Source organism: Elephas maximus, chromosome 3 (assembly GCF_024166365.1).
Source record: "Elephas maximus indicus isolate mEleMax1 chromosome 3, mEleMax1 primary haplotype, whole genome shotgun sequence".
Lineage (NCBI taxonomy): Eukaryota > Metazoa > Chordata > Mammalia > Proboscidea > Elephantidae > Elephas > Elephas maximus.
Genome location: NC_064821.1, coordinates 77,151,030 through 77,223,118, shown reverse-complemented (window position 1 = coordinate 77,223,118; position 72,089 = coordinate 77,151,030). Strand labels below are relative to the sequence as shown.

General features: G+C 40.2%; 1 protein-coding gene across 3 annotated transcripts; it reads right to left on the bottom strand.

Annotated features, from left to right (window-relative positions):
- Window positions 1–12,087: 12,087 nt before the first annotated feature.
- On the bottom strand, window positions 12,088–53,859 carry LOC126072884 (protein argonaute-4). Of its 3 annotated transcripts, XM_049878739.1 has the most exons (18): window positions 53,573–53,849; window positions 45,889–46,054; window positions 39,703–39,823; window positions 38,086–38,267; window positions 37,767–37,903; window positions 37,540–37,674; window positions 36,512–36,599; window positions 34,543–34,690; window positions 34,173–34,292; window positions 33,928–34,056; window positions 33,601–33,734; window positions 31,963–32,147; window positions 30,768–30,927; window positions 29,016–29,331; window positions 28,737–28,871; window positions 22,015–22,116; window positions 21,548–21,747; window positions 12,088–16,134 (listed from the first exon to the last, which is right to left on the bottom strand). In XM_049878739.1, the coding sequence occupies exons 1-18, from the start codon at window positions 53,589–53,591 to the stop codon at window positions 16,026–16,028; spliced, it is 2,586 nt and encodes an 861-aa protein (XP_049734696.1). In that variant the 5' UTR covers window positions 53,592–53,849; the 3' UTR covers window positions 12,088–16,025. The 3 variants fall into 3 exon arrangements, with proteins under 3 accessions (XP_049734696.1, XP_049734699.1, XP_049734697.1); XM_049878742.1 differs by lacking the exons at window positions 21,548–21,747; window positions 22,015–22,116 and having other exon boundaries at window positions 53,573–53,859; XM_049878740.1 differs by lacking the exons at window positions 39,703–39,823; window positions 45,889–46,054; window positions 53,573–53,849 and adding an exon at window positions 38,607–39,674.
- Window positions 53,860–72,089: the final 18,230 nt, after the last annotated feature.

The following is a 72,089-nucleotide window of genomic DNA, read 5'->3' as shown; positions in this document are numbered from 1 at the left end:
TTCCATATGGGCCCTGGTGATGCAATGGTAAAGTGCCTAGCTGCTAACTGAAAGGTTGGTGGTTCAAACCCATCCAGTGGTTCCACAGGAGAAAGACCTGGCAATTTGCTTCCATAAAGCTTATAGCCTAGAACACCCTATAGAGTAATTCTGCTGTGTTACATGGGGTTGCTATGAGTCAAAAATTGACTTGATGGCACAGAGCAATAACATCGGAAGAAATTAAGGACAAAACGGTATAGATACACAGAAAACAAATAGCAAAATGACAGACTAAGTCTTTCATTACTGGTAATTAACCTTGAAAACATTATGCTAAGTGAAATAAGTTAGACACAAAAGGACTGATATCGTATAATCTCACTTATTTGAAATATCTGGGACAGGCAAATGCATCCAGACAAAAGTTGATTAGTGGTAACCAGGGACTGGAGGGAGGGGAAAATGAGGAGTTTATTGCTGAAGGGGTACTAAGTTTCTGTTTGGAGTGATGAAAAACTTTTGGAAATAGTGATGATGGTTGCACAATACGGTGAATGTAATAAACGTCACTAAACTGTGTTTTTTTTGACTATGCAAATGCATTCGACTGTGTAGATCATAACAAATTATGGATAACATTGTGAAAAATGGGAATTCCAGAACACTTAACTGTGCTCACGCAGAACCTGCAGATAGACCAAGAGGCAGTCGTTCAAACAGAACAAGGGGATTCTGTGTGGTTTAAAGTCAGGAAAGGTGTGCGTCAGAGTTGTATCCTTTAACCATACTTATTCAATCTGTATGCTGAGCAAATAATCTGAGAAGCTGGACTATTTGAAGAAGAACATGGCATCAGGATTGGTGGAAGACTCATTAGCAACCTGCGATATGCAGATGACACAACCTTGCTTGCTGAAGGCAAAGAGGACTTAAAGCACTTACTGATGAAGATCAAAGACTACAGCCTTGTCTTAGTCATCTAGTATTGCTATAACAGAAATACCACAAATGGATGGCTTCAACAAACAGAAGTTTATTCTCTCAGAGTCTAGCAGGCCAGAAGTCCAAATTCAGGGTGCCAGCTCCAGGGGAAGGCTTTATCTCTCAGCACGGGAGGAAGATCCTTGTCATCAATTTTACCCCGGTAGGAGCTTCTCAGTGCAGGGACCCTGGGTTCAAAGGATGCGCTATTCTCCTGGCTCTTGTGTTTTTGGTGGTATGAGGTTCTGTTGATCTCTGCTCACTTCTCTTTCCTTTTATCTCTTTTAAGACAAAAGGTGATGCAGGCCACACCCCAGAGAAACTCCCTTTACATTGGATCAGGGATGTGACCTGAGTAAGGGTGTTACATCCTACTCTAATCCTCTTTAACATAATCTAATCTTACCTTATTAACCACAGGTAGAGATTAGGGTTTCCCACACATAGGAAAGTTACATCAATCACGAAATGGAGGACAACCACACAATACTGGGAATCATGTCCCAATCAAGTTGACATATTTTGGGGGGACACAATTCAATCCATGAAAAGCCTTCAGCATGGATTACAACTCAACATAAAACAAAAATTTTCAAAACTGAACCAGTAAGCACCACCACGATAAATGGAGAAAAGATTGAAGTTGTCAAGGATTTCATTTTACTTGGATCTCAATCAACACCATGGAAGCAGCAGTCAAGAAATCAAACAACATATTGCAGTGGGCAAATCTGCTGCAAAAGACCTCTTTAAAGTGTTCAGAAGCAAAGACATCACTTTGAAGCCTAAGGCACCCCTGACCCAACCCATGATATATTTTTTTTTTATTAATAATCTTTATTGAGCTTTAAGTGAACGTTTACAAATCAAGTCAGTCACATATAAGCTTATATACACCTTACTCCATGCTCCCACTTACTCTCCCCCTAATGAGTCAGCCCTTCCAGTCTCTCCTTTCGTGACAATTTTGCCAGTTTCTAACCCTCTCTACCCTCCTATTTCCCCTCCAGACAGGAGATGCCAACACAGTCTCAAGTGTCCACCTGATACAAGTAGCTCACTCTTCATCAGCATCTCTCTCCTACCCATTGTCCAGTCCCTTCCATGTCTGATGAGTTGTCTTCGGGAATGGTTCCTGTACTGGGCCAACAGAAGGTTTGGAGACCATGACCGCCGGGATTCCTCTAGTCTCAGTCAGACCATTAAGTCTGGTCTTTTTATGAGAATTTGGGGTCTGCATCCCACTGTTGTCCTACTCCCTCAGGGGTTCTCTGTTGTGCTCCCTGTCAGGGCAGTCATCGGTTGTGGCCGGGCACCATCTAGTTCTTCTGGTCTCATGATGATGTAGGTCTCTGGTTCATGTGGCCCTTTCTGTCTCTTGGGCTCTTAGTTATCATGTGACCTTGGTGTTCTTCATTCTCCTTTGATCCAGGTGGGTTGAGACCAATTGATGCATCTTAGATGGCCGCTTGTTAGCATTTAAGACCCCAGATGCCACATTTCAAAGTGGGATGCAGAATGTTTTCATAATAGAATTATTTTGCCAATTGACTTAGAAGTCCCCTTAAGCCATAGTCCCCAATCCCCCGCTCTTGCTCCGCTGACCTTTGAAGCATTCAGTTTATCCCAGAAACTTCTTTGCTTTTGGTCCAGTCCAGTTGAGCTGACCTTCCCTGTATTGAGTATTATCCTTCCCTTCACCTAAAGTAGTTCTTATCTACTAACTAATCAGCAAATAACCCTCTCCCACCCTCCCTCCCTCCCCCCTCGTAACCACAAAAGTATGTGTTCTTCTCAGTTTATACTATTTCTCAAGTTCTTATAATAGTGGTCTTATACAATATTTGTCCTTTTGCCTCTGACTGATTTCACTCAGCATAATGCCTTCCAGGTTCCTCCATGTTATGAAATATTTCACAGATTCGTCACTGTTCTTTATCGATGCGTAGTATTCCATTGTGTGAATATACCACAATTTATTTAACCATTCATCTGTTGATGCATACCTTGGTTGCTTCCAGCTTTTTGCTATTGTAAACAGAGCTACAGTAAACATGAGTGTGCATATATCTGTTCGTGTGAAGGCTCTTATTTCTCTAGGGTATATTCCGAGGAGTGGGATTTCTGGGTTGTATGGTAGTTCTATGTCTAACTTTTTAAGAAAATGCCAGATAGATTTCCAAAGTGGTTGTACCATCTTACATTCCCACCAGCAGTGTATAAGAGTTCCAATCTCTCCGCAGCCTCTCCAACATTTATTATTGTGTGTTTTTTGGATTAATGCCAGCCTTGTTGGAGTGAGATGGAATCTCATGATAGTTTTAATTTGCATTTCTCTAATGGTTAATGATCAAGAGCATTTCCTCATGTATCTGTTAGTCGCCTGAATATCTTCTTTAGTGAAGTGTGTGTTCATATCCTTTGTCCACTTCTTGATTGGGTTGTTTGTCTTTTTGTGGTTGAGTTTTGACAGAATCATGTAGATTTTAGAGATCAGGTGCTGGTCGGAGATGTCATAGCTGAAAATTCTTTCCCAGTCTATAGGTGGTGTTTTTACTCTTTTGGTGAAGTCTTTAGATGAGCATAGGTGTTTGATTTTTAGGAGCTCCCAGTTATCTGGTTTCTCTTCGTCATTTTTGGTAATGTTTTGTATTCTGTTTATGCCTTGTATTAGGGCTCCTAGGGTTGTCCCTATTTTTTCTTCCATGATCTTTATCGTTTTAGTCTTTATGTTTAGGTCTTTGATCCACTTGGAGTTAGTTTTTGTGCATGGTGTGAGGTATGGGTCCTGTTTCATTTTTTTTGTAAGTGGATATCCAGTTATGCCAGCACCATTTGTTAAAAAGACTATCTTTTCCCCAATTAACTGACACTGGGCCTTTGTCAAATATCAGCTGCTCATATGTGGATGGATTTATATCTGGGTTCTCAATTCTGTTCCATTGGTCTATGTGCCTGTTGTTGTACCAGTACCAGGCTGTTTTGACTACTGTGGCTGTATAATAGGTTCTAAAATCAGGTAGAGTGAGGCCTCCCACTTTCTTCTTCTTTTTCAGTAATGTTTTACTTATCCGAGGCTTCTTCCCTTTCCATATGAAGTTGGTGATTTGTTTCTCCATCACATTAAAAAATGTCATTGGAATTTGGATCGGAAGTGCATTGTATGTATAGATGGCTTTTGGTAGAAGAGACATTTTTACTATGTTAAGTCTTCCTATCCATGAGCAAGATATGTTTTTCCACTTAAGTAGGTCCTTTTTAGTTTCTTGTAGTTGTACTTTGTAGTTTTCTTTATATAGGTCTTTTATATCTTTGGTAAGATTTATTCCTAAGTATTTTATCTTCTTGGGGGCTACTGTGAATGGTATTGATTTGGTTATTTCCTCTTTAATGTTCTTTTTGTTGATGTAGAGGAATCCAAGTGATTTTTGTACGTTTATCTTATAACCTGAGACTTTGCCAAACTCTTCTATTAGTTTCAGTAGTTTTCTGGAGGATTCCTTAGGGTTTTCTGTGCATAAGATCATGTCATCTGCAAATAGTGATAATTTTACTTCCTCCTTGCCAATCCAGATGCTCTTTATTTCTTTGTCTAGCCTAATTGCTCTGGCTAGGACCTCTAGCACAATGTTGAATAAGAGTAGTGATAAACGGCATCCTTGTCTGGTTCCCGTTCTCAAGGGAAATGCTTTCAGGCTCTCTCCATTTAGAATGATGTTGGCTGTTGGCTTTGCATAGATGCCCTTTATTATGTTGAGGAATTTTCCTTCGATTCCTATTTTGGTGAGAGTTTTTATCATAAATGGGTGTTGGACTTTGTCAAATGCCTTTTCTGCATCAATTGATAAGATCATGTGGTTTTTGTCCTTTGTTTTATTTATATGGTGGATTACATTAATGGTTTTTCTAATATTAAACCAGCCTTGCATACCTGGTATAAATCCCACTTGGTCGTGGTGGATTATTTTTTTGATATGTTGTTGAATTCTATTCGCTAAAATTTTGTTGAGGATTTTTGCATCTATGTTCATGAGGGATATAGGTCTGTAATTTTCTTTTTTTGTGATGTCTTTACCTGGTTTTGGTATCAGGGATATGGTGGCTTTATAGAATGAGTTAGGCAGTATTCCGTCATTTTCTATGCTTCGAAATACCTTTAGTAGTAGTGGTGTTAACTCTTCTCTGAAAGTTTGGTAGAAGTCTGCAATAAAGCCATCCGGGCCAGGGCTTTTATTTGTTGGGAGTTTTTTGATTACTGTTTCGATCTCTTTTTTTGTTATGGGTCTATTTAGTTGTTCTACTTCTGATTGTGTTAGTTTAGGTAGGTAGTGTTTTTCCAGGAATTCATCCATTTCTTCTAGGTTTGCAAATTTGTTGGAGTACAATTTTTCGTAATAATCTGATATGATTCTTTTAATTTCAGTTGGGTCTCTTGTGATGTGGCCCATCTCGTTTCTAATTGGGATTATTTGTTTCCTTTCCTGTATTTCTTTAGTCAGCCTGGCCAGTGGTTTATCAATTTTGTTAATTTTTTCAAAGAACCAGCTTTTGGCTTTGTTAATTCTTTCAGTTGTTTTTCTGTTCTCTAATTCATTTAGTTCAGCTCTAATTTTTATTATTTGTTTTCTTCTGGTGCCTGATGGATTCTTTTGTTGCTCGCTTTCTATTTGTTCAAGTTGTAGGGACAGTTCTCTGATTTTGGCTCTTTCTTCTTTTTGTTTGTGTGCATTTATCGATATAAATTGACCTCTGAGCACTGCTTTTGCTGTGTCCCAGAGGTTTTGATAGGAAGTATTTTCATTCTCGTTGCATTCTATGAATTTCTTTATTCCCTCCTTAATGTCTTCTTTAACCCAGTCTTTTCTGAGCAGGGTATTGTTCAGTTTCCAAGTGTTTGATTTCTTTTCCCTGATTTTTCTGTTATTGATTTCCACTTTTATGGCCTTGTGGTCTGAGAAGATGCTTTGTAATATTTTGATGTTTTGGATTCTGGAAAGATTTGTTTTATGACCTAATATGTGGTCCATTCTAGAGAATGTTCCATGTGTGCTAGAAAACCAACCCATGATATTTTTAATCACCTCATATGCATGCAAAAGTTAGACAATGAGTAAGGAAGACCCAAGAAGAATTGGTGCATTTGAATTTTGGTGTTGCCAAAGAATATTGAGTATACCAGGGACTTCCAAAAGAACAAACAAGTCTATCTTGGAAGAAGCATAGCCAGAATGCTCTTTAAAAGCAAGGATGGCAAGACTTCATCTAACGAACTTTAGATATGTTATCAGGAGGGACCAGTCCCTAGAGAAGGACATCATGCTTGGTAAAGTAGAGGGTCAGCGAAAAAGAGAAAGACCTGCCACGAGATGGACTGACACAATGGCTGCAACGATGGGCTCAAGCATAACAATTGTGAGGATGGCGCAGGATGAATCAGTGTTTCATTCTTGTGTACATAGGGTCGCTATGAGTTGGAATTGACTCAACGATACCTAAGAACAACAAATTGTATGTGTAAAAAATGATTAAAATGGCAAATTTTTTGTCACATATATATATATTTTTTAACCACAATAAAAAATTAAAAACCTACGAGTATATTGAATGTTCAAACAAATGAGATATCTAAAAAGGGGATATAAATGATGTATGATTGCTGAGCAAAGCTCACAGTTCAATAAAGTAAGTTTCTTTTCTATGAGCAATATTATAAAAATATTGTAATGGAATCTTATGCTTGATTTGGTATTTTTCTCTCATTTTCAAAATCTTTCAATGTTCTGTAATAAGTTCCAAAGACCTTGTTAGCTACCTTCTTTAGGGGAGGAACCAATAAAAAATACTTGACCAACAAAAAAAGGTAAAATAAAGAATTTTTCAATCAAAAGGATAGAATTTGTCATCAGTAGACCCACATTGAAAGAAATAGTAAAGGTAGTTTTTTAGGTATAATGAAAATGAGACCAGATGAAAGTAAGGAAAAGATAGACAATAGAAGAAAATGGGCAAGGGACTCGAACAGTCCCCTCACGAAGTGGATATATGAAAATTCAAAAACAAACAAAAAGATGTTCAACCTCATTACTCAACAGAGAAATGTAAATTGAAATAGCACCGCACCCCCATTCAAATGCCTAAAATTAAAAGGGTCGAATTATCAAGTACTGACAAGGATATGGAACATCTAGAACTTTTACACACTGGTGGTGAGAGTATGAATTGGTAGAACCAACAGAATTGAAACAGATGAAACCACAAAACATACACAAGAATGTAATAGCCAAAACCTGGTTAATGGATTGTGGAATATTCATGCAATGAAATACTACACAGCAATAAAAATTAACCAATTTTTGCTACATGCAGTAATAACATGGATGGATCTCATAAACATAAAATTGAGTTCTCCATAATTCTATCTGTATTAACTTCAAGTGAAATTATCTATGATGCTACAAGTCAAAATGGTGGTTATCTTTGGGCAGAATGGGCTCCAGTAGCGATTGGGAAAGGATCTTTGGGGGAGTTCTGGGGTGCTGGTAACCTTTTGTTTTAAAATCTTGGTGAGAGTTACATGGATGATTTTGTTTTGTGAAAATCTGAGCTATACACTTAAGATTTGTATACTTTACTATGTGTATATATATTATATTTTACAAAAAATACACTGACAAGTTAGTCTCCTCTCACTTCTTTCCCTCAGTCACTGAGTTCTTCTCCCAGTTTCTTCTACTTGTACTTTGGATCCCTCTAACTTCCTTCAAGTCCTCTCTCCATCAAGCATCTTTTCTCTTACCAGTATTTCTAATTTTCTCTCACTATTGACTCTTTCCTTAGAGTGTAAATGTACTAAAATCTCTCCCATTCTGAAAACAAACCTATTTCCTAAAAAATTTCCTACACCAGGTAATATCAGAATTCAATTTTCCCTTAATATCCAGTCTGCCAACTAGAGTCTGTGCCATAGATTCTTCAAATCTCTGCAATCTGACCTCCAGTCATTCCAGCCACAGATATTCCTCTCACCAAGGTCACCCATGACTTCCTTGATGCAAATTGCAATGGTCACTTTTCAGATCTTGCTTTTTTAACCAGTATTGGAGACTTGACCACTTCTTTCTTCTTTCTAGCTTATATCTAAGTGCTTCCAAGTCTTTACAAATAATATTTAATTTAACTCTTACAACTCTAGGATGTAAACAAGTACTACCTCTATCTTATAAATGAGAAAACTGAGGCTAGCAGAGGTTAAGTAACTTGCCCAGTTAACTAACTCCCATCCCATACGTATTTGATGAAACGGTCCTTTCCTGTGGTTTCTAGGATAATTAGTTTTCTTTGACCTCTTTGGCCATTCCTTATAGTCCTTTGAATGTGCTTCTTCCTTCAACAAAAACTAGTTGCCATTGAGTCAACTGACTAATGGTGACCCATGTGGGTCAGAGCAGAACTGTACTCCATAGGGTTTCCAGGGGCTGATTTTTCAGAACTAGATCACCAGGTCTTTCTTCCAGGGTGCCTTTGGGTAGACTCAAACCTCCAACCTTTAGGTTAGCAGCTGAGCACATTAACCATTTGTACCACCCAGGGACTCCTTCCTCTGACTGCTTTTTAAATATTTGTGAATGCTAGGGCGCCAGGCTTCTCATCTCTTCTGCATGATCTCCCTGGGCGCACATTTTAATGGTTTTAATCATCACCTACACCAATGATTTGCAGATCTCTTTCTCCAGTCTACATCCACCAGCCCTCAAATCCATCTTGTCCAAAGCTGAATTTGTCATCTTCATCCTTTGCACAAATCTGCTTCTTCTCCTATTAGCTACCCAGCTACCCAAGACAGAAACCTGGGAGTTCATTTAACAGGTCTGCCTCCTTCCCCTCACTCTCCATATCCACTCTGTCACCAAGTTCTGCTTTTTCTACTTTCTGAGTATATCTTGTGTTCATTCCTCTCTGCAACTGCATTGTCACTGCTCAAGTTCAAGCCGTATCTTTTGCTTGGGCTGTTGCAATAAAACTCTTAACTTTCCTGTTTTCAGCAAAGTATAATTCCAGCAGTTTTATACTACTGCTAGAATAACTAGCACAAATCAGACTCTGCTATTCATCCCTGCACCTATGGGATAAAATCTCAACTCCTTAAAATGCCGTACATGTCCTGTCCTGTCAAGAACTGGTGCCTGCCTCTGTACCTGTCCAATTTTATCATTCCCACCCCTCCCTCACCCCTTATAATCTAAGAGTACTAAAACTATTTGTAATCCATCTGTTATGGGTTGAATTGTATCCCACAAAAATGTGTGTCAACTTGGCTAGGCCATGATTCCCAGTATTGTGTGGCTGTCCACCATTTTGGGATCTGATGTGATTTTCCTATGTGTTCTAAATCCTACCTCTATGATGTTAATGAGGCAGGATTAGAGGCAGTTATGTTAATGAGGTAGAACTCAATCTATAGGATTAGGTTGTATCTTGAGTCAATCTCTTTTGAGATATAAAAGAAAGAATCCAGCAGAAAGGAGAGGACCTCTTATCACTTAAGAATGAAGAACCAGAAGGGGAGTGTGTCCTTTGGATCTAGGGTCCCTGTACTGAAAAGCTCCTAGACCAGGGGAAGATTGATGACAAGGACCTTCCCCCATAACTGACAAAGAGAGAAACCCTTCCCCTGGAATTGGCACCCTGAATTCGGACTTCTAGACTGTGAGAGAATAAATTTCTCTTTGTTCACGCCATCCACTTGTGGTATTTCTGTTACAGCAGCACTGATAACTAAGACACCATCCAAAAAAAAGTCATGATTTTTTTTCTCTCTGTGCTATTGCCCAGGACTAACATTTCTGGAATGCCTTCTTCTACCTTGTCCATTTATAAAACTCTTACTCTTTATGAGACAGCTCAGTCATCATTTCCTCTATGCAAACTTCTTTGATCCCCCAGCCTGGGTTAGGGACCTAAGTGATTCCATGGCTTCATGCATATATTTCTTATTCAGTGTATATATTTCTTATAACACTTAACCCTCAAAGCCCCCTTTTTAAATGTGTTGCCCCCAGACTGGACGGTGAACTCCTTGATGACCAGAACTTGTGTTTTTCATCTGTATATTTTCCAGCACATAACAGAAGTTCCAGAAATGTTTGCTAAACTAAGTTCATTCATTTCCTTCTCCAATTTGCAATATAGTTGCTACTTCCCCTACACTTCTTCCAGCCCCATCTGATTTTGTCTCTCTTCTCCTTTAAAACTTGCCACTATCTTCTAGAGAATAAAGAGAGGAAACTAGAGCCTAGAGATGGAGAAAAAGAGACACGTTCCTTGTAATGGTGCTGATAGGTCTGTGCCTCCCCATACTCGCTAGCCACCCCATCCCCAACCCCTCACAGGAGTGGGTACATGAGTCATTTCTGGCTAGTATAACATATTCCCAGTAACTGATGCAGGGATGGACCTAAACATGGTGGATGATAAGGTGGGAGGTAGGCCATTGGCCTCACTTGAATCACACAAAATCATGGGTTTCTCATAAGAAAGAGGGGTTCCATTACCAAAAGGAGCAAGGAAAAGCACTTGGGTAGATAAAAAATCGTAGCTACCATAATCTACTGTAAGGGAACAATGGGTCCTCCTTACCCCTCTAGAAATCCCCTGCTCAAGCTTCATGACTTGTCCCCAAATTCACTGTAGAGTCTTTTCTGACTTCCCATGGGAAAAGTTGTTCCCTCTTCTAAGTTCCCCACCTGTTACCCATTGCCATCGAGTCAATTCTGACTCATAGCAATGCTATAGGACAAAGTATAACTGACCCCTGGGGTTTCCAAGGCTGTAATCTTTATGGAAGCAGACTGCCACATCTTTCTCCCATGGAGCAGCTGGTGGGTTCGAACTGCTGACTTTTTGCTTCATTAGCAGGCGAGCACTTTAACTACTGCACCACCAGGGCTCCTTAGTTCCCCACCAAGCCAAACCCTAACCTGTTGCTGTCAAGTCGATACACCGACCCTATAGAACAGACTAGAACTGCCCCATATGGTTTCCAAGGAGTGCCTGGTGGATTCAAACTGCTGACCTTTAGATTAGCAGCCATAGGTCTTAACCACTACACCACCAGGGTTTCCTAGTTCCCCACAGCACCCTGGAATTTTATGCCCAACAGCAGGTGTAACGAAATCAGACAGACCTGGATTCAAATTCTAGCTTTGCCACTGAATAACTGTATTACTTAACCTCTTTGAACCTGTCTCCTCATCTTTAAAATGAGGACACCATTATCAATCTCAATGGACAGTGGCTGGGATTAAAGATGTCAATAAATAGACTGGCATATAGTAGGCACTCAGGTAATGTCAATCTCACCTCCTCCTCTCCCCATCCCATGCTCCATATTAGAAATGAATCCTTTGAAGAATTTTTACTCTTCTGTGTCCCCAGCACCTACGCAGAGCTTGGCATGCAGCTAATTCATGATAAATCTTTGATAAACGACAAATCTGGAGAAGGGAATACTGTGCTATGACAAAAACGACTACCTTGTAGTAGTTAGCTATATGCAGGACTTGCTTCTTGGTAATAAATTCCCTGAGGATAAGGCCATAGTATATAAATGTCTGCACTGTCCCTGCCACACATTAGCAAAAGGGCTTTGCTGGTGAGAATTTAAAGTAAGACATATGAGATTGGATAGCCCCAGCCTGGGTGATTTGGACAACTTAGAGGCCCCTCTCCTCTGGAGAGAGAGTCAGTCTTAAAATTTATAAAGTATGTGGCCTTACTGCCCTCTGGAGACTGCAGATTTTTTCTTAAGACATCACTTCTGTTGAAGTGATCTATTGAAGATCAATAATAGATCTTTCCATTAAGAGCTGCACTTAGGGTCCTGAAAAATCTTGTAAAAATTTTCATATGTGAAGTGTTGCTGAGAAGCTCTTCTAAAATTCCCAAGTGGCAATTTCTAAAAATAGGGAGACCTAGGATTTAAGAACACAACGTTTTCCCACTCTTCTTTCTCAATAAGTCACCCAAATGAGGAAATGGTTTTTTAAAAGCAACCATGTGTGTTGCCATTACAGTGTACTCCATATTTATTAGACAATTGACAAGAAAAAAACAACTTTTGGCACAAGAAGGCCAGTTTATTCTTTTTTTTTTTTTGGACACATGAACACAAAATATCCCTGCAGGCCAAAAAAAAATTTTTTTTTTCAAAATTTAAACAGCCATCATTTGATCACAACATGAGGATACGACCCCTCCCTTAATAGCTGAGAAAGTACCTCGTATTGCCAGAGACATACATCCAGTCCAGATTTATAAAATACATTTTAAAACATTACAAGTCTAACAGTATAGAAACAAAAATTACACCACTAATCAAATGAACAGATGCAAACATTTTCAGCCACTAGACATAGAAAGAGCATGAATATGTCAATAGCAAGGGTAAGAAAATTATTAATCGATAACAAGACCTTTCCTTTAATTTTACAAAGAAAAATCCTTGGAATTGAAATAGTATTGATACAATGCCCTCAGTCTCTGCTTTCTTAAAATGAAAGTAGAGCTACCACCTTGCTACTGAGCAAGAAAATCTTAACAGCACATCCACAAAGGGTTGATAGGGTCGGGCAGAGAGGGTGATCCTTGTTAAACAGTGTATCTGCACAAGGATTACCTTTTCCCATTGGAAGGGTACATAGGTAAGCTTTGATACAGGCTGGGCACCAGATCCTAAAATACACATCACATAGAGCTTGACTGCTTGTAAGGCAACCCCTTTGGAAGCAGCAAATAGAACTTAACAGTAAGAATGAATACATTCTGCCTGCCTGGACTGCTGGCTGCTTTAAACCAGCTAGTTCACTTTTATAAACCATTCAAAATGCAATAGCTAACAACAACAAAACACAACTGAATCAATATTTGGGTCTTCGTGGCTCTCTTACCTGCTCCTTCTCCCCAAATTATTACTCTTTTACATTGCTACATTTAAATCTTTCACACCACGTGACGACGCCTAAATAGGCTGCGTTGTAAAAAACCAAACACCCTAAAACTACTTCTACAGAATGCACACCTCCCATTGATTGACACATGCATGATTCAGTTAGTTTCAAGAGGTCACAAATTCAAATTGTCAAGCCGAATTAAATTAAAACTATGCATTCAGACTTGCTTGCAGAACTATTTCTGCCAGTCTGGTTTCACAATGATTACCTACCTCTTAAAGATTCACCCTTCAGCAAGTTTTTTTTCCCCAGTAATTCTAGTTCCTCCATATTTCTTACCTTTTGTCCAAAAATGACAGCATTGCACACTTAATGGTACTGTTTTCCTATAAAAATAGGCTTCCCGGATTTTCCTCCACCATGACACTGATTTGCCCAGCGTATCAGGATTGACTGAGGTCTTACAAACTGTATTGTTTGTTCGAGGCTGAACATACAACCCAACCTCAGGCCAGCAAACCAGGGCTTTCCAGCCCTCCACCTTTGCTCCCTGCTCCATACATGCCAGGAGATGGTGAGAAGGAAGCAAGCCCGAGGCACTCGAGTGCAGGTGTGGTGCCAGCTGGCCAGCCAGCCAGCCACTAAGAGTTCACATCCTGGACTCCAGTGAGTCCTCCTCCTAAAAACACTTGTTTTTTTTCTCCTCTTGGGTCCAGAGTGGTCGTGCTGAAGGGTATTTTTCTGTGCTCTCCCTGAACGAGTGTGAATAAAAGCAGCAGTCAGCCCCTCACCAACATGTCCTGATTTGTATTATCCAACTGAGGTATTTGCCAAAGGAAAATCTTAAGAAATGAACATCTGCCATCTCTTTGCTCCTGCCTATGTTGTGCCTCAGCAACAGAGTTTGCTTTCATCCCACTATCTGCAGAGGATAAGAACGTCTGTATTCATCTTAATGAGCTACAGGACTCAACAAACACTAGGATACACTCTGAAGACCCGTCTCAGCAAACACCAGCGGTGCTTGTGATCAACAGGACATGGAAATGTAAACATCAATGTATATACAAGTTTGTTAAAAGACTGAAGAAAAACAGTGTTTTATATTGCTGGGATTTTGAGAAGGCTAGTTTAAGAGATGTGGGCTGGCTAATGAGTTTAAGCAAACACCCTTCACCATTAGATCCAGTGTTTCCCCACCAGCAGTCTCCAGACAGAGGAGGTAAGTTTGTTTTTACGACCTTGTGTCTATCTCTTCCTCCACCGTATAGATGGAGTATGGCTCTAGGCCTTTTATCCCCTTCTCCATCTCTCACTCCTAAGGTTCCAGGATACAGAATTACGAGTCAGTCCAATTTGGGCTGGGAAACACAGGTTGGAACTACCAAGACTCTATGTAACTGTTGTCCATTCACAAAGTATTATCTACAGTAAATACAGAATAGGAGCCCTGGTGGCGAAATGGTTAAGCTCTTGGCTGCTAACCGAAAGGTTGGAGGTTCGAACCCACCAGGTGCTCTGAGGAGAAAAGACCTGGCAATCTGCTCTCCTAAGGATTTTAGCCTTGGAAACCCTATGGGGCAGTTCTACTCTGTCCTATAGGGTCACTATGAGTCGGAATAGACTCGACGGCACACAACAACAAATACAGAATACATTTTCCCTTATATTTTAACTGATGCTTACTTTAGATCAACTCTCTTTTTCTGGACAAGAAAGGAATCCCATCTTCCTGTGAGTGGAATCCAGAATTCATTAAGAACAATCAAGCTTTTCTATACAGCTTTAGTTTAATAAAGGGTAGAAAACCCCACCAAGTACATTTCAGGTTGAAAGAGAAGCAAAAAATTTGCACTGCAAGTTACTCTGTGAGTAACCTTGGTTCTCCAGGTAGGGTGGGCGGTGGGGGGGCTTTAAATGCTGGTACATTTTCGCAAGTTGCAGCATCACTCAATGTACCTTAAGGAGTGGCAAGGCCTACCCAATAAGGAAGCATCCTGGTTCTAGCTTATTTTAAAACAAAATGACAGGACACCAAATGTGGCTATAAAACAGATAAAAATAAGTCTTTAAAAAGGCATGGAAATATACGTCTTTTCTGACCGGTTTCAGAAATTGCCAGATTATGATATATAAGAAGTAGTTCATAAAATCATACCAAAATCTCATCTAGAAAACTACGCTGCTGTCAGGCAAAAGAAGTGGAGGGCCCTTAAAAAATGTTTATTGCCAAAGTTAACTTTGTATGAGAAAAGTTTAAAAATCATTTAGATCTAACAGATCACACAGCAGCATAAAATGGGCACTTTTGAAGACTTGGAAAAATACTAAAAGCTATTTTTTTTTTTTAAAGAGGGGGAGACACGAGTATTTTTACCATGGCAGTGTTATCTGTCCCCGTGACATGCATTACACCTGTTTATGTTACACATTCACAAAAGCCAACTAAATAAGAGAACTGCCTATCTGAATCTGCAGCCAAATATAGTGCAATTGCTTGGCAGCTTGTACTTGCACCAGCACAAGTCTGCAGAGATCAATAAGATAAAGTAGTAAAACTAATAAAACTCTGTAAAACTTTCAAAAATTAATGCTCATTAAAGGCATTTACAGTGGTGAAGTCAGAAATCTCCATTAAAAAGTCTATGGACCCATACAATTAAATAGTTACACTGAACTGAAGTAGGTTGTTTGATTTCTCCCTCCCATTTATGCTTATACCCCACTCGATGAATACCAAAAAAACAAATAATCTTCTCTTATAAGACTAGAGGGATGCGGTGAACACCACAGCTAGCAAAATATTCCATAGAAACCTTTCCTGCAAAGTCCTTTATAAAGTTCAGGCTGATCAGCCTTTGCTCGTTGAGGTAAAAATTTAGTCCAGTGCATCAGAAAAGATAATCTATGAGTACCTATTACTTTTTTTAAAAATGGCTCAATTTTGTGGATGCATCAGACAGTGCTGCGAAGTATAAATTCAGTGCAACTATTCCGAGCTGCTGGTAGAAGATCACCTGAAGTCAACTTGGCTCTATGTAGAGGTGGTAGGCATTTGAAACATTTTGAGGCTGCATGGGGTGCCAAATCGGTTGAGTTCTTTTTCTGAGACTCTCAGGCAAAATACATCGTGTGCTGGGTATCATGGTGGATCTGCACAGCCTTAGCCAAGGCCTGAGGATCTCGACCATTGCTCTGTCCTGACACGTGGCTGCCTTCTGCACTGTAAAGAGAAAAAACCAAAAAGCCAGGTGTAATGGAAGACCATATCAAACTTCACATGTTCCAAATAGCACAGATAGTACTGGATTCAAGAAGATCTTGGGCCCAGGCCTTGGCTCCTTAACTGCTTATGTCTCGCTATACCTCTTAGCCAGTGAAAACCTTATGAATAGCAGCAGAACATTGTCTGATATAGTGCCAGAAGATGAGCCCCTCAGGTTGGAAGGCACTCAAAAGACGACTGGGGAAGAGCTGCTTCCTCAAAGTAGAGTCGACATTAATGACGTGGATGGAGTCAAGCCTTCAGGACCTTCATTTGCTGATGTGGCACAACTCAAAATGAGAGGGAACAGCTGCAAACATCCATTAATAATTGGAACCTGGAATGTACGAAGTATGAATCTAGGAAAATTGGAAATAGGCAAAAATAAAATGGGACACATAAAAATTGATATCCTAGGCATTAGTGAGCTGAAATGGACTGGTATTGGCCATTTTCATTCGGACAATCATATGGTCCACTGTGCCAGGAATGACACCATGAAGAAAAACGGCATTGCATTCATCATCAAAAAGGACATTTCAAGATCTATCCTGAAATACATCACTGTCACTGATAGGGTAATATCCATATGCCTACAAGGAAGAACAGTTAATATGATTATTATTCAAATTTACGAACCAACCACTAAGGCCAAAGAAGAAGAAATTGAAGATGTTTACCAACTTCTGCAGTCTGAGATTGATTAAACGTGCAATCAGGATGCATTGATGATTACTGGTGACTGGAATGCGAAAGTTGGAAACAAAGAGGAAGGGTCGGTAGTTGGAAAATATGGCCTTGATGATAGAAACAACACTGGAGGTCACATGATAGAATTTTGCAAAACCAATGACTTCTTCATTGCAAATACTTTTTTCAACAAAGTAAACGGTGACTATATACATGGACCTCGCTAGATAAAAGACACAGGAATCAAATTGACTATATCTGTGGAAAGAGACGATGGAAAAGCTCAATATCATCAGTCAGAACAAGGCCAGGGGCCAACTGTGGAACAGACCATCAATTGCAAGTTCAAGATGAAACTGAAAAAAACTAAAGAAAATTAGAACAAGTCCATGAGAGCTAAAGTATGACCTTGGGTATATCCCACCTGAATTTAGAGACCATGTCAAGAATAGATCTGACACATGAACACTAATGACAGAAGATCAGATGAGTTGTGGAATAACATCAAGGACATCATACACAAAGAAAGCAAGAGGTCATTAAAAAAACAGGAAAGAATGAAAAGACCAAAATCTATGTCAGAAGGGACTCTGAAACTTGCTCTTCAACATCAAGTAGCTAAAGCGAAAGGAAGAAACGATGAAGTCAAAGAGCTAAACAGATTTCAAAGGGTGGTTTGAGAAGACAAAGTGCTATAATGACATGTACAAAGACCTGGAGCTAGAAAACCAAAAGGGAGGAACAAGCTTGACATTTCTCAAGCTGAAAGAATGGAGGAAAAAACTCAAGCCTCAAGTTGCAATACTGAAGGATTCTACGAGGAAAATATTAAATGACACAGAAAGCATCAAAAGAAGATGAAAAAAATACAGTCAATATACCAAAAAAGAATTTGTCAACGTTCAACCATTTTAGGAGGTAGCACACGATCAGGAACCAATGGTACTAAAGGAAGAAGTCCAAGCTGCATTGAAGGCACTGGTGAGAAACAAGGCTCCAGGAATTGACGAAATACCAATTGAGATGTTTCAACAAATGGATGCAGTGCTGGAGGTGCTCACTCATCTATGCCAAGAAATTTAGAAGACAGCTACCTGGTCAACTTGGTGGAAGATTTCTATATTTATACCTATTCCCAAGAAAGGTGATCCAACCAAATGCAGAAATTATTGAACAATATCATTAATATCACATGCAAATAAAATTTTGTTGAAGATAAATCAAAAGTGGTTGCAGCAATATATCAACAGAGAACTGTCAGAAATTTAAGCCAGATTCAGAAGAGGATGTGGAACCAGGGGTATTACTGCTGATGCCAGATGGATCCTGGCTGAAAGCAGAGAATACCAGAAAGATGTTTACCTGTGTACTATTGACTATTCAAAGGCATTCGACTATGTGGATCATAACAAATTATGGATAACATAACATTGCGAAGAGTGGGAATTCCAGAACAGTTAATTGTACCCATGAGGAACCTACACATAGACCAACAGATAGTCATTCAAACAGAACAAGGGGATACTGTGTGGTTTAAAGTCAAGAAAGGTGCACATCAGGAATGTATCCTTTCACCATATTAATTCAATCTGTATGCTGAGCAAATAGTCTGAGAACCTGGACGATGTGAAGAAGAATGAGACATCAGGATTGGAGGAAGGTGACACAACCTTGCTTGCTGAAAGTGGACTTAAAGCACTTACTGATGAATATCAATGACCACAGCCATCAGTCTGGATTACACCTCGACATAAAGAAAACACAAATCCTCACAACTGGACCAGTAAGCAACATCATGATAAACGGAGAAAAGACTGAAGTTGTCAAGGATTTCATTTTACTTGAATCCATAATCAACACCCATGGAAGCAGCAGGCAAGAAATCAAATGATACATTGCATTGGGCAAATCTGCTACAAAAGACCTCTTTAAAGTGTTAAAAAGCAAAAATGTCACCTTGAAGACTAAGGTGTGCCTGACCCAAGCCATGATGTTTTCAATCACCTCATATGCATTTGAAAGCTGGACGGTGAATAAGGAATACCAAAGAAGAATTGACGCCTTTGAATTGTGGCAGTGTTGGCAAAGAATACTAAATATACCATGGACTGCCAAAAGAACAAACAAATCTGTCTTGGAAAAAGTACAACCAGAATGCTCCTTAGAAGCAAAGATGGCGAGACTATGTCTCACATACTTTGGACATGTTATCAGGAGGGCTCAATCCCTGGAGAAGGACATCATGCTTGGTAAAGTAGAGGGCCAGCAAAAAAGAGGAAGACCCTCAACAAGATGGACTGACACAGTGACTGTAACAATGGGCTCAAGCATAACAATAATGGCAAGTATGGCACAGACTGGGCAATGTTTAGTTCTGTTGTACAGAGTCGCTCTGAGTTGGAACCGACTCAATAGCACCTAACAACAACAACATACCTCTTTTTGCTCAACTGAAAAATGCAATACAACTTATTTAATGGGTTGTTGCAAGGATTAATAAAGCAATAACAATCAATACAAATTGTTGCAAGAGTTAATAAAGTAATGTCCAAATCCTTAACAATGCCTATATCTGGTTAATTCCTACTTATCCTTCAGCCTTCTTTCAAATATCATTTTTCCCAAAGAAATCTTTCTTGACTCCAAAGTCCAAGTCAGAGCCACCTGGAACAGCTTTCACAGCATCCTGTACTTTTCTTTCATGGTACTAAACACAATTGAAATTAAATTATTAATTTGATAATTATTTCTTTCTCTATTGGAATGTAAACTCCAAGAAACCAGCAAATTTGCCTCTTATTCACCTAGTGCCTTGCACATTGTATATTCTCAATAAACATTTGTTGAATGAATGAATGACTGTACCTACTCAGCCAATGTTAATGTGCTACCGATTTCTTCTTGCTTTCCCTTTGCCAGCTGTATGGCCTTGGACAAGTAACAACTCCTCTGAACTGTGGTTTCTTGGTGCAACAATAAAAACTTCTGAACATTCCTGTTAAGGGTACCATGTAATATAAAAGACTTTGTTCACTGTAAATTATCACCCCTCTTCTGACTTCTCTAGTTATTATTATTACCCTTATCATCTAGGCTTAAAATATCAGTCATCTTTTACTTCATCCTCTCCTCAGCCATTCATTCCCAATTAACAGTCAAGTCCTGTCTATTCTATCCCAGGAATATAATTTTTCATTTAACAAAGACGAGCTTGCTCTCATATACTTTTCCAGCCTCATCCTTGCTATTCCTCTTTAATATTCTCCAGTCAAAGAAAACTTGTTATTAACCAAACATGTCACTGCTTTTCCCTCCTTTGGGTCCATTGTTCCTCTGCCTGGTGAACCTTTTTCCCTTCTTGGTAGAGCCAAATCTTGCCCATCCAGTTTCCTTTGTACATCCCATTGCATTTTTATCTATACTGCTTTGGGCTAATTGTCAGTTTTTATATTTGCCTGTATTGTCTCCTAAAATGAATCATCAATTCCCCATGGGCAGAAAACATGTCTTACTCATCTTAGTATTTTTAGTACCTAGCAGAGTACTGAGGAGCCCTGGTGGTACAGTAGTTAAAGCATTTGGCAGCTAACCAAAAGGTCTGCAGTTTGAAGAGCTGCTGGGTGGGAGAAAGATGTGGCAGTCTGCTTCCGTAAATATTTACAGCCTTAGAAACCCTATGGGGCAGTTCTACTCCATCCTATTGGGTTCCTATGAGTTGGAATCGATTCAACAGCAGTGGGTTTGTTTTGGGGGGGGGGGAGGGGCGGGTTAGCACCATACTGGGCACACAGTCATTACCTTATAAACATGCTGAATGAATGAATGTATATTACAGAATGGAAGGTGCAAAGCCACAGCTGGACTTTTTCCGTAATAGCATATCTTCAGTCCTTACAGAAATAGACTTGCAATGGAATGTCTACTATTTAGCAGCTGAATTCAGACTTGGGGAAGAGCCCAGAAACTGCTATACTTCACAGATGGTCATTTGGAAAAGAAAATTAATGCAGAGAGCTTGTTTAGGTATTTAATTGTAGCTCAGTAACAGGTCTAAATGTTGAGATCCCTATTTGGGGGTAAGAATGGTGTTGCACTCCTCCCCTCCACATACACTCAAGTTTACTCTGGTCCATTTTTCCAGGTTATACTGCAAGCAAAGCAAACTGGTAAGGACCTCCCCCTTGCATGAGGTGGAATCCACAGGCCTGTCTCTAACTTGAGCCAGGGTGCTGGGCTACCATCCTTTTTTTATTATTATTATTGTGCTTTAAGTGACAGTTTACAAATTAAGTCCATCTCTCATTCGAAAACTTATATACACCTTGCTATGTACTCCTAGCTGCTCTCCCTCAATGAGACAGCACGCTGCTGACCACCTTTTGAGGCTGCCCACGACTGCAGCAGAACTGAAATACATTTGGTTCTGTGGGAAAACCACAGACAGTTCCAAACTTTCCTTGGGCAGGGTTTAGGCAAACCATACAAGTATAAACAAGTTCAGCACTTCTTGGACCAAAAGTCACATTATACGCTCTCAAAGACACGAAATTTTATTCGGTCCTTGCAATCTAAACCCTAAAAGGAAGTTTAAATCTTCCAAAAAGTTTTTCTATAGTAACTCATTTTTCAACAGGCAGCTTAAATAGACAGAAGGAGATTTTATTCTGCCTGAGAAACTTGCCTGTCATGATCTTTATCCACCAGATGATACCTTGCTCTAAATGCTACAAGCCGGGCATAGTATGCAGGGGCTGGAATAGAAACCGAGCGCGTGCACCGCACATAGGTGTGACACAGCTGGTAAGTCAGTAGCTGGAGTTCATCTGCAGTAAAGCAGTTGTCATCCCACAAGACCTGGTAATGTGAAGGACGGCTGGTTCCCTGGAGAGAGAGTTTTATCATTAATATATTTCTGAGATGGGCTGACTACCCGAGAGGAGGGAAGAATTGAAACCTACTCGTGAAACTCAGAAGTACTTCTACCCAGCACACCTACAAGCTGATACCGAGACTAAAAGGTAATAGTTTTAGGCTACAAGCATTAGCAGAGTCAGGCACAGTGTTTAATAACAACTCTACTCAAGCTAGTCGCTGAATTTACAAACAGTGCCCTATCAGGTCAAAGATCTGGATCAGCTTTCAAATTACCTGAATTCCTGCATGACTACAGAGATAAAAGTCAAACTCAGACGGATGTGTGATGGTACTGTCCACTGTAGTGCCTGCTGGGACATTGCCACTTTTCCCCACCTACCAAAAAGAAGACAGTAATTAGTCATCTAAGTGCCAAACTGTGTTCAGGCCTTTTTTCTTTTTTTAATGTTTAAGTTGGCAACAAGTTGGTAAACTGCTTTGAAGGCAAGTACTGAAAACCAGTATAATTCAAGGCACTGAATTCCCTGTAACTTTCCCGTAACCCAACCATTTCATCTTTAAGTATTTTCTCAAACAAATATACTCCAGAATCTCTCTAGGGGAATCCAGACAAAGAACATTGGTGTGTTCCCAGAGGAAAACAAAATTGACATTTAATATGGACTCTCCCTCCAAAAAAATCAGATTTATTCCTTATATGGAGTAAAAAGTATCCACAACTTTCAGTAAAAATTCAGGTGAAGGAATCTTTAAACTGGTTCACCAGGTTCAAGATAACAAATGCTTTTTTGGGTATCAATAAAAGAGTCTAAATCATTGACAAGACCAGACTAAATAGTCTGACTGAGACTGGAGGGACCCCAGAGGTCATGGCCCCTGGACCCTTTGTTAGCTTAAGACTGGAATCGTTCCCGAAGTCAACTCTTCAGACAGGGATTGGACTGGACTATAAGACAGAAAATGATACTGGTGAGGAGTGAGCTTCCTGGCTCAAGTAGACACATAAGACTATGTGGGCAGCTCCGGTCTGGAGGGGGAGATGAAAAGGCAGAGGGGGATAGGAGCTGGTTGAATGGACATGGGGAATATAAGGTGGAGAGGAGGAGTGTGCTGTCTCATTAGGAGGAGAGCAGCTAGGGTTACATTGCAAGGTGTGTGTAAGTTTTTGTATGAGAGACTGACCTGATTTGTAAACTTTCACTTAAAGTACAATAAAAAATAAAAAAAAGAATTTAAGTCGCCGGCACATGCATCATTAGGAAGGAGGCACTGAAATGGGACTCAGGAAGGCAGAGTTTCAGATCTAGGCCCAGCCTTGCCACTACATCCCTTGAACAAGGCATGATATCTTTGGTCCTTAATCTAGTCATCTATAAAATTAGGTGATGATATCTTATACCTTTAAAATGCTACAGTTCTTCTATAGCCAGAACTCTAAAATCAAACTTCTAGGGAGGCAGAGAGAAGAACTGCAGAAGTGCATTTATGAGGAAAGGAATTAAATCTTGTGATTTGGTCAATTTTCACTCTCTTCTGTGGTACAGCAGGGTTCAATATGAAGAAGTCTATTTAGCATATAGGCACAAATATGATGGAGATTTATTTGGTTCCCTTGTAACTACTGTTACCTTCAGGTGACAATCGTACACCCATGCATACAACAACATCTATGAGTATAGGGGGAAAAAATCTCCTTCCATCAAATTCATATGTGCTGTTGGGTACCCAGCTAAAAAAGAGAAAATGTAATTGAGTTATAATGGTTCTAGTATTGTATGTCAGTTTCCCAAAGTGTGGTCTTTAGGAATATTAGCTCTGCAGAATGTATTTAGGTGTTTTATGGTCAGACAAATTTGAGAAACATTGGGTTAAGCCATAAGGAGCCCTGGTGGAACAATGGTTAAGTGCCTGGTTGCTAACCAGAAGGTTTGAATCCACCAGCTGCTCCACAGGCAAAAGATGTGGTAGTCTGCTTCCATAAAGATTTACAACCTTGGAAACCCTATAGGAAAGTTTTACTCTCTTACACGGTTGCTATGAGTCGGAATCAACTTGACAGCAACAGGTTTGGTTTTTTGATTTGGGTTAGACCAAAGTTAAAAAAGATTTTTCTACTGTATGATTTCTCAAAACTTTTATTTGGTAATGCATAATCTGAAAGAGGGAGATGAGAGTATACAGCATTTCCCAAATATATTTGATCATGGAATCTCTTTAAAAAAAAAAAAAAAAAGATGAGAGCCTAAAGAGGTAATGCCCCAGAGAAAAGGGGAGCCAGGCACATTCAATCCAACAATTACTGCCTGAGTACCCACGTGCCAGGCTGCGCCGCAGATGTTGGGGAGAACAGGGAGAGGCATGGACAGAGCAAATGAACTTGTCCTCCTGGCCTTAATGAAAGCCACATGCAGTGAACTGCAATGCAATGTGAAAAGGCCATTATGGATGACACTGGCAAGAGCTGCGGGGTAAGGGGGGAATATTTGAGTCGTGCTTTATAGGATAAGTAGAAGTTGAAAAGGGGGGTGGGATGAAAACTAGAAAACCCCCGCCACACCCCTAAACTCAGGAATGGATAGACAAACTGTGGTACATCCATATCATGAAATCCAACTCAGCAATAAAAAGGAACAAACTACTGACACACACAAGAATTTGGATGAATCTCAAATACATTATGCTAAGTAAGAGAAGCCAGATTCAAAAGGCTGTCTGATTCCATTTATACGACTTTCTGGAAAAGGCAAAACTATAGGGACAGAAAGCAGATCAGTGGTTGTGAGAGGCTGGTGTGGGAGAGAGGGTTGACTACAAAAGGGCACGGGAGAATCTGGTGTGACAGGCTTGTTCCATACCTTGATTGTGATGGTGGTCACAAGAGTACATGCCTTTGTTAAAACTCCAGAACTCTACACTAAAAAGGGTCAATTTTATTGTATCTAAATTATATTTGAACAAAAACAATGAAAAAGGGGGCGGGGTGAGATAAAAATGTACAGTGTTTACGGGAAACAGAAGGTAGATGAGGGCATGGTGAAAGATGAAAATATTATGTTTTGTCTACCTTGGGAAAACACTGAACACTACAGCAAAGTGTTTGGTAGGCAGCAGAGAAACCTTGAAGGTTTCTGAGCAGGGGAGTGGCACAATAAGATCTGTATTTTAAAAACCCAGCCCTGACAGCAGGGTGGAAGGTACACTTGTGAGGGAGGAATGGAGTCAGGAGGACAGCGTGGAGTCTCCCGCAATCCAGAAGAGTTGAGTCCAGGCCAGTGGGAACACACAGGAGGAAGGATTGATAGAAGAAAGATTTCAGGGCAGAGCACAGAGGACTATTTGACCAATTGGGTATGGGGACAGCACGGGGGAGAAGAATTTATACACAACTCTGAAGTTTTTAGCTTGACTGACTTAATATACAGAGAGAGAATATAAGGAAAATAGGGGGGAGGAATACGATATGGATGGGGATAAAACAATAAGCAGAAGGTTTAGACGTGTTTTGCTTGAAATGCCTGTGGTAGATTGTATGCCTGTTGCCAGATATTCCAGCTCCCTCCCTCAGTGCTCCTCCCTGGGGAGAGGATTACACATCCCCACCCACTTAACTCGAGGGTGGCCATGTGACTTGCTTTGGCTGATAAAATGTGGTCTGAACTGTGTTACTTCTGGGCAGAAGCTTTAAGGGCTAGCATGTGGCTTGTTGTGTATCTTTTTTCCCTTCTGGCACAATGACTGGTGAGGTTCCAGATAGATGCTTCTCTGTCAGCCTAGGTTCCAAAGGGAGGACACAGGGTCACAGCTGCAGCAGACCCACAATGAATGTGTAATGCGAGCAAGAAATAAAGCTTTGTAAGTCAGGAAGATTTTGGGGTTTTTGTTACCACTGCATAATCTAGCCTATCTTGCCTGATACACTGCCTATAGGGCATCTAAGTAGATTATGTCCGGTAGACAATTGGACGTGCAGATCAGGAGCTGCACAGAGAGGTTTGGGTCTGGAAATACAGATTTAGGAATCTATAACAAATAACGAGGGCCCGGTAGACCAACGGTTAAATACGGAGCTGCTAACTGAAAGGTTGGCAGTTCAAACCCACCCAGTGGCTCCATGGGAGAAAAGACCTGGTGATCTGCTTCTGCCAAGATTACAGCCTAGAAAACCCTATGGGGCAATTCTACTCTCACATGGGGTCACTGAGTCAAAAATCGCCTCGACAGCACACAACAACAACAAGTACAGGCAGTTCCTGGATTACAAATGAGTTACATTCCTAAATCTGTTGTTACGTCAAATTTGTACGTAAGTCAGAAGAGTTAGGTGTGCTTTGTTTCTAACGTCAGTTAGTTAAATGTTTGTCTTAGTATGTAGTATATGATGTACCTTTCTATGCATAAAAAATATTAAAGAAACACTTCTAGATACACTAAAACATCTTTAACATAATAATACAGTAATAATAATAATGTTTTGAAAGTAGCACCTGTTTGTTATTAAGAACCATTATATCTACCTTGAATTTTTAATATAATAGGCTTTATGGTGGTTGGTTCGTAACTATGGGTTGTACATAAGTTGGATGTTCTCCTACTGCCTATAAGCAAATAAGTGAACCCAGAAAAGTGGATGAGGCTTAAGTGAGAAAGCTGAGATTGAGAAGAAGGAGAAGTAGGAAATGCCTGGAAACATCAGTGTTTAATGGACAGAAGGAAGAAGAGAAGTCAAAGAAAGCCTGGTTATAGAGGTGGGCAGTGGACCTAGAAAGTCACATTGCTAAGGTCAGAAGGGGAGTGGTTGTTTTATGTGCTACAAAGAGGTCAGTAAGGGAACCTGACAAGCTATCCCTGGACTTGAAAAGAGCAAGTCATTGAGAGAACTCAACAGAGTCACTGAAATAGAACCCCAGCTTCAGAGAATTGAAATATCATGTGAGAAGGTAGAACTAGAGAAGTCAAGTTTTTTTTTTTTTTTTTTTTAAAGTCTGATCATGAAAGAGAGGAAAGGTAAGGTGGCAGGTAGACTGAGGGAGAGGTAGGGCAAAGGGATATTTACTGGGGGGACTGAGGAAGACTTGAGCAACTTTATATGGTGAGGGAAGGAGACAAGAGAATTGGAAAGATTGAAATTTTGAAAAATAACAGGTAATTAATGACGTAAGATTCTAGAGAAGGCAGAAAGGATTAGAATCCAAAGCATAAGTGGGAGAAGCATAGATACGTGAAGATTTAATGAGGGTAGAAGAGAAGAAGCTGAGCAAATTCATTCTTTCTAGATTCTGTTTTCTGGGGGAAATAGAAGGTAGGATTTCGCAGGCAATGAAGGCATCGTGGACAGGGAAGGGACTTGAGAAGAGTATAAAGGCTTGAAACAGATGCTTTGGGAAATAGTATAAATGAAAAGAATTGGCAAGCAGCGTCAGAGACCTGGCTGAGATTTGCAATCATACATTTGTAATAGGTTCACTGTTAAACAAATGATTTTTTCCACCCATCAACCCCTATCAGCCTAAGAGTAGAAGCAAAGCCAACGAACAAGTTGAATGAACAAATGGACTGATTTACAGTTGAATATTGGCAAGACGGGGATTTTAGTAGAGAATTGAGGATATTGGGGCATGTCCAGGGGCAACATAAACCAAGGTCTGAGACTGTCAATCTTGAAAGATTAGTAGTGACACTGAATGGTAAAGAACAAAACCATGAAATAGCTTGAGGTTTTAGAAAGATATCCAGGTCATAAAACAAGTCAACAGAGGGATGACAACAGCAGTTGAGGAGGGGCTGGCAGGATGTTTTGTACTCATAGTTCAGGCAAGAGTTCCAGGAATTTGTATTAGCAAAGTCTAAGAAGTACTGTCGAATCAGAATTTGGGCAATTTAGAAGACAGCGCTTTTAATCTGAGCTGATCGGTGGACCTGTGGCCAAGGATACACTAACGATTCAGAAAACAGAAAGAAACACCTCAGCCTTGGATTGGAGACAAAAACTAAGGATGTACTAGAAAATAATGAGAGTGACCCATAATATTAGGCAACACAAGGATCTGGTCTCCTTGGGGATAAAACAGGGAGGGCCTGGACAAGAAAAAATAATGTCATAAGCAAGAGTAAAGGAGCAAAGTGATCCAATGGTATGCATCTGTAACGGGGTGACACAAATAGTTAAGTACTTGTCTACTAACCAAAAAGTTGGTGGTTCAAACCTACCCAGAGGTGTCTTGGAGGAAAGGTCTGGTGATATGCTTCCAAAAGGTCACACAGCCTTGAAAACCCTATGAAACAGTTCTACTCTACACATATGGGGTTGCCATGAGTCATAATCAACTTGACGGCAACTGTTTAACTTACCTAATTTACACATTTTTTTTTTATCAGATTATAAATAGATAACATAAAATACCTTTTATCCAGTGCTGGAAATTGTACCCAAAATTGACATTCATGTATTAATTTATCCTTACAACAACCCCGTGAGATAGGTATTGTTCTTAACTCCCGTTTTACTGAGGAGAATATTGTGACTTGGTGAAGCTGAGTAACTTGCCCATAGTTAGAAAGTGTAACATTATAATCATCAGAGTTTGTGCTCTAAGAATCTCCACTGAAGTAAAACATTTTGAAACAAATTCTTCTAGAATTTCCTAGAGCCTTGGCTCAGTCACTGGCAACAAAAAGTAGCAGATGGCAATAAAGTCCAAATAGATAAGTGTTTCCTTTGGTGGTTGCCTATATCACCACAGTGTACCTGGCACGTTTCTGACTCCCCAAAACTCCAGAAACCAGAATTTCTGTCACGCAAGAGAAATATTCAGTCCTAAAACCTGTATCTTTCAGAATTCATCATCTAACTTTCAACTGCCATTAGTGCATCATTTTATTAAATGATTATTAGGCACCTCTACTTTTAGACAAAAAAAAATTATATATATGCCCACATAAAAACACATTCACTTGCAACAGCTTCAGATAATAAGGCTTATACTATGTCTTCTTACCCTTTCTGTTTTGTCTGCACAGAAGAGTCGTGTGTGATGTCTTTTCTGCACCACAATATAGGTTATTCCTGGCCGGTAATCTTCTTCCAAGCTAATACATGCCTTTCGAATTGCTATTAGCTCTGGCCAAGCTACCTAGGAGTTAGAAGCAGAATTATGTTTAATTGCGAACTCTCCTAGCATCTCTCAGATCTGATTTTCCCAGGGTAGTGGAGGGGAGGAAGCTCCATCAGACTCTTAGAAGCCCCAAAGGGCAACAATGGAATAATGAGAAAGTACCTGTTTCATCTGTCCCTCAGATACCCCTCCACGGTAATAGATGATCCGTGTGGGTTTGAAGCGGGTAGATTTGTAAAACTGGATCAGCAGCTCTCGAACCATGTTAGTAAGGTCCTGGATTACCTCTTGACTGTAGAGGAGCTCCTGAGAGATCTCCTGACGGGAGGTCTGCACCCGAACGGTGGCACAGTACCGGCTGGGGTGGCCATCCATACTGCCAACGACAGCAGCAATGGAGGGCTTTTTCCCATCCCCCGCAGGCGGGTGTGTGACATCCGCTCCCAGGAAGATGACAGGCTGCTGGAACACCGATGGCCTGCTCAGATTTAAGGAGATGTTGCTGCTATCAGACACACATATGAAAATATCTGGGGTTAGTAAACTCACCAGATATAATCTCATAAAAGAAAATAAAGACTTGTGCCCACTGGGAGACAACTTTAAAACACACTAAGTATCTGTATAAGGAGTCCTGCTGGCACAGTGGTTACGTGCTTGACTACTAACTCAAAGATCAGTGGTTCGAACCCGCCAGCTGCTCCGTGGGAGAAAGATGTGGCAATCTGCTTTTGTAAAGATTTACAGCCTTGGAAACCCTGCGGGGCAGTTCTATTCTGTCCTCTAGGTTCACTTACTATGAGTCAGAATCAACTCGGTGACAATGGGTTTGGGTTTTTTTGGTATCTGTACAACCCAACACAATGAATCTGAATTGACTGAAGAAGTGAACATGGCTCTTTGATAATACTAGGAAGAGGAGATTAAAAAAAAAAAAACTCAAATTTAACAAAATCTCAGTGTGTGAAGAGAAAAACTTCCCAGCACAGTCTCCCTTGGTATCGGTTTCTACAACTGATACAGAATTGCAGAATGTACACAGAATACAAACACTTTAGAAAATTATTTGATAGTATCTATTAATGCTAAACACATGTATTCTCTATAATTCAGCAATTCCACTCCTGAGCTATAGATATATACAGGAGAAAGAGTGTTTAAGTTCACTAAAAATGTAAAAGAATTGTACAATGAATATACAAGAATATCCATCAATGGTAGAATAGATTAAAATTTTGTGTTATAGTCATATGATGAAATAATACACAGCGATGAAAAAGAATAACTAGTAAATGCAACAGCATGAATGACTCTCACAGTCATAATGTTGAGCAAAAGAAGATACACACTGTATGAAATTTAAACACAGGCAAAACTAATCTAAGGTGCTAGAGGTCGGAATAGTGGTTATCTTTGGGGGTTTTCTATTGAGAGGGCCCACAGAAAGCCTGACAGGATGGTGGAAATATTCTACACACTAATCTGGGTGTTGGTTACATGGGTATATACATATGTAAGAAAAAGTAATTGAAATGCACACTTGAGATTTGTGTGCTTTGCTATAAATTATATAAATTCTTATTAGCTGCTGCCAAGTTGGCCCCCGACTCATGGTGACCCCAGGCACAACAGCATCAGACTGTTACAATGCATAGGGTTCTCACTGGCTGATTTTCTTATAAGTAGATCACCAGACCTTTCTTTCTCACCTGTCCTAGCCAGAAGCTCTTTTAAAACCTCTTCACAAGCCTCCACTGTCAGTCCAGGGGTGGGTGAGCTTGAGGTGCATTGGCCAGAAATTGAACTTGGGTCCCCCATACGGAAAGTGAGAATTCTACAACTGAACCACCACTGCCCCCATTATGTAAGTGAGATTTTAGTAAAACAGGAAGAAAAACAGTTGAAGACTCTTACCTTTGATGAGGTACAAGCACATTGTTAATTCCTCCAAGCTTTGCATTTATCTTCAGGCAAAGATTGGAAAGGGTTTGGGGTGAGGTCTTCACTACGTTTTTTACTTGGACACACTGTGTGGCCATGCCCAGGAGGGTATCTCCAACGCGTTTCACCTCCGCTACAAAAATTAATTAATAAAAATTAATTAATTTAAGAATGCATAAATATTTTCCTAATTATTAAGAGTAAAGGGGGAAAAAATCACACATTAACTTTACAGAGCACCTACTATATACTGTACACTGTGCCAGATGCTTCTCTTTCATCTACTAAACCCTCAGGGCAATTTTTAAATTTTTTTTCCCAATTTAGATAGGCCCTCTTCCCTCTGCTTTTCTTCCCTCCTGCAGGCCTTGAAACCAGCCTGTTTCCTTTATTCTCTGGTGCTGCCTGCCACTGCTGGCTGGATCCCTTGAGGTTCTTTTTCCCACATGGCTGTTCTGGCAAAGGAACCAGTCTTCCCAGCCCTGCCCTCTCAGTAGACACACCAGCCCTTTGAATTCTAAAGAGTCCCCCCCCCCGCCCGCCACCTTTATTTTATTTATTTTTCCCCTGTAGACACTAGGGATAAAAAGAAGCAAACATAGACAGGGTTGAAGAAATTTCACAAAGTTCTAGCTGCTGGTCTGTAGTTCCTAAATTCTTTACTTAGGTGATAACCGAAAGAACTTTGTATCATTCTTATAATAGACACAAACTAAACAGATTCTTTTCTGGAAGTGTCAGGCTCTCCCACTCTGATGTTCCTAAGTACTTTTCACCAAACGTCCAGCTCTCCCTGCTCTGGACCTCTGGGTAGGATTGCATTGCATTTCCTGCCCCTCAACCCCACTCCCCCTACCCAGGGTGGGTAGAGCCGTAAGGCTGGTTATGGCCAAGCTATTGCTTAGACCCTCCAGAGCTCTCCTTTCCCTCTGGTTTGGGGCCAACAATATTCCAAGTAGCAGATGCTCTGCCAGTGTGGGTCTAGGAGTAAGAATGACATGATAACGTGGAGCAGATCCCCATCTACCCACAATGGACACATAGCAGGAATGAAAACTCAACTGTTGTTGCTTTGAGCCACTTAAAGTTTGGGGCTATTTGTTACGACCTAGTTTATCCTGACTGTTACACCTACTATTTGTCATTCAGCATTAAACAGGGTCCGTACCATACACTGGTGTCTTCCCAGGCAAAATAACTACAATTAGCTGCAGGCCCACGTATGTCATTTTTAGGTGCTTAAACATGGGCTCCACGCTGTCTGCGCCTTGTGCGTACTTGCAGAAACATGGCTGACCCTGGATGGGCATTCCTGCATCCTTGGAGATTTTACGTAGCTGATCAGTGAAACTCCTGTTAAAACAGAACCAGTGACACTGTGCTTTCATTACAGAGTACATTTTAGGACTTTAGCCAAAATTAAAAAAAAAAAAAAAACCTTTAGCTGGTTCCCAAAAATAGACTAGCAGTTGTATCACTGCAATTATAAACGAGAAGAATCTATATTATTAAATATTATCATTTTTAATTTTTAAATAATTATGTCTCAGCTGGGCCTCCAGGACTAGAACAGCATTGCTGTTTAAAACTTTCAAATCAGTAATTCTGGAGTAAAGAAAAGCAAGGTCAAAAGGTACTAGAACACTTGGGTAAGCTTGTGCTCACCTGACAACACAGAAACACACCGTCACAAAATGACTGTATTTAGGTTATATTCAGACTTATAACAGATTTGGTTCAATGGAAATGTCAAAAGAAATCATCACACCTGTACACCAATGTTCACTGCAGCATTTTTCACAAAAGCCAAAATGTGGAAACAACCAAAACGTCCATCGACAGATGAATGGACAAACAAAATGTGGTATACGCATACAATGGAATATTACTCAGCCATAAAGAGAAACAAAGTCCTGGTGCACACCACTACATGGATGAACCTTGAAAATATTATGCTGAATGAAATAAGTCAGTCACAAAAGGACAAATAGAACATGATCTCACTTATATGAAATAAGGAAATACATAGAAACCAAAGATTATTAGTGGTTACCAGGGGTGGGGAGGAGGAGTTTTCCTTAGGGGCACTGAGTTTATGTTAATAGTGGTGGAATAATTTGGAAAAAGGTAGCGAAATGGTTGCATAACTTGAAGAATATAATGAATATCATTGAATTATATACATGTAGAAATTGTTGAAAAAAATAAATCATCACTTAAAAAAGTAAAACTCATTTTGAAGTTTTAAATTTTGGACTTGAGTTATTTGCACTATGCATAAAGCTAAAGCTTTCAGAATAATTTCTTTTGTGCATTTGCCAACATTTTATTGGAATCTTTAATTTTCATCCCCATTCCCTTTCCTTGCCTTGATTTTTCCACTCTTCTCACTAACTTCCTTTATATAGATAGCTGCATCTGTAAGATGTGAACCAATGATCTTAGTTAGTGACCTTGCAGCTAAACATACTCACTAGTAAATTATAATGATTAAAAATAAACTAGTTTTTATCTTACTCAAAAGATACAATTAATATCAAAGGAGGTGAGCTGTGGAAGCTTCAGCAAGAACTCAAGAATTCAACCAGCACTGACTTCTTGAGGCTTGTTAGTCACACATTTCTGCCCTAAATGTAAGGAAGCTGAATCAGATTCTAAATGTAATTCCCGAGTTTGAAATCTGAAGCATACAAGGTCTTTTTCATATAGCCAGATGGTGTCACTACAGGAGGCGGGGAGCTAGTTCCAGGGTACATAGCACATTCATATCACAGACGGCATTTCACAGCAATATGAAGATACTCACTTCAGTAAATCTTCCCTACATTGTTTCTGAGGTGCAAAACAAGCAACTGCCCAAACTTTAATTTCAATGCCAGCATAAAACTGCTTTCCTCGCATATCCCAGACACCCTGGTTGGGTGTGGCTACCGTTTTATTCTTAAAAAAAGAAAGAAAGAAAGACATTATAAACCAAGACCATTTTAATATTGGCAGGGGATAAACAAAACTCTTTTTGGTATCAGCCAAAAGAAAACAAGTAATAATGACCAAAACTAAGGGTAAATTCAGTGTATTATTCTGCTTTTAGCTGGTTGTAGAAGAAGCTTACTTGATAAAATAAAAACCTCACCCGGCCTCCATATTGCAGCATCGGTGCCGGGAGCACCCTGCCCGTGAGCTCTGTCATTTCGTTGTGGACAACAATACCAAATTCTTTAAGGTATGGATCAGGTCCACCCACCGTGCTGTTGCTCTTCACCTAAAGAACAGGAAAGCCTGCATATATAAAAACCAAAGAGTAACTGTGTTCCATCAGGAGTTTTTTCTTTTTTTCATCTGAAAGCCAGCTTATTTTGAAGACCACGCCTTACTGACCAGTCTGCTGATTTCCTCCTGTCTGTCAGGAGCAGACCTTGCTGTTGCTTTGATCATTGTGGAAGTCTGATTGTCTGTGAGCTTCTTTATACATCGCTGTCCTGCCACTATATTACAGACCTACCAAGAGGCAAAGAGAAATTAGAGTTTGTGGAATGAGCTTCTATATTTTAAGCCTTTGCCAAACTGTATCTTACGTGCCCCATTTGCAGTAAAATGAAAATTCTGTACGTAGTGAAGTTATAGACCCAAAATGTTTTAGGAATTAACACCAAATTTCACCACTAGTTTAGAACAAACTCTTTTTTTTTTTTTTTAACTCATTCAAAAGATTGTCAGATTGGTAAAAGAAAAAAGTAGTTGATCTTACCTCAAGTGGCAAGTATGTATGTTTTTGTTCTTGTCCCACTTGGAGACAGGGAAGATGGGGGTATTTCAGCTGCAGACTATACTTTTGTTTAAAATATTGAGCTACTGTACATTCCATAGCTTGACCATTTTCTAGCTGTAAAGGAAATCTACAGGAGAGAATGTCTTTTTAGAAATCTCTTCAAGTTCTTTTTTTTTTTTAAGAAAACAAATAATCAACTAACATTTTCTACCAGTCACTTAAAAAACAAAGTCAAACTTTATTTGAGCATTTTCACTTAAGTCATTTCAGACTTTAACCAGAACAGCGGTTCTGCTGGGCTTTTCCATGTTTGTTGAAGCTAGGATGAGAAAATTTGTAAATTAAAAACTTTTAAAGAACTTAAAAAAGAAGCTGAAGAACCAAAAAATATACAGACTCAGTAGAGGTCAGGTAACACCTACAGATACAAGTAATATCTCTTGCTGCTTTCTTAAAGGTACTGTAACTCAAATAAGGACTCAGAGTCATCCACACGGGACTTACGTTCGTTTAACAGAACTTTTTGTAAAATGAGTGTAGCACAGTTCTTGGGACATTTTCAGATTTCTAAACCAGGACTAATACATATCAATTTGGAAGCAACAAGACCAAATACATGAAACTGAGACTGTGCAAGGATATCTCATATAAACTGGGGACCATGATTTAAAGATTCTTTATTTAGCTGTTCTAGTGGGTGAATTCTCCCAAATATTTGGCACAATGATAACTTTAATGCTGCTTTTACAACTGTTACAGCCCCTTGAGGTAACAATGCAGGAAGGATCATTTACGTGATATTTAAATCTATGCGCTTTTAAACTTCGTGCAAAGATTATACAGCTCTATAAAGGCAAATATTTTTTTAGGATTATGTGAAGTAAATAATGAAAAAGGCACAAGTTCTTGAAACAAATGTTACAGTTCTCAATAGTGACTTCAGAAGGTTTTGGTAACAGTTTTTCCTAGAAAATAAAGTCAATGGTATAATATGAACAAGATATAGAATTCACCTCACAACTCTTGAGAAATTCATGTCATGGGTACATAAGGTGATGCTGAAGAATTTATTCAAATCAGACTGAGTAAATATACCTCATTCAAGGTCACAAAAAATAAAGTTAAATTAAATTTTAAAAAAACCTTCAACTATCTAGGACAAAGCCCTCCAGATAATTCTGATGTATGCTAAAGTTTGAAAATTGAGAACCATTGATCTAAAACAGACTACAACATAAGCCAAAAAAAAAAGGAGGGGGTCTCTAAACAACCAAAATAATGTAAAGTTTGTATATTTAAGTTCACACACTTTACTTAGAAGAGCTAGTATTTACATGTAGGTCAGACATGAGTTTAATGATCTTGATTACAAGAATAAAGCATACAAACATGGTAATTTAAAAAGCACTTTCATATATATTGTCTCCTTTAGGCATAGCTCACAGTGGAATAGAAGCTGGGCGATTAGAAAAATGAGATTGAAGACGTAGAAAGGATGTGCTGCTAACAGCATGCCATACATCTTGACAGATGGAAGAAGTGAGAACTAGCTACAAAGGGAGGGGAAAAAAACTACGCAAAAACTCAAAAACAATATATGTCTTCACACGACAGCCTCATATGACTTACAGGCCTTCCTAGACCCTGAGGGTCCTACATTAAGAATTATAGCAGTATAATAAATAACGCTTATAATGATGGCTCTGCATCCTTAAGTAAAAGTTGATCTATGTTTAGCATACACTGAGAGGTGAATCAAATTAAAGGCAGGAAATGTTTTATAAATATCTCTACCAAAAATATGCAAAACATTTCTTAAAGCTGTTGGTGCTTCAAGTGAAGAGCTCAGTGATCTTGAAAATTACAGTAAAAAAATCTCTAAGGATTATAGTAGCTTCACTCTGTTACCAAATATGTTGTGGTATATTTTTAGACGTGGTTAACATACGTTTGATGGCTGGCTGGCCGTCTAGTCACGTTACAGACTCGATATTTTCGTTTCATCTGTCCACAGTGGGTCACTTCAACTTTAAGACCTGAAGTTAGAAAAAAAAAAAAAAGACAAAACATCAGTATTAGTTAAAATCATAGTGAGAAAAACAGATGCATGCATGACATTGTACAGGACAAAAGTTATAAAGATACAGGGAAAATTTCATCTTCTGTGGGCAAAAAGCAACAACTAAGCAGGAGAAATTAGAACCTGGAAGACTTAGGTGCTCATTTTACTTTAATTTCTTAATTCATTCAATATACATTTATTAAGCATTCACTATGATCTGGCTATGTATTTATATACATATATACACACACACACATATGTTCTGGCAAGAAACCTAGTGGTGTAGTAGTTAACCGCTTGGTTGCTAACCGAAAGGTCGGCAGTTCAAACCCACCAGCCGCTCTGCAAGAGAAAGATGTGACAGTCTGCGTCTATAAAGATTACAGCCTTGGAAACCCCATGGGGCAGTTCTACTCTGTGCTATAGGGTTACTATGAGTCAGAATTGACTTGATGGCAGTGGGTTTGGTTTTTGATTTGGCATGTTCTGGCACTTATTCTGGGGTCTGGAGACAGCCCTCATGAAACTTATATTCTAGTGAGAGAAGATAGCTAATAACAAGTAAACAAGAGAAGAAATTCCAAAAGGAGACTAAATGAACTTGTCTTGTTTTATTAAGACGGAAGTTTTTAAGAGGTAAGGGTAACATTTACTGAGTGCCATATACACGCCAGGTACTATGCTAGAAGCTTTATAGACCTAATTGCATTTAATTCTCCCAACAACCCTATAAGATATATATTCTTATGTTTATCTTATTGATGAATAAACTAAGGTTCACAGTGGTTAAGTAATTTGCCCATGGCCCCACTGGCTAAGCTGGATGGAAGCCCAGGTCTGTCTAACTCCAAAGCCCATGCTCCTGGAACAATGCTGAGCTGCCCCTTCAGGACTGCATTAATGCAAACACCTACCTCTGATTTCTTTGGTAAACTTGACACGCTGGGAGTCTGTTAGTGGTTTGGTCTGTTCATTGATGTTCTGAATGTCTAAAACCTCACACATAAACTCAATGATAGGCTGAGCCCGGTAGAAAGCAGTTGCAGATACTAACAACAGAGAGGAAGGGTACTTAGCTCCAGGGAAAGGAAAAGGACCAAAAAACAGTCAAAAGAGTACCTTGTAGAGAGCTCCATCTTACCATCAATATTGAGCATCATATTCCACATAGCAGGTCTCACAGACTGATGAAAGCCAAACCAAACCTCCCTGCCCCCTCCCAGAGGGTGGTAGTAACCTTCAGGAGGTGAGAAAAAGGAACGGCCCACTGGAGTGTACCTGAAGAAATAAGAGTTTGCATGTTTTACAGTAAAAATTTGAAAGGTCTTTCACGTCATTCTCAATTTCATGAACTGAAACCAAGCTTGAAATACGACTTATGCAGAAACTTTTCAATGGCTCCAGGCAGTCTCCCAAAAAGCCTGATATTTGTGGGAAAGAATTCAAACCACAGTACTAACCTCATAGAGGGAAGGTGTCTTGTGATAACATCAAGTGCTTGTACTGAGTCATCTGGGACTTCATTCAAGTGTCCGGCCAAAGCTTCTAGAAGCAACTGAAGACTCACAACTGACACCCACTGGACAGACACTTTAAAGGTTTGATCTTTACCCTCACCTGGAAGGGTCACCTCCATATCAACCTAAAGGAAAAAAAATACATATATACACACATTTTTACAAAGGCTGTGGGAAAGATCCCAGGAATATTCAATATGCTATATGCATAAGAATGTTTATTGTTAACATTTTCTGCAATTGTAAAACATTGGAAAGTATCCATCAATAGGGGACTAATTTAATATGGAATCTTATGCAACAGTTAAAAAATAAGGTAGATCTAAATGAACAGAGATGGAAGGATCTACCAGACACATTGTTAAATGAAAAAACTAATCATAGAATATGCAAAAAGAGAGAGAGCAAGACAGAATATACATAGCCAATCCAGTACACATAAAAATATATGAAAGGATACATACCAAACTGTTATCAGTAGTTTCTGCTGAAAAGAAAAATGGAATTGAGGGGTATAGGAAGGTAGGGGAAGCAGGAAACCACAAAATTTCTGAATTGTCTGAATAAGTTTAAATGAGCATATATTCATGTATTACTTTTCTAATTTCAAAAGTAAATATTTTTAAAGTTATTGTGCTCAAAAAGTTAAACACAGAATTACCATATGACTCAGCAATTCCACTCCTAGGTATATAACCAAAAGAATTTAAAACAGGAACTCAAATAGATATTTGTGCACCAAATACTCACGGTAGCCAGAACAACCGAAGTGTCCATCAACTAATGAATGGATAAACAAAATGTCCTATACATATACAATGGAATATTATTCAGCCATAAAAGGAATGAAGTACTGATAATGCTACAACATGGATGAACCTTGAAAATACTACGCTAATTAAGCCAGACACAACAGGACAAATGCTGTATGATTTTATTTATATGAGGTATCCAGAGCAGGCAAATTCATAGAAACAGAAAGTAGAATAAATGTTACCAGTGACTGGAGGAAGAGGTAAATGGAGAGTTTTTCTTTAATGGGCACAAATTTTCTGTTTGGGATGATGAAAACATTCTGGAAATAAACTGTGATGATATTACACAACAACGTGAATGTATTTAATGCCATTGAATCATACCCTTAAAAATGGTTAAAAAGGTAAATTTTATATTATGTGCATTTACCGCAATAAAAAAATGCAAACAACAACAAAGTTATTATGGTATTGTGAATCTAAACCAAACCTATCTTCCTGAGTATTGTATAATTTCCATAATTTATAAAAACTCCACTGTTGAGATTCAGGTAGCACTTTAACAATGTGAGGAACTCTGGCTATAGGTAATGACGGCATAATCAACCTAAATTCTAACGTTAGTCTCATCGTCAATTTTTGATTAACTAAGGGACAGAGAATATGGACAGAAAAACGCATATCTATCCTTACCATGAGAAAATTCTAAAAATTAAATTCTTATTAGAAGGAAAACATTTTTATCATATGTAATTACCACTACATGATTGAAGTCTAAAAAATATTTCTTGCTGTTAACACTCACCCTATCCCGTCCAATTGGCAGTGGATGTGCTGTGTACATGTTTCTTTTGCCATCATAGCCAGGCTGCCGATCACCAAATATTTGCATCTTGAAATGCCGCACCATTGTATCTACTACCTCCCTTAACAGTAATGGAGACACTGGCAGTTAGCTTTGTGAAATGGTGAACAGTAAGGCAAGTATCACCATACCTATAATCACCTAAATTCAGGGCAAATCTACTCAGAAAGAGTAAGAGTTAAAGTTATAATTGAGTCAAGTAATTTAAAAAGTAGCTAACTAAAGAAAGGTAGCAACATGTTATCAAAAGCAACTATGAGATGATAACAGAAGGAGGTTAAAAAAAAGGAAAGAGAGTATAAAGTGGATGGTGTCCTCTCAAACTCCCACTTTCCAAAACCCTCTCCTATAATACATGTAGCTTTATAAGAATAACCTATCTTGGGCACCTAAGTTTGGCATGGATATTCACCACCAAATAATGATAAGCTTGTTATCAAATCAACATCCTTATTTAAGTACATTGGTTTTAGAAAAGAGAGTGGACAGAATTTAGAAATCTGAGGATCGATGTATCTACGATACATCACATCCAAAGGAACAAGTCAACCGCTTTGCCTAATGCTGGTAATTTATTATTCTGCGTACTGTTACTATTATCATTATTTTTTAATTCCATGGTGTTCTGAAGCAATGTAGAAACGGGAATGTTGTAAAACACTGTCATGGCAAAATAATTACTGATGTAGTTTATTTCTTTTTAAAATTCATTTTTAAAATTCTCTCAGTCAAGCATAGGTAGCTTTACTTAGGTGTTCTTGCATGTATGAAAGATCATACTGTACCCAGGCCATGAAATACATGCAGCTGCAAGGAAAACTGGAGCATACACAGTTATGATATGACCAGGTATGGACAGACCTGGATCTGTGAAATTTTGGAATACTAGAGTCAATAAAAAATCAGGTGCTATATAGGAGCAGGAGCTCCTGGGTGGTGCAAACAGCTAACGTGCTTGGCTGCTAATTGGAAGACTGGAGGTTAAAGTCCATCCAGAAAAGCCTGGTAAGAAAGGCCTGGTGATCTACTTCTGAAAGATAAAAGCCATTGGAAACCTTATGGAGCACAGCTCTACTCTGACACACATGGAGTTGCCATGAGTCGGAAGCGACTTCACAGTAACTGGTTGTTTTTTTTAATACATATGCAGCCTTACCAACATGTATGAGCTCCATGTGTGGGAACAGTATCTTAAAAGCCAAAACACATCACAACTAGCTAATGTGTTAATATTATTATGAATGAAATTTGTGGTAGAGTCATACGGTAAAGTCACACGCAACTGAAAAAAACTGACGGAAAAATATAGTATTCTATATTTCCCATAATAAAGCTAACTTAAGAACTGTGCATTCCCATACTGGAAAAGGGTAGTCTCTCGCTTTATATTCTTAAATTATAACTATAAAGAGTTTCACAATGACCAAGATATTTTCACCTCTATTCTCATTTAATCTTCACAATAACCTTATGAGACAAGCAGAGCACCTATTATTGCCTTCATATTAAAGAGAAGAAATAAAAATTCAGAACCGGCAAGGGCCTGCCCATGCTAGCACAATTATCAAGTGACAGAGCTGCATAAACTTGGACAAGTTTCTAAATCTTCCACATGTCTGTTTCTACATTTGTAAAGTGATGATAATAATAATAATATCTACCTCAGAAAGTTGTTATATTAAGTGAATAAATACACAAAGTATTTAGAAGAGTGCTTGTCACATGATTAGCCTACCTACTCTGGTCAGCTAATAGATATCACCTCAGCAGTTTTCCTCTGTCTTGAATCATCAAAATTTTCCTCCCTATTGGATTATTCTCTCAGCATATAAAGATGCTATAATTTCTCCAATCCTAAAAAAACAGTTAACTTTCTTGACCCCAGTTCCTCCTTGTCTGAATGTCCCTTTGCTCTGCTCTTCTTCGAAATCGCTTGGAAGAGTTATCTCTAATTATTCTTCTCCTTTCTTTCTTAAACCTTCTCAAGTCAGGCTTTTCCTCCACCACTTTTATCAAGGTCTTCAATGAGCTCCACATTGCTCAATTCAATGCTGCTTGATCATTAGATGACAAATTCTTCCAATGTAAAACATCTTCTTCCCTTGCCTCCAGGACAACACTCTACTGGTTTTCTCCTATGCCAATGGTTGTACTTGAAGATCTATCCTGAAGTACAACACTGTCAGTGATAGGATAATATCCATATGCCCACAAGGAAGACCAGTTAATACAACTATTATTCAAATTTACCCACCAAGCACTAAGGCCAAAGATGAAGAAATTAAAGATTTTTACCAACTTCTGGAGTCTGAAATTGATCAAACGTGCAATCAAGATGCATTTATAATTACCAGTGATTGGAATGCAAAAGCTGGAAACAAAGAAGGACCCAGTAGTTGGAAAATATGGCCTTGGTGATAGAAACAATGCCTGAGATCTCGTGGTGGAATTTTGCAAGACCAATGAATTATTCATTGCAAATATCTTTTTTCAACAACATAAATGGCGACTATACATGTGGACCTCACCGGAACCAAACTGACTACATCTATGGAAAGAGACGATGGAAAAGCTCAATGTCATCAGTCAGAAAAAGTCCAGGGGCTGACTGTGGAACAGACCATCAACTGCTCATATTTAAATTCAAGCTGAAGAAGAAAATTAGAACAAGTCCATAGCCAAAGTATGACCTTGAGTATATTCCACCTGAATTTAGAGAGACCATCTCAAGAAGAGATTTGATACACTGAACACTAATGACCAAAGACCAGATGAATTGTGGAACGACATAAAGGACATCATACATGAAGAAAGCAAGAGGTCATTGAAAAGACAGAAGGAAAGAAAGAGAAGGCCAAAATGGATGTCAGACTCTGAAAGTTGCTCTTGAATGTACAGTAGCTAAAGCAGAAGGGAGAAATGATGAAGTCAAAGATCTGAATAGAAGATTTCAAAAGGCAGCTCGAGAAGACAAAGTATTACAATGACACATGCAAAGACCTGGAGATAGAAAACCAAAATGGAAGACCACACTTGGCATTTCTCAAGCTGAAAGAACTGAGAAAAAAATTCAAGCCTCAAGCTCCAATACTGAAGGATTCTACACGGAAAATATTAAATGACACAGGAAGCATCAAAAGAAGATGGAAGGAATATAGTCACTGTACCAAAAAGAATTGGTCAATGTTCAAACATTTCAGGAGGCAGCATATGACAGGAACTGATGGTACTGAAGAAATAAGTCCAAGCTGCACTGAAGACATCGGCAAAAAACAAGGCTCCAGGAATTGACAGAATACCAACTGAGATGTTTCAACAAATGGATGCAGCGCTGGAAGTGCTCACTCATCTATGCCAAGAAATTTGGAAGACAGCTACCTGGCCAACTGACTGGAAGAGATCATATTTATGCGCATTCCAAAGAAAGGTGATCCAACAGAATGCGGAAATTATCAGGCAATATCATTAATATCACACACAAGTAAAATTTTGCTGAAGATCATTCAAAAGTGCCTGCAGCAGTACATTGACAGAACTGCCAGAAATTCAAGCCAGATTTACAAGAGGATGTGGAAAGGGGGATATATTTGCTGATGTCAGATGAACCCTGGCTGAAAGCAGAGAACACCGGAAAGATATTTACCTGCATTTTATTGAGTATGCAAAGGCATTCGACTGTGTGGATCATAACAAATTATGGATAACATTGCAAAGAATGGGAATTCCAGAACACTTAATTGAGCTCATGAGGAACCTGTACGTAGATCAAAAGGCAGTCGTTCCAACAGAATAAGGGGATACTGCATGGTTTAAAATCAGGAAAGGTGTGCATCAGGGTTGTATCCTTTCACCATACTTATTCAATCTGTATCCTGTGCAAATAATCCGAGAAGCTGGACTATATGAAGAACACGGCATTAGGTAATATGCAGATGACACAACCTTTCTTGCTGAAAATGAAGCAGATTTACAGCACTTACCGATGGATATCAAAGACCACAGCCTTCGCTGTGGATTATACCTCAACATAAAACAAAAATCCTTACAGCTGGACCAATAGGCAACATCATGATAAATGGAGAAAAGAATGAAGTTCTCAAGGATTTCACTTTACTTGGATCCAAAATCAACACCCATGGAAGCAGCAGTCAAGAAATCAAAGGATGCACTGCATTGGGCAAATCTGCTGCAAAAGACCTCTTTAAAGTGTTAAAAAGCAAAGATGTCACTTTGAGGACTAAGGTGTGCCTGACCCAAGCCAAGGTGTTTTCAATCACCTCATAGGCATGCGACAGCTGGACAACGAATAAGGAAGACCAAAGAAGAATCGATGCCTTTGAATTGTAGTGTTGGGGAAGAATACTGAATATACCATTGGGCGTGAAAAGAACAAACAAACCTATCTTGAAGAAGTACAGCCAGAATGCTCCTTACGAGTGAGGATGATGAGACTTTGTCTCACATACTTTGGACATGTTATCAAGAGGGACCAATCCCTGGAGGACATCATGCTTGGTAAAGAAGAGGGTCAGCGAAAAAGAGGAAGACCCTCAACAAGATGGAGTGACACAGTGGCTGCAACAATGGACTCAAGCATAGCAACAATCATGGGGTTGGTGCAGGATTGGGCAGTGTGTCGTTCTGTTGTACGTAGGGTTGCTATGAGTTGGAACCAACTGGATGGCACCTAGCGACAACAATAACGATGGCCCCTCGATTCCAGTTTTGCTGCTGATACTTCTCCATCTCCCAATCTCTAAATATTAGAGTGCCTCAAAGCTCAGTCTTGGAGTATTATTTTCTCTAATCACACTCAGGGCAATCCATTAAAAATCTAAGTCAATTATATGTGGCACTGCCTACAAGATTCTGCATGGTTAGGGCCCTGTGAAGTTTCTCTAACCTACCTATCACTCTCTACCCTCGCCTCTCACTCCAGCAATCCAGACCTATTTACTAATCCTTAAATACACCAAGCAAGCTGTTGCCTCTGCCTGAAATATTCTTCACCTATATCCCGCTTATCTCCATATTTCTTCTCAAATGTCACTTTTCAGTGAGACCTTCCGTAACTATATTAAAACAAATTTTATATGAATGTAAATACAGATATATCAGTGGTCTGCCCTACCCCTATTCCTTATATTCCATCCCTGCTTTTTCTCCATAGCACTTATCAACTCTAACAAATAACATGTTTTTTTTAATTATTTATTTGTGGTCTTCTCCTACTAGATATAAACTCCTTAAAGGTAGGCACTTTTGTCGGTTTTGTTTCATTCCCACAGCCTAGAACAATACTTGGCACGTAGTAAGCACTCAGTAAAATATTTGCTGAATGACTCAGTGTTAGCCATTTACTATGACTGATCTCGAAGTCATGTAACAGCCAAACTATTATGACCTCACATGAGACTGAACTGTACCAGAAGGTCAAATTATTGATTTGTAATGAGAAAAAAATCAAACAGCACAAAATATTTCACACAACAGAAAGAGCATACTTAAAAAAGCAAGAACCTTAACATCAAAGACTGCTTAAATAACACTGCACAGAATCAGGGAAAAGGAAAGTGGGTATTCTCGGCACACTGTAAGAATATTTGCTACAGGTCTATATGTTCACACCTGTATAGTCCTCCCATACAGAACACAATATTTCTATCTCTCATCAAGACCCCTCTTGGATAATCCTAGAAATAGAGCTTCTCTCTGAGCTTACTTTTTACAATGCTCCAAGATGATTCTTCTGTCTTTACACTTACATTTTTTCATGCCCAGTTACAACACTTAATAATAAAATTTTAATTTCCAGGTAGTTTTCTCTCCCATGAACACTAATGTCTTCACTCATTTTATAAATTTCTGTTACCCTTGGTGAATAAAAGAGTGATCTTTCTTCCTCATTCAGTAACTATTTACTGATTGACCAGCGATATATCCAGCACTCTGCTAGGATCTGTGGAGGATAACCAAGTATGAGACAGCAAACCTGCCATCAAGAAGCTTACCATCTTAGAGAAAAACAAAGGCCATGTGTTGAAAGAATTGAGGGAACGATATGGGAGTCACCTAATAAATTATAAGCATTTAAGTGTATAGAATTCTACTTTTTCTAATCCTTACCTGTTGACTCTACGAGGCCGTTTTTCTGGTTTAATATCCACATCATAGTGATACACATCTATTTTAGGAATCTGAACCTGAAAATGATTGGCTAACAGTCGAATTGGTTTTCCAACAGTCCCAAGGCCAGGACGACGTGGTGGCTGAAACAGGTTGGTTGGAGGTCCTAAGATTGAAAGACATTTGATATGCTGTTTATTTGGTCATGGAGGATAATATCCCTTAATAATGATGTTCGATGATGATGACAGCTACAATTATTGAGCTCTTATTGTTCACCAAACATATGCTGATATAAAGAGTTTGGGGTGTCTCGACTTAAATTTAAGTTTCTAAATATTTTTCCATGTTGCTATTTTTTTTAATTTGAAGATGTCAGAATTAGATAGTTTGATTAATTCCTCTCAGATGCAGACTACCATATAAAACCTTTCATGAGCATTAGTATCTCTATAGCGTGGCTTGCAAAATTTTGTTGTTGTTGTTAGGTGCTGTCTAGTTGGTTCCAACTCATAGCGACTTTTTGTACCACAGAACGAAACACTGTCCAGTCCTGTGCCATTCTCACACTCGTTGCTATGTTTAAGCCCATTGTTGCAGCCACTATGTCAGTCCATCTTGTTGAGGGTACTCCTCTTTTTCGCTGACCCTCCACTTTACCAAGCATGATGTCCTCCAGGGACTGGTCCCTCCTGACAACATGTCCAAAGTATGTGAGACGTAGTCTCGCCATCTTTGCTTCTAAGGAGCATTCGGGTTGTACGTCTTCCAAGACAGATTTGTTTGTTCTTTTGGCAGTCCATGATATATTCAGTATTCTTTGCCAACACCACAATTCGAAGGCATCAATTCTTCTTTGGTCTTCCTTATTCATTGTCCAGCTTTCACATGCATACGAGGGGACTGAAAACACCATAGCTTGGGTCAGGCATACGTTAATCTTCAATGTGACATCTTTGTTTTTTTAACACTTTAAAGAGGTCTTTTGCAGCAGATTTGCCCAATGCAATGCATCATTTGTTTTCTTGACTGCTGCTTCCATGGGTGTTGATTTTGGATCCAAGTAAAATGAAATCCTTGACAACCTCAATCTCCTCTCAGTTTATCGTGATGTTGCTTACTGGTACAGTTGTGAGGATTTTTGTTTTCTTTATGTTGAGGTGCAATCCATACTGAAGGCTGTGGTCTTTGATCTTCATCAGTAAGTGCTTTAAGTCCTCTTCACTTTCAGCAAGCAAGGTTGTGTCATCTGCATAACGCAGGTTGTTAATGAGTCTTCCTCCAATTCTGATGCCATGTTCTTCTTCATATAGTCCAGTTTTTCAGATTGTTTGCTCAGTGTACAGATTGAATAATGATACAACACTGATGCACACCGTTGTTGCAAAATTATATGCATTTTAAAATAAAACCATCTCTAAACTCTGGGGGTCATCACAGTGTTCAGACTGGAGATGATCCATTAAATTAGTTTGCATTATCATTGGCTGTACTTACAGGAGAGATTAAACAGAAGCAATATTTATCAATTTACTTGCTAATTTTGATAGTGAAATAATACCAGTAATGCTGGCTAGACATTCTTGTCTACAATCTGCATTTCAGAGTGTGGGCAATCTAAGATTCTCCCTATCATAAGGTTTGGTCTATTCATTCAACAGATATCTATTCATTTATGACATGTTTAACCTGCACTGTGGACTCAAAACAGAGTCCCTGACTTCAAGGAACTTACAGTCTAGACCGGCGGCTCTCAACCAGAGGCGATTTTCCCGCTGTCCCCCTCCCCCCGCCCCACTCCCCAAGAAACGTGTGGCAAATGTCTGGAAACATTTCTGGTTGTCAGAACGTGGAGGGTGCTACCAGCACCCAGTGGGTAAAGTCCAAGGATGTAGCTAAATATCCTACAATGTGCATGACAGTCTATCACAAGAAAGAATTATGTAGTCCAAAATATCAATAGTGCTGACATCAAGAAGATGGTTCACAAGATGTTCCACAAAAGAAAGATTCCATAAGTTAAAGAAACCTTGCATATTTGTTTCCCTTCTTAAAACTCTACAATGTATGTTATCATAGTAAATTCTCTAGTCATGTATTAAATTAACCTGTTTAACTCATCATTTATTCAACTTATTTTCCCCAGAACTTTTGTTTTTTAATTTTATCCAACATCTATTAATATTCAGTAGAAAGGGTCTTATGCAACACGGTTTGGGAGATACTTGTCTAGACAAAACCTTACTCCCATTTGATGATAATATCACATGGATGCTGGCCTAAAAAAATAAACATCTTTTCTGCTATGAATAAGTGTTGAGCTGCTAACCAAAAGGCTGGCAGTTCAAATCCACCAGCCACTCCCTGGAAGCCCTATGGGGCAGTTCTGCTGTGTCCTATCGGGTTGCTATGGGTTGGAATTGACTAGACAGCAATGAGTTTGTTTTTTTTGTTTTTTCGGGGGGGGGGGGTAAACTGGGCTGTGGTTACAGCAGGTTCTCTTACTGCAATGATATTTCACTGAGAACAGAGACAATTCACTTAGGAGAGAGAACTCCAAAGCAAGAAGCTACTCTGTTCCAACACTTAAGAACATCAGAGTAGACCTTTAATGAAATTTGTGTCTATTGGTGACAGATCACCTTATACTAATTTTTACTTTAATTTTTGAAGTATTGAAAATGTTTTCACATATTAAATCCTTCCTTTAAATTCTTAAAAAAAAAAAAAAATTACCAGTCGCCATTGAATCGATTCTGACTCACAGCAACCTCATGTGTGTCAGAGCAGAACTGTGCTCCACAGAGTTTTCAATGGCTGATTTTACTTATCTTCGAAACTCAGGTCAGGTACGACTGCCTTGGAAAGCCTTTCCTGATTCTCCCAGACAGGTAAATCTATCCTCTGTGTTCTCAAGACTCTCTAGATAACAGAGTACTTAATGTAAGCATGTAGAAGCCACTTGTTAAATTACTGTCTTCTCCACTAGACTGTTTCAGCCCTGGAAGAAATGGACCTCTGGTTCATGCTGTCTCCCTGATCAGCACATTTTATGAATTCAATAAATGTTTAACTGAGAAGTACCAATAATCCTTGTGGCAGTTCCAAATGAAAGCTAAACAGAAACCTTGTTGTTGTTAGTTGACATTGAATTGATCTTGACTCATGGCGATCCCATGTGTATAGAACAGAACTGCTCCATAGGGTTTTCAAGGCTGTGACCTTTCAGAACAGATCAACAGGCCTGTCTTCTGAGGTGTCTCTGGGTGAGTTTAAACCACCAACCTTCTGGATGATAGTCAAGCACTTAAACATCTGCACCACCCACCAAAACAAAAACAAAAACCAAAGCCATTTTCATTGAGTTGATTTTGACTCATAATGATCCTAAAGGACAGAGTAGAACTGCCCCATACAGTTTCCAAGGAGCACCTGGTAGATTTGAACTGCTAACCTTTTGGTTAGCAGCTGCAGCTCTTAACCACTATGCCACCTGGGTTTCCTGCACCACCCAGGGTCTCCATAAACATGAAAGAGGTTAGTAATAAATAATGTCAGAGGTGACAGGCATACTAAAATAACCCAGTCAAGTCATATAGATAAGTCAACTCTGCATATTTCAATGTATCATAAAAGCTGGAAGAAATCTGCCATTATGATAGAAATTTGCAAACAGAAACTTCAAAGAAATGACTTACCCAAGGTCATATGACTTTAACTTTAAAAAGGACAACAGGAATTAGGTCTCCTAACTTGCAGTCCTGGTGGTACAATGGTTAAGAGCTTCGCTGCTAACCAAAAGGTCAGCAGTTCAAATCCACCAGCTGCTCCTTGGAAACTCTAGGGGGCAGTTTTACTCCTATATGGTCGGTGTGAGTTGGAATCAACTTGATGACAACAGGTTTGGTTTTTTTGATTTTATAGTATCTATACCTTTCTGAAATACCTGATGCCAAAAGAGCAGAGGAATTATAAGGTAAGGAATTAAAAAGTGGAGAAAGATAAATACTGTATGTGTCTCTTTTTCTTGGCAAGTGAGAAAAATTAGAAGGTGAGTGAACATTTCTCTTAAAAAATTTAGATTTAGTTAGAAAACTATACCCTAAACTTTTCATTCCAAAAGCTGGTTTCCTTGAGTTTAGCAAAATCTCTACTTATGAGGCAATAAAGTACAGTGGCTAAGGCTCTGGAACCAGACTGCCTGGGTTTGAATCCTGATTTGACTGCTCCCTAGCTGCAAGATATTGGGTCTGTTTCTTAGCCTCACGGTGCCTCAGTTTCCTTAACCATAAAATGGGGAGGATAATAATAGCAACTATCTCACAGGCTATTGTGAGGATTCAATGGGATGATGTATGTAAAAGACTCAGCACAATGCCTGGTAATAGTAAACACTCAATAAACGATAGCTATTATGATTGTGGAAACCCTGGTGGCGTAGCAGTTAAGTGCTACGGCTGCTAACCAAAAGGTCGGCAGTTTGAATCTGCCAGGCACTCCTTGGAAACTCTATGGGGCAGTTCTACTCTGTCCTATAGGGTCGCTATGAGTTGGAATCGACTCGATGGCACTGGTTTGGTTTTGGTTTTATTATGATTGTATTCATAGAAATATTTTAATGAGTGCTCAAAGGTCCCTGGCCTGTATATAGGGGGGCATTCCCAAAACTTAATGGCAAAGCAGAAATTACATCATCTGAAATGGGAACAAATATAACTCAACAGAGAATAGATGAGGTCAGCTTTAAATGAAGAGGAAGGCATTAGACTAGGAGTCAGATGACCCAGACTGTGGTCCTCATTTCACCACTCAGCCTGGAGACCTTGATGAAGTCACCTAAGCTCTCTGAACTCCAGTTTTCTCATCTGTAAAGTGGGGACAATACCTGCCTTGCCCACCTAACATAAGATCCAATGAGCTAATAGATATGAAAGTGCTTTCTAAACTATAAAGCACTACAAAAATTAAGGCTATCCTCAATATAACCAAAATAAGTGGTGACATATTAGTTATATGTCTGAGTTACTGTCAGAAACAGAACTGGAGAGTGAGGTGGGGGGACAGAACAAGACTAAGAATGCTTCGGTGATTGTTCAAGGGAGGGAGACACAAAGCACTAGGTAGGTGTGCTCTAACAGAGAAGCAGGGATGTTTTCCTAGGTTCTAAAACAGCCTGGATGAAATATCCCACAAGACTCTCAACTCCCTTTGCTCTGATTCTATGCTCAGCAAGCATCTTCTTGTTATTAATCGGGTTTCCAAGGTACTGCAACACCAAAAAAGGAGTCTGCTAGACAGCAGACTGGAAAATATTCCAGCCAACAGGAAAGCTCTATGAGACATTCTGGCTTATTCATTAGTGTCTTATAAATGTGGTTAAGGAGAGTTAATTTTCCACAATCTGAATAAACCAGGATAAGTCCTCAAACCTGCAAAGACTAAAAATCAGGCCCTCCCAAGAAAAAAAACGGTGTCCATGGGCCCTTCCTGACACTACAAGTTTTTGCACATGTTTACATAGTCTCTTTTGGTATCAGTTCATAAATGCAACTGTTGCTTCAATTACAGATACTAACAGAGGAGGCCATGTTCATTTAACATGGATCTACAATCAGTACCCATTGGAAGCAACACTCAAGAAATGAAACAATGTATTGCATTGGGCAAATCTGCTGTAAAGGATCTCTTTAAAGTGTTTAAAAGCAAAGATGTCACTTGGAGGACTAAGCTGTGCCTGACCCAAGGCATGGTAGTTTCAATTGCCTCATATGCATGTGAAAGCTGGACAATGAATAAGGAAGACCAAAGATGCATTTGAATTATGGTGTTGGTGAAGAATATTGAATATACCATGGCCTGCCAGAAGAACAAACAAATCTGTTTTGGAAGAATGCTCCTTAGAAGCAACGATGGGAAGAATTTGTCTCACAGACTTTGGACATGCTATCAGGAGGGACCAGTCCCTGGAGGACACCATGCCTGGTAGAGTAGGTCAGTGAAAAAGAGGAAGACCCTCAACAAGATGGACTGACACAGTGGCCGCAACAATGGGCTTTAACATAGCAATGATTGTGAGGATGGCACAGGACTGGGTATTGTTTCATTCTGTTGTCCCTAGGGTCGATATGAGTTGGAACCGATGGCAACTAACAACAGAAGTGGGAGGAAAGAAATATTTCCTGAGCATCTACCATGCTGTAATCTCTACAATAAGACTTTTCACATATATTATCTCAATTCATTCTCACAACAACCCTGCAGCACATAAACATTATTACTCTTATTTTATAGATGAGGAAATGGAAGTTCAAAGGAATTAAGTAATTTGCCCAAGGTCGTACAACTACTAAATTACCAGTTTGAATTTGAACAGAAAGAAGTCTGTCAGTCTTGTTACATTTCTAAAGACCTAATCATGCCTTTAGCCAGAGACATATCTGAAGTAACCTAGCATAATACTCACACTGAGGTTGATCAAATAATATTAATGTGCCAAAACTAATTTATTTTTAAAGGTATATGAAATTTGATTATAAATGCCTTTAAAAACACTTTAAGCAGTAAATTAAGGTGGGGCTTAATCATTCAGCTATTCAAACAAGTTCTAAGTAAACAAATCTGCAAAGTTTCAAAACTCAAATGGTAAGTCGAGTTTTCTATGCACTAAAAAGATGAAATGTTCCACAACTAAGTCCACTTTGTAGATAAAGTTTGAATATTAAAGTTAATTCCACCACAGCCCCCTAAACCCTGCCCTCCTTAGCCAAAGCATTAGAAACCCGTTGGAGTTCCAGGTGGGAGCACCAGGCTCCAATCCTCAGGGCATCTGTAACATCCTCGGCAGAGAACTTGGGCAGAGTGGAAGAGACAAGCAGAGGCCAGCCATCTCCACAGTGAATTCACAGTTTACAAAACTCTCCTTCATTTGATCCTCACAACAGGCCATAACCCAGTGAGAAGAGAACTCAGGACCTTGAAACCTGTGCTGGGGCCGGCTGGCTGGGGACTCCCCTGTCACTAAGGGACTAGCTCAGGCCACCCTGGGGCTGACACAGAGGCTGACAGATAGAGGCATAGCACCATGTTCTATCAGACTTCAGGGCCTTCCAAGATGGGTGGGCACTCTGTCCCTTGGCCTTTAGGAGTCATGCGAGGTGTTTGAGGGAAGTTCTCCTTCCTCATCTGAGGGCTCTGGATCACCGACCAGTGCAAAGGAAAATAGGGGTGCGGTTCAAAACCAAGAACACTCCTGGGAGTAGGTGGGGAGCCCTTCCCTGACCAACCCAGCCTTCCTCTCTGCACGTGGCACAGACTGTCCCTTCTGAGGCTCAGACTGGCCTCACCGCGACCCTGAAGCACAGACCACCACCCTGGATCAGGGTCTTCCCTGTACCTGAGGACGCAGGTCACCTTCCTAGGCCTCCCTCCCTTAGATATTGAGATCTAGACCATCCCTCCAGTCCGGGGCGCGGCCCCCGCCCCTCCCCCCTCCCCCGGCCGGGGTCAGCTTCTCTGGCCTTGTGCAATGGGAGGCGGATCCCCTTTCCTGAGGCCTGACGGCCCGAACCTGGGTCCGCGCGGGCTGGCTCGGTGGGCGGGACAGCAATAGTCCCGCCAGCCCGCCCGCCGCCGGCTAGCGGGTCCCGGGCCCCAGCCCCGTCCCCGGCCCAAGCGCGTTCCTCACCGGGTCCCAGCGCCTCCATGGCGGCGGCGGGGGCCGCCTCGCCCCGGTCCCCGGGGCCTCCCGCTCCGGGCACCGCCGCCGCCGCCGCCGCCGCGTATCGCTTGATCTCCGGAATATTGGCGCTGTGGGGGGCGCCGCGGAGACGCGGGCGCTGAGCAGGGGGCGGCGGCGGCGCCCGGCCCGGGGACAGGGACCCGGCTCCCACTGCTCTTCCGGTCTCAGCGACAACAAAACAATCCCCGCCGCCGCCGCCGCTGCCGCTGCCAGCGGGAACGGGAGCGGGAGCCAGCGCGCGCGCCCGCCGGGCGGGGAGGGGGCGCGGGGCGCGCGCGACCCAGGGTCCTGGCTCGCGGAGGTGGCGTGCGCGGCCCCAGGTGCGGGGCCCACCGAGCCCAGCTGGGGGCGGGGGGGGCGGGGGGGCGGGGGCGGGCGCGCGCCCGGAGGGGCAGTGTCCGCAGGACGTGGAGGGCACGTGCCCGCCCGCACTGCCCAGTCTGCGCAGGGCTGCTGTCCAGGGGCAAACGGCTCTGGGGGGCTACATGAGATCCTCCCAGGGCGTCCCAATCCGCAGTGTCCTGCACAAGATCTGGATCCAGTCGCGGCTGCTTCGCAGACACAGGACTCTCACTTTGGTCTATGGCATGTCTTCTGCCACCCCAGATCACTTCTATCTTCTCTGTCTCTTCCTGGGACACAGAACCCTAGGGTCGCCTCAGACGCAGCATCCTTCTGACTGTCCCTCCTATTTCTTCGTCCAGCACTACACAATCAGTGGCCCTTCCCTCCCGGTGCAGTTGGGAAGTATCACGAGGGATGGTCTCATGACAAGCACCTCTGGCCAGCAAGTCATCAGTCACCTCAGAAGAGACCAAGGTCTTGCTTTCTCAGGTAGACTCACCTTAGCAGCCAGGAACCAAAGGAACAGCGACCCTTCCAAGGCAGCATGGTCAGCCCAGCAGGCTCAGCATCCTTGGGGCTCTCAGGGTTCTAGCTGGAGAACGCAGAACTACAGGCCAAGAAGCAGAAGCAGGGAGCCCTCAGTTCACCAGTTAAAATGGAACAATGTGTGCAGTGAGGTGTGCATTCGAGCACCTACCATGGCTAGGCATAGAGCCAGGGCATTTTTGTATGTAATGATAGAAATATTTTAAGGGCACATCATGGCCAGGCATTGTATTACGGGTTCACGTGTCATTTAATCTTCACAAACCTTTTATACAGATGAACAAACTGAAGCTCAGGTAAATTAAGTCAGGCTTCGTGTGATATGACACAGCAGTGAAATATTTAAAAAAAAAAAAAAGGACTTCAAAGGCTAGCATTCAAGTCCTAGCTGATCCCATTCCTGGCTGAATGTGTTATCAGGGCTTTTAATCTAGTGACCTAAATTCTAAATTTAATCTAGACTTACTGACACCATATTCCACGTTCTTTCCACAGTACCATGCTCCCTTCTGTTAAACCAGATACCAACTGGAAACAGCCCTAGGGGACAGAAAGTTTGGTGGGGAGGAAGCAGCCTCTAAATAAACTGACTGGTTACAGCTAAGATAAGAAAAAGCAACTAGAGGTCAAGTTTTGAGTGAAACTGAGTGGCTACCTCCCTTCCCTCTGGGCTGAGTTTCTCCCACAGTTTAAACAGTGGTGGTGACTTCTAGCCTGGGAAGGCTAACTTCCCTCCTCCCGCATACTAATGACTTTTCCCCACATTCTATTTGGTACCCTTAGAAGAGACTGTATCTTGTTCCCTGGACTGAAAATAGTGTTATCACCTAGCCTCAGAAACCTCAGTATGAAAAGTCTTTACCCCACAGTTTCAGTCCAGACCTCAGTCTCTCAGTCCCTCAGTCTCTCACCCCTGTCATTCTCGATCATTCAGATCTACATTCTGATTCCAAAACTTGTTCCCATTCAGGCACCCACTTTCCATTTCCTGAAAACTCTTCCTTTTGAGCCCCTTCCAAAACCAAAGTTCTGTAGTCAACAAACTCCCCTAAGTCCTGCCTGTTCAGCAAGCACTCCTTCCACTTCCTGTGTGGCCAAGAAGTTATGCCCCAGCATACCACTTCCCCTGAAGATCTCTCTGGTGGTTGCTCATTCTCCCAAACCTTACACACTTCAAGGAGAGAAATGGGGAGGTGGAAAGAGAATTGGCAATATTTTTGCCTCCATTGCAGATTCCAAACCTTAAATCCTCATTCTCACATTCAAACCACTCCTTTATGCTCTTGCCATCTTGCTGAACTACCACCAGCCTTCCCTTGGTAGTGTAATTAACTCAGTTCCTGGTTTTATGTCTCAATTCAGTGTCTCTCACAACACTGTAAATCCTTGAGGGCAGGGCGCATGTTTTATTCAGGTGTTCATGCTTGTGTCTTTGTTGCTTAACACCATGTCTGGCACCAAATGCCTACTCCGGGATATTTGTGGAATGAAGGAATGAGCAAGTGTGGTATAGTGAATTACCTTAATATGGCCCTTCTAACCGTGGTCTTGTGACTCCCACAAAATGATTGAGTGAGACCGTGCAAATAAGGTGCTTGTCCCCTACCATGGGGATTAGACAGCCTGCTAATGCAAATAAGGTGCATGGAACCCTTGTGGGGGTGGGAGCATGCAAATAACATGTGTGGAACCCTAATGAGGAAATTGGTCATTTTTGCCATCTCACTAGGCTTAAAGGGAGCCAATCTCAGAAGCAAAGAAGGGGGGCCTCACTACCATCAAGAAGAAGGAGAACTGGGAGTGGAGCATGTCTTTTGTGTCTGAGCTGAGAACCTCCTAGACCCAGGAGACAGAGAGCTGTAACACTGGAGATGACATGAGCTGTCGAAAACAGTGGTAGAGAAACAGTGGTGGCAGCACAACCAGGAGACCAATCCAAGATGGCTGCAGTGGGCTTCCTGGCCTATGAAGCAAGGTGGCTACATTGGGCATGCCAACCCACGGAGTGAGACAGGGGAGCACTTTTGGGGAGGAAGCTTGCTGGCTGAGTGAGGTGCCTCTGGGCACTTATTGGAGTAGCTAAAGAAAGAGCTGTAACACTTACCGGAGAAGGGATGAGGCCAGACCAAGAGCCAAGGGGGTGAAGGGCCAAGGTGATGCAGGGCCAAGGGGGTGGGGGCTGAGAGCCAAGAGAGAGGCCTACCTGCAGGTGCAGCCGAGAAGCCGTTCTGATTGAAGAACTGTATCCTGAGTTGTTTTTGATCCTGAATTATAACCTGTTACTTTGCTAATAAAACCCACAACTGTGAGTATGATCTGTGAGTTCTGTGTGGCCATCGCAGTGAATTACTGAACCCAGCAGAGAAGTAGAGAGTGCTATGGGAGGGATGGCTAGTGTCAGAATTGGTGAAAAGGTTGGAGAGGAGGTATGTCTGACTTCCACATCATAGGAATCAGCTTTGGGCTGATGTTGATTCTCTCTCCTCCCCCTGTGAAATTAGACAAGGTCTGACACCACCACACAATTTTTACAGCAAGTGAGCAAGTGAATGTGTACTGTATTTTTAAGCAAATAAATAACGTGTGCCTTCTAAGTTTGTTTGCCAGCCACGCCTCCCCTCCACTCCACCCCCCCAACCCCCCCCCCCCCACAAGGCACCTTCACAAAAGCAGCCATGCCAATCCTCTTCCATATACCTTTGTGGGGGGAGGGTGTGGCCAGCAAACAAACGCAGAAGGCTTGTGTTATTTGCATAAACATATGGTAAATGGTGAAGGCTAGAAATGGTCCAGTAAAAATGGTCCAGTAGAGAGGCCTATATCAAAAAATCTGGAGAAAGCTCCAGCTTCTCCAGAGTATAGACTTTTGAGTCAGACGGTCCTGGGTTTAAATCCCAGTTTCACAATGTATTAGCTTGGGCAAGTCCTTTTACTTACTGCTGAATGCTGTTATGAGGAGGAAGTTGAATCCTATATGTACATGGTCCTTTGTGTCTGGCACAGAATAAGTCCCCAGCAAGTGCTAGTTCTTCATGCTTCCCACCTCTCCCCCAGCTAAAAGCTACAATGTGATGTGTCCTGTTACCCAGCATGTCTCCTCGCTATCTCTTGAGAGACAATGAACTCAAGATCTCAGGTCAGTTCAAGAGAGGGAAGCAGAGCTGGGACTGAACATGTTTACACATTCTGTCCCTGAGCTACCTGAGGGCAGGGGCTTGGCTCATCCATCTGGGTGCCAGGGCCTGGCACAGAGAATATGCTCGTCAAGGTTTATGAATGGAACTGCACTTCTCGAATGTGTCAATGCTCCCTTGAGGCCAGACCGTGCCGGGGAGAGCCATTTGGACACTGTGCCAGAAGGCCGGGCTCCAGCCACCCGTGCTGCTTGTGACACTCCAACTCTTGTCTGAACGGCTAGTCTCTATTGGGGCTTTGACTCCCCAGTCATTCCTCACACCGCTTTCCACAAGGCCTGGAGCTTAGCAGTCCAGGAGGAGCTTCTTTGCAATTAACTAGGCTGGGGGCTTTCACTCTTCTTTAGCTGGGAAACCGCTTGTTCAAACAAAAACCCCAAGTGAAAGTTGAAGTGGAGCCAGAGGGACCGTGGTGGTTCAGTGGTAGAATTCTCCCCTTCCACGAGGGAGACCTGGGTTCAATCCCCAGCCAACGCGCCTTATGTGCAGCCCCTGCCTATCTGTCAGTGGAGGCTTGTGTATTGCTATGAGGTTAAACAGTTTTCAGTGGATCTTCCAGACTAAGACTAGGAAGAAACGTCTGGCAATCTACTTCCGAAAATCAGCCAGTGAAAACCCTACGGATTGCAACAGTCTGATCCCCACCCAGTCATGGGGATGGTGCAGGAACAGGCAGCATTTTGTTCTGTTGTCGTCGTGGGGTTGCCATGAGTTAGGGGTCAACTTGATGGCGGCTAACAATGACAACAACAAAGTGTAGTTACTCTGGCTGAGGGGGACAGGGACCCACATTGAATGCTACTGAACTAGACCAGCTTGCGAAGGCCAGTGCCTGTGACCCAAATGGAATTTCTGCTTTACCAGCTCCAGCTGGCAGCCTGGCTCTTTTACATTTTTTACTGAGATATAATTCATATGACATAAAATTCACCACTTGAAAGTGCAACCACAACTATCTAGTATTTGCTGAGTGAATCAATATTAGTCGTCGCTACCACTTCTACTACTGATCTCTCAGGCTGTGTCATCTGCATATTGCAGGTTGTTAATGAGTTTTCCTCAATCTTAATGCTGTGTTCTTCTTTATATAGTCCAGGTTCTCGGATTAATCTAAGAAGAATTTTCTAATACTTAGAATGACCCACAGAGAGAAGGGATCTCAGGAAGTAATGAGCTCCAGGCACTAGGAGTGTTCGATCACATTAGGAATGATGAAAATGTAGGATCAGATGATTCTTGTGATCCTGTAGTCTATTAAGTTACGTAAAAAACATTTATTGACTAATGTGTTATTCATTTTTTATTTTAAGCAAATATTTAGTGAGTACTATATCATGTGTCAGACCCTGTGCTAGGTAATGGGAATACAAAGGTGAGTGAGAGCGGTGTTCCTGTCCTTGAGGAGTTCACAGTTTGCAGGTGAGACTGACAATAAAAAACAAAACAGACCAAAACAAAAGGATAAAGGAATCACAAAGTCTGATGAGACTTGTAGAATATGTAAATAAAATGAGATAGAGCACCTGGAAGCGGGAGGCAGTTTTTAAAAAGTAGAAAGGGAGAGCCTCTCCTAATACAGTGACATCTGAGCTGAGAACTTGTGGTTTTAAAATATGGCCATAAACTCTCTGACATTACTCTCAAGAGGTAGTGTCCTCTTCCCTTGAGTACGGGTGGGCTTGTGATGACTTTGACTAATAGAGTATGTGACTTCCAAGGCTAAGTCCTGAAAGACCAGGCAGTTTACACCCTGCTCACTGGAGCACTATCTCTGGCAGCCCTGAGCTACTATGTAAGAAGTCTGACGAGCGTGGTGCAGAACTCAAATTCTAGTAAAAAGACCAGACTTAATGGTCTGACTGAGACTGGAGGGACCCTGGAAGACATGGGCCCCAGACTCTGTCAGCCCAGAGCTAAAACCATTCCTCAAACCAACTCTTCAGACAAAGATTAGGCTGGACTATAAGGCATCAAATGATAACTCATGAAGAGAGTGTTTCTTAGCTCAAGTAGATACATGAGACTAAATGGGCAGCTCCTGTCCAGAGGTGAGATGAGAAGGCAAAAGAGGACAGGAGCTGGTTGAATGAACATGAGAAATCTGGGGTAGAAAGGAGGAGTGTGTTGTCACATTACAAGGAGAGCACCTAGGGTCACATAACAATGTGTGTATAAATTTTTGTATGAGAAACTAACTTGAACTGTAAACTTTCACTTAAAGCACAATAAGATAAATAAATAAAAAAGTGTGACTGCCCTGAGGCCACCTTGCTTCAGAAGTCATGAGTAGATACTCCAGTTGACTATCCCAGCTGGGCCCAGCCTTCTAACTATCCCCGAAAAGGTTCCAGACATATGAGTGAAAAAGCCTCCAGATGATTCCAGCCTTTAGCCATTTGAGTCTTGCCCCAGACATTGAAGAGCAGAAAAAAACCATTATCACTGTCTGAATTTCTGACCCACAGAATCCATGAACACACAAAAAAATGGTTGTTCCTTTATGCCACTAAGTTTTTTATTTTTTAAATGCTGCTAAGTTTTGTGGTGATTTGATACTCAGCAATGGATAACTATAACAGCAACAGTCAAGTTTCTTTTCCTTTCCTTTTCCAATTCTGGATCTCCGTCCTGCAAGTATAAATGAGTGGAAACATGACTTGAATCTTACAAAAAGTAGAAGGAAAAAGGAGGACAATAAAGAGAAAGCAGAGCAGGAGGAGATGGAAAATATGGAGGAAGAGGGTGAGGGAAGGGGAGCATGAAGAGGAAAAGGAAGGGGAGGAAGAGAATTAAATCCTCATGACATCAGGAGAAGGAGGGATGAAGGGAGGACAATTAGATTTTCTTCTTAAACCTATTTTTTTTATAGCCAGTGGGAAATGTTAAAGACAGGGACCTTGTGTCATTCATTTCTGCATCCCCAACTGATGATACAAAAGAGAGAAGGAATTTGATCCTTGAGAAGGCAGGAGAGTGTGGGATCTAGAGCAGATCCAGGGCAAAAAGCAGAGACTGTACCCTGATGCAATCAGACATGTTGCTAGATTCAGTAGCAGGAAGATGAAGGCATAACCATCTGGTTGCTTCTATTTTCACAATTAATTATAAGTTGAGATCATACGAGAATGAGGGGGAGAAGGGAGAGTGTTTTGGAGGTTTGAAAGGAAAGGAAAACATTATATAGGAGAGTAGAGAAACAAAACTGCTAGGGGAATATAGCAGGGTTGCTGGACAGTATTGAGTACCTATTCAGGTTTGTAGTCATATATTTCAGTTGAGACTGCATGTTTGTGTGATTTTCTCCAGCCATGTCCAGCTGCTCAGGTGCAGAAATGGACTACAGACATGAGTTTGGGGGGAGGTGGAATTTTGTGAGCAAGTACAATGAAGAGAAAGAGTGGCAAGGGTGTTAATAATATTTACAAGAGGGTGATTACAATGATGTACCATGGGATCCGGACTGGGAAAGAAAAAAAAAAAAATGAGAACATGAGGAAGGCGGGATAATTGATGAAAAATGATGGTGTCAGTGGATTAGAGGGCTCCGTGAGGTTCTGATCGAACAGTAGGAGATCTACTCATACTATTCCCTTTAGTAGCAGAAAAAAGGAGAAAAATCATGTGAGGAACCCAAGAGATGGTGAAAAGGCACTCAATAAACTCCCACATGCATTCCTATTTAAAACAAATGCACACGTACAACTGTTAGTAAACTGAGACTAGAAGGAAACTTCCTAAATGAGTTAATAAATGTAACTAAGTGAATTAATATATGTAAAGCAGTTTCAACAGTAACTAGCACATAGCAAGCATTATAATAATTTTAGCTATTATTGTAATCATTATCATCTTTCCATAACTTAATAAAAAGTATCTACCAGAAACTAAAGGGAAACATTGTACTTGTAGTAGAGGTTCACTTGAAGGATATACCCACATCATGAATCCCCCACAAATACAAGCTGTAAATTAGTATGTAAATGTTATATCCAGATGAATTCTACTAAAAAAAACTATTTTTTTTAGAATTCTACTAAAAAAAAATTTTTTTTTTAATTCTACTAGTTTATATTAAATACAGATGTACCCTGTTAAGTTGAACATGTTACTGTAATATATGCAGGCTGTGCTACCCATGCAAGCAAGGGGGTATACTGGGTAACTGAAAGTATCTGGGCAGCTCCTTAACTCTTCATGATTCACCTCAGGCAAACTCTTAATATTTTGGCCAGGGTATCTCCATGAACCCAAGGAAGATCATCTGCAGAATATCACCTCCAATATGTCTTGCTGCTTGCCCAATGAAGCATCTCTAAGTAAACAATTTGTTTAGGTAATACATTCCATGCACCTGATAATTGAGGGTCAAGCCACCAAATTTTCTGTTAAAATATATAATGGCAAACTAAAATGAAGAACAGATAAAGCATGCCAATTATCACCTCTGTTCATCAGCATCATATTAGAATACATAACTACTATTGAGAGATAAGAAAAAGAGATGTACCAGTCTTGGAAAAAAGAGATAATACTGTCATTACTCGAAGATAAAAGGTGCTACCAAGAAAATCTAAGTGAACCAACTGAAAAATTATTAGAATGAATAAGAGAGTTAATAAAATGGTTAAATATAAAATTACCATATAAAAATAAATAGCTTTCCTATAGATCAACAATAGCTTACTAGAATATATCATGGAAAAGAATCAATTCACAATAGTTACAAAATCTATGGAAAAAAACAATAAATAAACTTAAGAAATGTGAAGGTCCTATACGAACAGAATTATAAAGTTTTACTCTGAGATGTAAAGAATCAGAATAAAGAAAGACACATGGAAAATCACTTATTTGAAAGATGTCAGTTCTCCCCAAATTAATCTATTTTTGAAAATAAAACCTGGCAGGCTGGCAAAAAATGTGAAAATAAGCAAAAATGTTGGAAAAGGAGGAGGGACTTGCCATATGAGGTATCAATATGTGGTATAAAGCTATAATCAAATAGAATATTGTTGGGCCAAGAATATATGAACATCAGTAGAATAGAGTCCAAAACCAGGTATCTGTCCATATATTTATTGATCTATCTATACATTTATCAGAATTTCATACATGATAAAAATGGCATTTGAAATCAGAGGGGTAAAGAATGGCTATAACAAATGTTGTTGTTGTTTTCCATTCGGAAAAAAATAACATATTTCAACCACTGCTCACACCATATGCAAAAATATTTTGATTAAAATAGATAAACCGTAAAACTAAAGTAATAGTAGAAAATATAGAATATTTCCAAATTTTCATGGTAGGAAAGGCATTCTTAAATAAGACATACAATTCAGAAGCCATAAAGATGAAGACTGATGGATTTAATTACATAAAAAATTGAAACTTTTCTCAATTTGCTGTACTGTGGGGGCTCGCATGTTGCTGTAATGCTGGGAGCTATGCCACCAGTATTCAAATTCTAGCAGTGTCACCCATGGCGGACAGGTTTCAGCTGAGCTTCCAGACACAGTTAGGATGCATTGATCATTACCGGTGATTGGAATGTGAAAGTTGGAAACAAAGAAGAAGGATTGGTAACTGGAAAATATGGCCTTTGTGATAGAAATGATGCTGGAGATTACATGATAGAATTTTGCAAGACCAGTGACTTCTCCACTGCAAATACCTTTTTTCACCACTATAAACGACTATACACATGGACCTTGCCAGATGGAATACACAGGAATCAAATCGACTACATCTGTGGGAAGAGTCGAAAGAAAAGTTCAACGTCATCAGTCAGAACAAGGCCAGGGGCTGACTGCAGTACAGACCATCAATTGCTCATACGCAAGTTCAAGATGAAACTGAAGAAAATTAAAACCAATCTACTAGTGCCAAAGTACATCCTTGAGTATATCCCATCTGAATTTAGAGGCCTTCTCAAAAATAGATTTGACGCATTGAACACTAATGACCGAAGACCAGGCTAGTTGTGGAATGACATCAAGGACATAATACATGAAGAAAGCAAGAGGACATTAAAAGACAGGAAAGAAAGAAAAGACCAAAATGGATGTCAGAAGAGACTCTGAAACTTGTTCTTGAACGTCAAGTAGCTAAAGTTAAAGGATGAAAAAATGAAGTCAAAGAGCTGAATAGAAGATTTCAAAGGGCAGCTTGAGAAGAAAAAGTATTATAATGACATGTGCAAACACCTGGAGATAGATAACCAAAAGGGACAACACACTCAGCATTTCTCAGGCTGAAAGAACTGACGAAAAAATTCAAGCCTCGAGTTGCAATACTGAAGGATTCTACGGGGAAAATATTAAACACAGGAAGCATCAAAAGAAGATGAAAGGAATATGCAGAGTCACTGCACCAAAAAGAATTGGTCGATGTTCAAACATTTCAAGAAGTAGCATATGATCAGGAACTGATGGTACTCATGGAAGAAGTCCAAGCTGCATTGAAGGCAGTGGCAAAAAACGAGGCTCCAGGAATTGACGGAATACCAATTGAGATGTTTCAACAAACGGATGCAGTGCTGGAAGCACTCACTCATCTATGCCAAAAAATTTGGAAGGCAGCTTCCTGCCCAAATGACTGGAAGAGATATATATTTATGCTTACTGCCAAGAAAGGTGATTCAATCGAATGTGAAGATTATTGCACAATGTCATTAATGTCACATGCAAGCAAAATTTTGCTGAAGATCATTCAAAAGTGCCTGCAGCAGTATATCGACAGGGAACTTCCAGAAATTTAAGCCAGATTCGGAAGAGGATGTGGAACTAGGAATATCATTGCTGATGTCAGATGGACCCTGGCTGAAAGCAGAGAATACCAGAAAGATATTTACCTGCATTTTATTGACTATGCAAAAGGCATTTGACTGTGTGGATCATAACAAATTATGGATAACATTGGGAAGAATGGGAATTCCAGAACACTTAATTGTGCTCATAAGGAACTTGTACCTAGATCAAGAGGCAGTTTTTTGAACAAAACAAGGGGATACTGTGTGGTTTTAAGTCAGGAAAGGTGTGCATCGTGGTCTTATCCTTTCACCATACTTACTCAATCTGTATCCTGTGCAAATAATACAAGAAGATGAACTATATGAAAAGAACGTGGCATCAGAATTGGACATAGACTCATTAACAACCTTTGTTACGCAGATGACACAACCTTGCTTGCTGAAAGTGAAGGGGACTTGAAGCACTTACTGCTGAAGATCAAAGACCACAGACTTCAGTATGGATTATACCTCAGCATACGGAAAACAAAAATCCTCACAACTGGACCAATAAGCAACATCAGGATAAATGGACTAAAGATTGAAGTTGTCAAGGATTTCATTTTACTTGGATCCACAATCAACAGCCATGGAAGCAGCGGTCAAGAAATCATATGATGCATCGCATTGGGCAAATCTGCTGCAAAAGACCTCTTTAAAGTGTCGACAAGCAAAGATGTCACTTTGAGGACTACGGTGCACCCGACGCAAGCCATGGTGTTTTCAATCACCTCATATGTATGCAAAAGCTGGACAATGAATAAGGAAGACCAAAGAAGAACTGATGCCTTTGAATTGTGGTGTTGGGGAAGAATATTGAATGAACAAATCTGTCTTAGAACAAGTACAGCCAGAATGCTCCTTAGAGGCAAGTATGGTGAGACTACATCTCACATATTTTGGACATCTCACATACTTTAAATCAGTCCCCGGAGAAAGACATCATGCTTGGTAAAGTAGAGGGTCAGCGAAAAAGAGGAAGACCTTCAACGAGATGGATTGACTCAGTGGCTGCAACAATGGGCTCAAGCATAACAACAAATGATCATGAGGATGCCGCAGGACTGGGCAGTGTTTTCATTCTGTTGTTCATAGGGTCACCATGAGCTGGAACCTACTTGATGACACCTAACAACAATGCAACAATTGAAATGTGTGAGGTACATCTACATGTATTACTGCCATGGAAGAATCTCTAAAATCATGGTTAAGGTAAAAAAATATCCAGTTGTAGAATAATATGTACCATATGAACTCATGGATACAAAATATGGCATATACTTGTATCTGCACAACTATATACACATAGAAAAAGGTCAGGGGCTACACACATAAAGTATTCATAGTGGTTACCTCTGATGAGGAAAATGGGAGGCAGCTAAAGGGGACTATACGTGTTATTCTGTATACACCTGTTTTCACAGAATGTTTAAAATGGAGGTAATGTACTCATCTAGTATTTGCATAAAAATAAAATAGTTATAAAAAGTAATATAGAAGTTTGGAAAATAAAGAGAAAACAATTTCTCACCTAAACACCAGATCAGCAATGTCACCAAAGTAGTTCAAGCACATTGTTTCAGTGCTCCATACCTCCACATCCCAGAGTCTTACTCCCCAAAGGCAACCATTTTCAACTCCTTTAGATGTTTCTTTGGATATCTAACGTCATATTTTAAAATAATGTGTTTATAATATTGCTTAATTTATCACGAACACTAATGACTATTGTAAAAACCCAACCCATTGCTGTAGAGTTGACTCCAACACACAGCCATCCTGTAAGGACAGAGTAGAACTGCCCCATAGGGTTTCTAAGGAGCATCTGGTGGACTAGAACTGCTGACTTTTTGGTTAGCAGCCATACTTCTTAACCACTACACCACCAGGGTTTCCATGACATGAATTTAATTTATCTACCTTTTCCCTCCTTCCGTTCTCTCATTACATTTGTTAAATTTTTGCCCTACTTCTTAACTACCTACTATGATTACCTACTGTTATGGATTGAACTGTGTCCCCCAAAAATGTGTGTCAACTTGGCTAGGCCATGATTCCCAGTATTGTGTGATTGTCTACCATTTTGTAATCTGCTGTGATTTTCCTGTGTGTTGTAAATCCTACCTCTATGATGTTAATGAGGCAGGATTAGAGGCAGTCACGTTAATGAGGCAGGACTCAACCTAGAAGATCAGGTCGTGTTTTAAGTCAATCTCTTTTGAGATACAAAAGAGAGAAGTGAGCAAAGAGACTTGGGGACCTCACACTACCAAGAAACAAGAGCAAGGAGAATGGCATGTCCTCTGGACCCGGGATCCCTGCTCTGAGAAGCCCCTCAATGGGGAAGATTGTTGACAAAAACTTTCCCCCACAGCTGACAGAGACAGAAAGCCTTCCCCTGGAGCTGGCACCCTGAAGTCAGACTTCCAACCTCCTAGACTGTGAGAGAGTGTATTTCTCTTTGTTAAAGACATCCACTTGTGGTATTTCTGTTATAGCAGCACTAGATAACTAAGACATCTTCTTACTGTGATTTATGGAGTCCTGGGTGCTGCAAATATTTAAACACTCAACTACTAACTGGAAGGTTGGCAGTTTGAATCCACTCAGAGGCACCTCAGAATAAAGGCCTAGTAATCTGCTTCTGGAAACCCTGGTGGCGTAGTGGTTAAGTGCTATGGCTGCTAGCCAAAGGATTGGCAGTTCGAATCTACCAGGTGCTCCTTGGAAACTCTATGGGGCAGTTTTACTCTGTCCTATTGGGTTGCTACGAGTCAGAATCAACTCAACAGCACTGGGTTTGGTTTGGTTTTTGGTGAATCTGCTTCTGAAAGGTCACAGCCTTGAAAATCCTATGGAGTGCAGTTCTATTCTGCAACACATGGGGTCACCATGAGTTGGAATCAACTTGAGGGCATCTGATTTGGGGTTTTTTTGGTTAGTATGATTATACTGATAGTTGCTATGAATAGGAATTGACTCAATGGCACACAATACAACTTCCTTTCTTGTTTACGTTTTTGTTCTTCTTAGAGTTAATAATTACCGTGTTTTTCGTTTGCAAAGTTTTCAGTGTGACTATTTCTTGTTCCTCCCAACTGTTCAACATATTACAAAATATCTCTTAATACTACTTCCTCTTGGTCAAGTACATCACATAATTGATCAATTCAATTCTTTTCTAGGAAACATCTTCCTTGGAGGTCTGTCTTCCTGCCCCAGTCTGGATTTGCTGCCTAGGCCTGCCACACAGTGGTTGTTCTGGGACTTTCCTTCCCCTTCTCCTGCACTGGGCTTGTGTTTAATAAATCTCACACTTCCTCTTTCTAGGATTATTCCCTTATTTAGGTGGAAGACATCCTTCAGGAGCTTCCTGAAAAAAAGTACAAGGGAGATAAATTTTTTATTTATGCATTTCAAGTCTGAAAATGTCTTATTCCATTCTCACACTTGACCAAAAGTTGGTTGGATATAGAATTAGACATAATTTTCCTTCAGAATGTTGAAGACATTGCTTCATTGTTTTCCAGTGTTGTTGCTGAGAAAACTGATTCTATTCTGATTCTTGATCCTTTGTATGTGACCTGTTTTTCTCTCTGGATCTTTTTATAGAATGTTCTCCTTATCCTTGGCATTCTAGAGTTTCAAAATAATATACCTGGATGTGGCTTTTTTTTTTTTTTTATCATTCGCTCAAGGAAATCTCAATATTCTAAAAACCCTGTTCTTAAATTCTGAAATCTTTCTTGTCTTATTTCTTTGATAATTTCTCTTCCTTTTTTCTCTTTTTTCCCCCTTTTGATCTTCTGTTGAGCTTGCTAGACTGATCCTCAACTTTTTGTACCTTTTCTATATCCTTTTGTTCTGTTCTCTGGGAGGTTCCTTCTACTGTACTTTCCAACACTTCTACTGAATTTAAAAAATTCTAGCCACCACATTTTTAACTTCTAAGAGCTCTTTTATAGTTTCCTGTACTTGTTTTATTGATGTAATATCTTCTTTTACTTACAAGGATCTCAACTTAACGTTTTATTCTGCTTCTTGCGCTGATTATGTTTTCCCTGATTTCCTTTTGGCGGGTGATCTGTTTTTAATTTTGAGGGCTTTTCTTCAATGTCTGGTAATCCTTGATTATTCATTTAAATTTTAGAGTGTGGCATTAAAAAGTTGACTAAAATTTTTGTGTATAAAGGCATGGCTTATTTTCTGGTAAGCTTCATGCATAAGGTGACCTGTTTGAATTTTTCCGTTAAAGGATTCCAAACTATTTGAGGTTATAGACTTTCTCATGGTCTCGTCAGTTTCCCTAGGGAAGACCCCACGATTTCCAAACTGGGAGATACAAACTTGGCTGCTAGTATTCTCAGAGTTGAGTAGAGGAGGAGGGCTGAAGGTATCACCATTCAGTACACACCCTTTCACTTAATTGTGTTTGAGCATAGTTCATCACAGAATTGCAAATAACATCAAAGAAGACCATGGACTGGAACAGACTGAGCAAGGAGTGATGAAAGGAGGTAATAATTGGGGCTTTGTAGAACTTGGGATTTCACTCTGAATTAGTTGAGAAACCACTAGAGGGTTCTGAACAGGAGTAACATAAACTTAGTTGAGTTTTAAAAGGATCACAATAGATTATAGGGGGTGGGAACAAGAATGGAAGCAGGGAGACCGAGTAGTAAGCTATTGACCAAGTAGCAGTGATTCAGTGCAGGCTATTGAATGTTGATGGTGGCCTGAGTGAAGGTGATACCTGTGGATTCTGAACTTGTTTGAAAGGTAGAACCGACAGAATTTGCTGATCCACTGGATATAGAGTGTGAGAAAAAGAAAAGCCTTAAGGATAATTCCCAAAGTTTCGGAGCTGTCAGTACCCCTGGTATTTGCATCTCTGTGCCTGAGGGCTTTCCCAGAAGTGTGAAAAGAGAGTCACTCTTACAGTGCCCACAGCCAACTGAAAGTGCTGGGAAATTAACACCTGTAGGGGCAGCCCTGATCAAAACATCAGCAGTTCTAACCCACCAGCTGCTCCATGGGAGAAAGGTGTGCAGTTTGCTTCTGTAAAGATTATAGCCTTGGTCTCATAGAATCAAATGAGAGTGAAAACACATTCTTCCAGAACCTTTGAGACACAGCAAAAGCAGTGCTCAGAGGTCAACTTATAGCAATAAATGCATACATCCGAAAAGGAAAAAGGGCCAGAATCAAAACATTAACCATACAACACAAATAAATAGAAAGACAGCAGCAAAAGAAGCCCTTGGGAACCAGAAGAAAGGAAAAAATAAAAATTTGAACAGAAATAAATGAAATAGAGAACAGAAAAACAGTTGAAAGAGTCAACAAGCCAAAAGCTGGTTCTTTGAAAAGATCAACAAAATTGATAAACCATTAGTCAAACTGATGAAAGAAAAACTGGAGAAAGAAATAACTTAAATAAGAAATGAGATGAGTGCTATCACAACAGTCCCAACTGAAATTAAAAGAATCATAACAAAATACAATGAAAAATTGTACTCCAAAAATTTGAAAACCTATAGGAAATGGACAAATTTCTAGAAACAATGCCTACCTAAACTAACACAAACTGAGGTAGAAAAACTAAATAAACCTATAACAAAAGAGATGGAAAAGGTAATTAAAAAAACTCCTAACAAAAAAGAAGCCCTGGCCCTGAGTGCTTCACTGAAGAATTCTACCAAACTTTCAGAGAAGAGTTAACACCACTACTACTAAAGGTATTTCAGAGCATAGAAAAGGATGGAATACTCCCAAACTCATTCTATGAAACCAGCATAGCCCTGATACCAAAACCAGGTAAAGACACCACAAAAAAAGAAAATTGCAGACCAATATGAACATAGATGCAAAAATCCTCAATAAAATTCTAGCCAGTAGAATTCAACAACATATCAAAAAGATAATTCACCATGACCAAGTGGGATTCATACCAGGTATGCAGGCACAGTTCAACATTGGAAAAAAATCAACGTAATCAATCACATAAATAAAAAAAAAGACAAGAACCACGTGATCTTATCTATTGATGCAGAAAAGGCATTTGACAAAGTCCAACACCCATTCATGATAAAAACTCTCAGCAAAATAGGAACAGAAGGGAAATTCCTCAACATAATAAAGGGCATTTACACAAAGCCAAAAGCCAACACCATCCTAAATGAAGAGTCTGAAAGTACCCCCTTGAGAATGGGAACCAGACAAGAATGCCCTTTATCACCACTCTTTTCTTTTTATTCAGCATTGTGCTGGAGGTCCCAGGCAGAGCAATTAGGCTAGAAAAAGAAATAAAGGGCATCCAGATTGGTATGGAAGAAGTAAAAGTATCACTATTTGCAGATAATATGGTCTTATGCACAGAAAACCCTAAAGAATCCACAAGGAAACCACTGGAACTAACAGAAGAGTTCAGCAAAGTATCAGGAAACGAGATAAACATATAAAAATCAGCTGGATTCCTCTACACCAACAAAGAGAAGTTTGAAGCGGAAATTACAAAATCAATACCATTTACAATACCCCCCAAGAAGATAAAATACTTAGGAATAAATCTAACCAGAAATGTAAAAGACCTATACAAAGAAAACTACAAGACACTACTGCAAGAAACCAAAAGAGACCTACATAAGTGGAAAAATGTACCTTGCTCATGAATCGGAAGACTCGATATTGTGAAAATGTAAATTGTACCCAAAGTGATCTACAGATAAAATGCAATCCTGATCCAAATTCTAATGACATTTTTTAATGAAATGGAGAAACTAATCACCAACTTCATACAGAAAGGGAAGAGGCTCTGGATAAGAAAAGCATTACTGAAGAAGAACCAAGTGGGAGACCTCACACGACCTGATTTTAGAACCTATTATGCTGCTGCAGCAGTCAAAACAGCCTGGTAGTGGTACAACAACAGACACATAGACCAACTGAACAGAATTGAGAATCCAGATGTAAATTCATCCAACTATGAGCAGCTGATATTTGACAAAGGACCAAAGTTCGTTAAATGTGGAAAAAATAATTTCTTTAACAAACAGTGCTGGCATAACTGGATATCCATCTGCAAAAAAATGAAACAAGAGCCATACCTCACACCATGGGCAAAAACTAACTCAAGATGGATCAAAGCCCTAGATATAAAATCTAAAACGATAAAGATCATAGAAGAAAAAATAGGGACAGTGCTTGTTGTTGTTGTGTGCTGTCAAGTCAGTTCCGACACATAGCAAACCTATAGATAGAGTAGAACTGCCCTATAGCGTTTCCAAGGAGCAGCTGGTGGATTTGAACTGCCAACCTTTGGTAAGCAGCCATGCTCTTAACCATTGCGCCACCAGGGTTCCACGGACAATGTTAGGAGCCCTAATACATGGCATAAACAGAATACAAACCATAACTAACGATGAGCAAAACACCAGAAGAGAAACTAGATAACTGGGAGCTCCTAAAAATCAAACACTTAACATTCATCAAAAGACTTTACGAAAAGAGTAAAAAGACAACCTACAGACTGGGAAAAAATTTTTGGCTACGACATAGCCATTAAGGGTCCAGTCTCTAAAATCTACAA

Bases quoted from the DNA above. Each gene is read 5' to 3' on its own strand.
- LOC126072884 (XM_049878739.1), bottom strand. The intron at 33,735-33,927 runs GTGAGGTTTTTA...TCTTTTTTTAAG, and splicing joins TGCTGCAATATGGAGGCCGG to AATAAAACGGTAGCCACACC. The intron at 30,928-31,962 runs GTACGGACCCTG...TAATTTTTGTAG, and splicing joins TGGGAAGACACCAGTGTATG to CGGAGGTGAAACGCGTTGGA.